The sequence below is a fragment of the Gossypium arboreum genome, chromosome 7 (assembly GCF_025698485.1).
Source record: "Gossypium arboreum isolate Shixiya-1 chromosome 7, ASM2569848v2, whole genome shotgun sequence".
NCBI classification, from domain to species: Eukaryota; Viridiplantae; Streptophyta; class Magnoliopsida; order Malvales; family Malvaceae; genus Gossypium; species Gossypium arboreum.
The window spans coordinates 69,151,809-69,223,897 of record NC_069076.1 but is presented as its reverse complement, the minus strand read 5'-3'; the positions used below and the strand labels follow the sequence as shown (position 1 = coordinate 69,223,897).

At 32.1% G+C, this 72,089-nt stretch overlaps 1 protein-coding gene and 1 long non-coding RNA gene across 3 annotated transcripts; both read left to right on the top strand.

Annotated features, from left to right (window-relative positions):
- The first annotated feature begins 29,940 nt into the window (after positions 1-29,940).
- Positions 29,941-31,924, top strand: LOC128295375 (uncharacterized). The gene is made up of 2 exons (XR_008285833.1): positions 29,941-30,537; positions 31,327-31,924. It is a non-coding gene; the product is annotated as an uncharacterized LOC128295375 (long non-coding RNA).
- Positions 31,925-34,620: 2,696 nt separating this feature from the next.
- On the top strand, positions 34,621-38,845 carry LOC108480481 (Golgi SNAP receptor complex member 1-2). 2 transcript variants are annotated; one of them, XM_053030889.1, is made up of 7 exons: positions 34,629-34,739; positions 34,841-35,020; positions 35,309-35,496; positions 36,830-36,919; positions 37,008-37,079; positions 38,393-38,522; positions 38,607-38,845. In XM_053030889.1, the coding sequence occupies exons 2-7, from the start codon at positions 34,888-34,890 to the stop codon at positions 38,702-38,704; spliced, it is 711 nt and encodes a 236-aa protein (XP_052886849.1). In that variant the 5' UTR covers positions 34,629-34,739; positions 34,841-34,887; the 3' UTR covers positions 38,705-38,845. The 2 variants fall into 2 exon arrangements, with proteins under 2 accessions (XP_017639025.1, XP_052886849.1); XM_017783536.2 differs by having other exon boundaries at positions 34,621-35,020.
- The last annotated feature ends 33,244 nt before the right edge of the window (positions 38,846-72,089 follow it).

The following is a 72,089-nucleotide window of genomic DNA, read 5'->3' as shown; positions in this document are numbered from 1 at the left end:
GAATTCCAAGGTAGTTGGGTAAAGTATTTACCGCTGGTAGAGTTTGCCTACAACAATAGTTATCAGTCAAGTTTGAAAATGGCGCCTTATGAGGCTTTGTATGGACGTAAGTGCCGAACGCCCTTATATTGAACATAACATAGAGAGGGTTAGGTTCATGGGGTCGACTTAGCCAGAGAAACCGAAGAAAAAGTAAAAGTGATTAGAGATTGCTTGAAAGTGGCTTCGGATAGATAGAAATCCTATGCTGATTTAAAACGAAAAGAAATTGAATGTCAAGTCGGTGATAAGGTATTTCTAAAAGTGTCCCTATGGAAGAAAGTTCTTCGATTTGGTAAGAAAGGAAAATTAAGTCCGCGGTTTATTGGACCTTATGAGGTGACGGAGAAAATTGGACCGGTAGCATATCGACTTGCCTTGCCATTTGAGTTAGAAAAGATCCACAATGTTTTCCATGTGTCGATGTTGTGTTGTTATCGTTCGGATCCTTTGCACGCTCTTTCATTAACAGAGGTTGAGATTCGTTCAGATATGACTTATGCCAAAGAACTGATTAAGATTTTGGCTCGAGCAGTTAATTAATTAAGGAATAATAGTGTAGCACTCGTGAATGTTTTGTGGCATAGACATGGAGTCGAAGAAGCCACATGGGAGCCCAAGGAGACTATGAGAGACCAATACCCAAATCTTTTTACCGGTAAGATTTTTGGGGATGAAAATCCCTATGGGGGAGAATTGTAACAGTCCGATTTCAGGCCTAGTTAGAATAGTGGTTTCGGGACCACAAATCCAGAGTTAGAGAAATCTTTCTTTATTATTATTTTGGTGTTATAGCATGATTATATGAATGCATGAAAATTTTGATTAATTAATTTTAGCAATTGGAAGCTCAATTAATAAAAAAGACTAAATCGCATAAAGTGCAAAAATTTTGTTCTACTAACTAAAGGTGTCAAAAGCTATGGAGCATTAAAGTAGAGGTCTTTATTGAGTAAATAGATCAATAAAATGTTAGTGGTTGGACATGGAGCCTTAACTCATGGGATGGTCAAAGGGTAGGTGACTTAATTGATAAATAAATAATAAACCTAAAGGCTAGCTATCATTTTTTTCTCTTCTTCTCTTCTCCATCAAAATTTTTAGCAAGAAAGGGGTTTTTAAAGCTTGAAAATTTCAGCCATTAAGTTCTCTCATAAGTAAGTGATGTTGATGACTTTTCTTGATAATTTTTTTACTTTTGGGACCCTTGTAGCATAAGCTATCTAATGAGCGGACTATTTTGCAAAAATGGTTGAGAGTCTAGGGTTTTTCCATGAAAGCATTTATGTGGTTAGCTGAAATTTTATGGAATAAAATGAATCTTGGTTGTTAAATAAATAACTTTTGTGAAAGGGGTTTCATGAAAACAACTAAATGGGCTATTTTGTAAAGCCTGTAAAATAGGTGGTAATTGTGTGAAATGTTTGAAATTATGAGTTGTTATAGGTATAAAAAGAGTTTGGCTAGGATTCATTAATGAGGAAACTAGATAAAAATTAATTTACGAGCCTAAGGGCAAAATCTTAATTTTTGTAAAGTCTAAGGGCAAAATGGTCATTTTGTAGAATTGTGAATTGTAGAATGTTTTTGTTAATGTGATGATTAAATAAGTGGAATTTTATTATTATAGATCAAGAAATACACAATTCAGACCTTGACCGGGGAAAAGCCAAACAAGCGGATTAAATACAATTAGTCTCTTACATTTTGTGTACCGAGGTAAATTGTACGTAAATAATGTAATTTATTTGTATTTATGTATTTTATAATTAATATGGCATATATTGTGGGCTATTGTTGTGAATGTGCATGATAAGAACTGATGTAGCAGAGACTCCCGGTTGAACCTTAGGAATAATTTGGATATCCATGCCATGACATTTGGGTGATATGTGTGTCAATGTAAGACCTGTCTGGGACACGACATCTAAAAGATAAGTGAGAGCTAGTGTAAGACCTGTCTGGGACATGGCATTGGACTCAAGATATGCAAGCTAGTGTAAGACCTATCTAGGACATGGCATCAGCTTGAGGTTTGTTAGTGTAAGACCTGTCTGGGACATGGCATCGACACAGATAAGTGAGAGCCAGTGTAAGACCTGTTTGGGACATGGCATCGACTTAGATATGAGAGCCAGTGTAAGACTATGTTTGGAACATGGCATCGGCATTGTACCCTATATTTGAGATTTGGTGATTATCCTGTAATATTCCAAATGGTTCAGCGGGAAATTTACGGTTTATGTCAAAACGATAGCGCTTATGACCATGTTGTGAGTGGTACAGGTACTTAAATGAAATTGATGATATGTGAACTCTATTCTTGTTGTATGAATAGCAAGGAATGAAAATGAGTAAGAATTGTTATGAACATTTACTCTTGTGCGAGTTATGATAATTTGGGAGTATGATCACATGTGGTAACATAGTTGTTATTTTGATATTTACATGCAACTTACTAAGCTTTGTGCTTATCTTTTTCCTTTCTATTTTCTTGTAGTGCCGCCAAATCAGCCCATGGATCACAGAACGTCAGAGGCATCACTCACACTATCACTCTAAGCTTTTAGTATAGTTATTTTTATTAACTTGAGTATGGCATGTATAGGGATTAGGTCTTTTTTTGCTATGTGTCATATTGTTAAGTTAGCCAATTGTACTGGCATCGGACGAAAACCTTCTGTTTGTATAAGGCCATGGTTAATGGTTAATATTCATTATTGATAATTGCAAATAATGATGCTTCCCTGGATGAACAAATGTATGAATGATCAAGTGCATGTTCGGTTGTTAGAGTGTTATAAGGTTTGTATTTGAATGTCATGTTGTGGTTGATTTAGTCTTATATTTCTGTGTGAATTAGAGATGTTTATTGTTGTGTAGGTTGGTGCAAGTAAGGGTGGCAAAAATTCTTGGTAGATAGCCTTGTTTTGTCTACATGGTTAGATACACGGGCATGTGTCTAGGCCGTATGTGACACACGGTCAGCCCCATGGGCATGTTGTCCGATCATGTGTCCTCTGCAACTTAAAATTTCAAGTCTGTATGAATGGTAGTAAACACACAGGTAGAGACACGGCCATGTGTCTCTGCCGTGTGGAGGACACGGCCTCTCGGCATTGGCGTATGCCTAGCCCGTGCGAAGTTTGCACCTTAAATGTGGAATTTAAATTCACCACACGGCCTAGCACATGGGCATGTGCCTTGGCCATATACCCCTAAATAGTTGCTGACATCAGAAATACAATGTCAAGGTTTTTGGACACGGGCTGAGACACGGGCATGTCATGGCCTTGTGAGGGACTCGGGCATGTCGTGGCCGTGTGAAAGCCACAGCCATGGACATGGGCGTGTGTCAGGCCATGTGAAAACCCTTTTAGGTTCGTATTAGGAATTAATTCCATAGGGTTAGGGACACTAACGTGTCCCGATGTGTTTAAGCCGTGTGAACTACACGGGCCTTCAACCCGGCCATGTCAAGAAGGCCATACGAGCGTGTCGCCCCTTCCACATAGACGTGTACCTCTGTTTCAAGAGTCATTTTCTAGAGTTCTTTAAAGGACCTGGTTTGATTCTGGATTGTCCTTAAAGCTTGTTTTTGGCCTCGTAGGCCCGTAATAAGCAATACTAGACAAGGTTTGAAAAGTTTTAAGTTTGATCAAGTTTTTAAGATTTGTAAATGTTGGAATGCATGTGTTTAAGTTTAGTAATGCCTCGTACTCAATCTCGGCCTCGGACTCGAGTAAAGGGTGTTACAATCCCATTTACGTCTATTAGGTCCATAATATTAAATATGAGTATTTATGGAGTAGGTACAAAAGTATATTACAGTTTTTTCTAGAAATTTTGTTGAATTGGTTTTTAATTATGGATTAGTGCTTGATTATGGAAGATGAATTAGTGCTTGATTATGGAAGATTCCACTTAAATTTCTCAATGGTGGATTAAGTTAACTAAATATACTTAAGTTAATTAAACCAAATTAATTAAAAAAAACTTACTATATAAGTTATTTTAATTTATAAAGTTGTCATCTTTCGTCTCCATCTTCTTCTTGCTGAAATTTGAAAGAAAGAAAAACTTAATAAGCTTTTAACATTTGATCCTTGATTGGTAAGCATTTCCAAGTCATTTTCTTGTAATTTCTATGTTTTTGAGGTCATAGGAGCTTAATTTAGCTAGCTCATGTACCAATTTGCAAAACTGTTAAAGTTTTTAAAAGTTGATGTTGTTGATTTCTTGAAGAAATGGGCATTAAATTGATAAATTTTAAGCTTAGATCATGAAAAGGACTAGATTGTAAAATTTAGTTTTTAGTTTTGCATAGAAGAAATAAAATGAATAAAATGTAAAACTGTTGTGAAATTTTAGTATAAATAGAAAGTTGAGGGTCTCTAATGAATGTAGATGAAGTCATTTTTTAAACTAAGGCTCAAAATTAAAAGATATAGTTATTCCGATTTTATGGATTAAATTGAATAAAATGTAAAAATTTAGGGGTACAAAAATGAAATTATTTAGGTTCAAAATTGAAAGATGTGGTTAAATGGAATAATTGTACAGATCAAGAATTGGATCAAACTAGAGATACTCGAGAAAAAGCTAAAATTGTTGATTAGGCTCTACATATTCAACTTATTTAGTGTTTTGATCAGGTAAGTTCATATGATATTTGTTTATATAAGTTGCTTTATATTTTATTTGTAATTATATATATTGGTGGTGAATTAATTCAAAAGGCTAGAATTAGACTAAATTGAAAAGAAATGTTTACATGTGTTAAAGTTGCTCGTGTGAACTTAGTAAATGTTAGGATACAATTGACATGCCAATAAAGTCATGTGCACGCTTATACGTGATTGATTTACAGATGTTACTGAGATCTAGTATTTGTTGCAGACTCACAAATACATATGACTCGTGTTTGACTCAGATGAGTAACCTGATGTCATTTTAAATGTTTAATCTTCACGAGTAACCTGACATATTTTATCGTACCTTAAGTCTGGTGGGTCTAAAGTTTTGGCGTATTATAGTAAACAGACTGTTTGACAAAGTGTTATCCACCCAAACGATTATTTTGGCGCATATGTATGTGCGTATAGTAACTGTTACATGAATTAGTAATAATTTGATTTCATGATATTCTACTTTATTAAGAAGCCTGTGTTAAGGGATAAAAGGGAAGTATGGAATGAGTATTCGCCAAAGGTATAGTATGCCTAGTTTTTATGGAATATTGTGCTAGTTAGACTTTAAGTAATCTAGTTAGAAACCAACCATATAGCTTCGCCTGATAAGTGTGATGAAGGGAACTTGTTTATATTTTTCTCGGAAAATGTAGGCCAATAAGAAGGCAAGTTCTAATATGTATGACACTTGTTAAATTCCACTAAGCAAGTTAAGTCATATTTATATGTGAGAAATGAGTACTAAAAAGGTTCTTCTCTCTTCTTCTTCTTCCTTAAGAGTTATTTATTGATCCTTTCCTTAAGTCTGAATGTATCTTACATCAATGATCTAGAAGCTACAGTTATTTTATAATCAATGGTTATTTTGTATCAGGGTAAGTATTTCAGCTCTACATGTTAAGTTCTAAATGAGTAAATCTGTATGTGATATTGAACAGTAAGACTGTAAGTATAAGGTTTCTGCATGAGATTGTCAACGATTGAGATGATAAGTAATTTGTATTTACAAGAGTAGTGAAATTATGTTTCTAAGTAGTGGTTGTTGCTGGTTTGAAATGAATATCCGGATCTGGAGTTTTGAACTACTGCTAGTGAGAACTAGGTTAGTCTCTACTTTGACTTTTGCATGTATATTTTTCATACTAAAGTATATCTATATGAAAATGATCAAACTAGAATCTTGAAATCTTGGATAGTTTATTATGATTATGAAACTTATTCAACTATAAGACTAAAGTTATGATTATATTAAGATATAAGTTAGTCTGCTTGAAAATAAGTTCTATGGGATGTATCTGCTTTGTTGAGTTTGAAAAGTGACTCAAGTCACTATTGTGGTAAATAAAAAAGTCCTTCGGGATAGTAAACATGAACCCTAATATGAAACTCTGAAGGACAAACTCCATGGTCATGGCATACTCTGAAAAAGAACTGTTGAATGACAATTTATCTAATGGGGTTCTTTGCGTATCCTAGGGCGGTGATAGGCAAACCTCACTCAATGTGAGTTTAGGCAAATCCATATCACAAACATGGAAGTTTGGGATGCCTATGTGGCATCTTGTCAACCTTTTTAGTGTACTTTGAATAAATCACCTTTGTGACATACTTTGTATATATCGTCTTTGTAGCGTACTCTGCATGGATCGCCTTTATGGCGTACTCTGTATGGATCACCTTTGTGGCATACTCTATATGGATCGATTTTGTGGCGTACTCTAATTAGATAGTTTTTTAGTGTATTTTGTATTAAGGACTTATGGTGTGTTCGGTATATCATCTGTTTGCCTCTAATATGTTCTATGAAATCCGCCAAGACAACAAACACTATGTAATAGACCATTTTTAGTTAAATCAAAATAGTGATTTTGAGACCACAAATCCGAGGTCAAAATAATTGTTTTATTATTATTTTAATGTTTACAGAATGATTAAATGTTTGTGTAAAATTTTTGTTAAGAAATTTTATCGTTTGAGTGCTTAATTTGATAAAAAGGACTATATCACGTAAAGTGTAAAACTTGTGTTCTATTAGCTAAACGTGTCTAATAGCTATATAAATTTAAAGTAAAGGTACTTTTATGGTAACTATACCATTGTTAATATGGGTGGACATTTATGGACATGCATTAAGTATTTTTAATAGTTTATAGTAAAGGTTAATTAAGTAATTTAAAAATTAATGTTAAAATAAATGAAATAAAACAAGATACCATCTTTTCCTCTTCATATTTCAACCGAAACTAGGGCAAGGAAAAACCATTTTCTTCTTTTTCATTCGACCAAGCTTAAATAGCTCATTAAGGTACGATTTTTTTCCGTTTTTAATGATTTCTATGTTTTTGAGATCGTTGCAGCTTAATCTAGCTAGCCCAAGGACTATTTTGTAAAACTTTTAAAGTTTTAGGGTTTTTCCATTGATGAATGTTGCTGCGTTTTGATGTTTAATGGTAGAAAATGCATGCTCGTTGTTAGTTAAACAACATTTGTTAAGTGATTTTTTTGAAAAATTTCCAAATAGGGATTAAATCGTGAAATGTGTAAAATTCATGGTTAAATTGTGAAATAAAAGAAAAATATGGTCTGCTATGGACCTAATTGAAATTCGGCTAGCATGGGTTTAGGTTGAATTGCATGAATTTGTGTTTTTATGAGAAAAGGACAAAATTGTAAAAATGTTGAAATATCAGGGGCAAAAATGTAAATTTACCTTAATGTGTATTTTGGACTAAATTGAATAGATTGATAATTAAATAAGATAAATTTGATATTATTTAGATCAAGAAAGGCAAAATACATATTTAGATCGGGGAAAGAACAAGGTTTTGACCAATCGACTTATTACGTTGTTTTTGCATTCGAGGTAAGTTCGTATGTAACAAGCATTGTTATAGTTATGTTTTAAATGCTTTGATATTGCATAAATTGTGAATACGAATTTGTGGATATGATCGACGATGATTTGACTACGAGAAATCTCGGTTGAACCTTAGGAATAGATTTGGATACGAATGACATGTCATTAGGGATTATGTGATTTGGGTGTTGGTGTAACAACCCGTTTTTAGTCAAATTGAAATAGTGGTTTCAAAACCATAAATCTAAAGTCAAAATTATTTTATTATTATTTTAATGTCTACAGTATGATAGTATGATTGTGTGAAATTTTCGTTTGGAAATTTTATCATTTGAATGCTTAATTTGATAAAAATGACTAAATCGCGTAAAGTGCAAAACTTATGTTCTATAAGCTAAAGGTGTCTAATAGCTATGGAATATTAAAGTGGAAGTCCTTATGTGGTAATTAGACCATTATTAATGTTAGTGGACATATATGGACATGCATTAAGTAATTTTAATGTTTTAACTTAAGGTTAATTTTGTAATTTAGTAATTAATGTTGAAATAACTTTAAAAACATGTGTCCATCTTCTTCATTTTATCATCCATAGCCAAAATTCTCAAGGAAGCCATAGCTAGGGTTCGGCCAAGCTATTTTCTTTGCATTGTAAGTGGTTTTTGTCCTGTTTTTAATGATTTCTATGTTTTTGAGATCGTTGCAGCTTAATCTAACTAGCCTAGGAACTAATTTGCAAAACTGTTAAAGGTTTAGGGTTTTTCCATTGATGAATGTTGATGTATTTTGATGTTTAATGGTAGAAAATGCATGGTTGTTGTTAGATAAACAACATTTGTTAAGTGATTTTTAGTAAAATGTCCAATTAGGGATTAATTTGTGAAATTTTAAAATTTGGTGGTTAAATTGTGAAATAAATGAAAAAGGGACCTAATTGAAATTCGGCTAGCATGGGTTTTGGTTGAATTGCATGAATTTGTAATTTTATGAAATAAGGATTAAATTGAAAAATTATGAAATGTTAGGGGTAAAAATGTAAAAGTTCTTTAAAGAGTATTTTGGGACTAAATTGAATAGAACAATAATTAAATAAGTTAATTTTGATTACATTTAGATCAAGAAAGGTGAAATACGAACTTAGATTGGGGAAAGAACAAAGTTTTGGATTAATCGACTCGTTTCACCGTTTTTGCATCCGAGGTAAGTTCGTATGTAATAAGCATTGTTATAATTTTATTTTTAATGCTTTAATATTATGTAAATTGTAAATACGAACTTGTGGACACATTCGACGATGATTTGGCAACGAGAAATCTCGGTTGAACCTTAGGAATAGCTTAGGATACGAATAACATGTCATTAGGGGTTATTATTGTTTTGGGTGCTGGTCCGTACGTCCTACCGATGGCTGAGTTGTCAACATGTGTTGCGGATTCTCATTAGCTTATGTGAGCAGCACTGTGTAGCTTCGTCATGACCGTCAACTTGTGTGAGTATACCCGTTGATAGCTTGAGAGTGAGCATTATTAAGATATGATACTAAGATAGCTTCGGCTATGTATTGGCACGTCAGTGCAAGATTTATTGAGATAGCTTCGGCTATATATATATATTGGCACTTAGAGTGCGAGATTCCCGAGTATGCTGTATTATTCCAAATGGTTCAACAGGTATATCGAATATATGAAATGGTGAGAATAGATACGTATCAATACAGGTATGTACAAAAATTGAATATGTATCGAGCATATGAAAAAATCGAATTCATGGTTACATATATGATGGAATACATGTTGACATTTTGGTTAAATATCTTGTAGTATGTTATATTTATATTTTGAATGGTAAATAATTGGTGAGTTTGCTTATTATTTTCATACGAGCTTACTAAACTTTATAGCTTATATTATTTATTTTTCCGTGTTTTATAGTAAAATCAAGCAAGCTCGAATTCAGGATTTTTGGAGACTCCATCACACTATCCTACTATCACTTTGGTACTTTTGAACATAAGTATTTTGAGTATATGGCATGTTTAGGAGTTTAGTCATTTTGGTATATGTGTTGTTAATGAATTTAGTCATTTGAAATGGCTTGTAAATATTGAGAGTTTGGTTTTGTATATAGCCATGAAAGTTGGCTTAACCTGGTTGGTTTGGTTGTGTATATATTTGTGTATATGGCTCTTATTATGTGCTTGAATTTGGATATGTGATGTGAGTTGATGTTTGGTAATTAGGGGCACTAAATGGTTGAGAAATGAACTTGGTATGTTTATGAGATTAGGCTAAATGATGCAAAGTTGGAAGTGTTCATATTAATGATTTGAGATTAGGAATTGATTGGTATTGAAATGGGTTGAATTATGTTTGGTTGAGGTTATTAGAATGCCTACTTTTATGCTATGAATTGTGCCATTTGGTTTAATTTAGGTATGTGCAAAGTTGAGTGGCAAATTGGCTTGGTAAATAGCCTATTTTTGTCCACACGGGCAGAGACACAGCCATGTGTGACACACGGTCAGATTGCACGGTCGTGTATCCCCTGGTGTTGAAATTAAAATCAAGTCAATATGCTCCACACGCTCCAACACACCGGCGTGTGACTTGGCCGTGTGGCATAAGTCAGTATACCCTATAGGTTTGACACAGCCTGGCACACAGGCGTGTGTGTCCATTTTTAGGGCACACGGGCGTGTGTGTTGGCCGTGTGACCCAATTCAGAGAGTTACACAGGGTAGGACACGGGCTAGAACATGGCCATGTGCTACCATTTCAAATGTCCACACGGTAGGGCCACACGGGTGTATGTCCTCTGAATTTTGTAAAATTTTTCTAAGTTTTCCTGAAATTTCTAGAGATATCGATTTAGTCTCGAACCACTTTTAAAGCATGTTTAGAGCCTCGTAGGCTCATATTAGGGACATTATGATTGATTTTGAATGATGTTTATTTGAAATTTGAAAATGGGTGTAAAATGAATGTTTAAATTGTTTTATCAGTCCGGTAATGCTTCATAACCCTATTCTAGCGTTGAATACGGGTGAGAGGTGTTACAGCTGGTCCGTACCTCTTATCGGTGGCTGAGTTATCTAGCATGTGTTGTAGATTCTCTTTAGCTTGTATGAGCAGCACCGTGTAGCTTCATCATGACCATCAGCTTGTGTGAACAAACCCATTATTAGCTTGGGAGTGAGCATTATATATGATACGAGATTGAGATAGCTTCGACTATATATGTGGCACTTAGGATGCGAGATTTCACGAGTATCCGATAGTATTCCAAATGGTTCAACGGGTATATCAAAGATGTGGATGAGTATAAGTTTGTTACAAGATGGTACAGGTATGTTCATGAACCGAGCAAGTATTGAAATGAGGGAATTTATGAAAGTTATCTAACTTTGTGAATGAAAAATGTGGTAGGTTGGTGATTCAATATGAAATATGTTATGTTATGTTTTATTTGTTTAAATTGTGCATATATGGTAAATTGATTTAATTACTATACGAACTTACTAATCTTTATAGCTTACTTTTTATATTTTTTCCATGTTTTATAGTGAAATCAAAGCTTCTCGGATTTGGGAATCGTCGAAGACCTCATCACACTATCCAACTATCACTTTGGTACTTTTGAACTTAAGTATTTTGAGTATATGTCATGTATAGGAACTTTGGCCATTATGGCATATGTGTTGTTAATGAATTTAGTCATTTTGTATATAGCCATGAGAGTTGGCTTAATTTGGTTGATTTGGTCGTGTTTACATATGTGTATATGGCTTTGGTTATGTGTTGAATGATGGATATGTGGTGCTTGGAGGTAATTGGTAATTAGGAATACTAAATGGTTGATATTTAAGAAGTTATATGTTTGGGAGATTAGGCTAAATGATGCAAAATTGGAAGTGCTCATATTGATGATTTGAGATTATGAATTTTGGTATGAAATTGAATGGCATATTATGGTATTGTTATGTTTTATATTGGTTGGCATTGAAATGGTATGAATTATCCTTGGTTGAGGTTGGTTGAGTGCTTATTTATGCCATGTCTTTGTGCCAATTGGGTTGGTTTAGGTTTGTGCAAACTTGGGTGGCAAAATGGCTTAGCAAATAGCCTATTTTTGTCCACACGAGTAGAGACACAAGCGTTCGTCTCAGTCATGTGTGACACACGGTCAGGCTACACGGCCGTTTGTCCCCTGGTGTTAAATTAAAGATCAAGTCAGTATGTTCCCCATGGCTTAACACACGGGCGTGTGACTTGACCGTGTGGCATAAGTTAGTATACCCTACAAGATTGCCACAGCCTAGCACACGGCCTTGCACACAGACGTGTGTGGCCATTTTTTAGGGCACATGGGTTATCCATACAGGCGTGTGTGTTGGCCATGTGACCCAAGTTAGAGAGTTACATGAGGTCAGACACTGGCTGGGACACATCTATGTGATACCATTTCGAATGTCTAGACGACCTGTGACACGGGCGTGTCTTTAGTCGTGTGAGACACACGATCGGGCCACACAGGCGTGTGTCCCCTGTAGTTTGGAAAAATTTTCTAAGTTTTGTAAAAATTTCATGATTTATCAGTTTAGTCCCGAGCCACTTATAAAGCATGTTTTAGGCCTCGTAGGCTCGTATTAGGGACAATGTGGTTGATGTTGAATGATAATTACGTGAAATTGAAATATGTATGTGAAATGTATGTTTGTGTTATAAGTCCAATAATGCTCTATAACCCTATTCTAGCATTGAATAATGGTGAGGGGTGTTACACACGAGACTATGTACGATTGCCTATAAGGCGTGTTCTATTAGGCCTATGTAGCTTGAACTGTCAGAAATGTTTGGTAAGAGATGAATTTGAATGTATGTCACTATTGTAAGAAAAGTAAATTCTTTTAGTTCTGTAATAAGTAAAGCTAAGATGATGTATTGATATGTTATGGGTTAAGAGTGACTAAGTCTTAAGGGTTTCCATGATAAAGAGATATGTATCTGCATGTTAAGAAAGGAATTTGTTATGATGATTTATAAATATGGAAAGTGAAAGGTATTGTACCTTCTTTTAGAATTATTCTGAATCTGAGATAATGTTATCTTGAGTTATGGGATTCTGATATAACCCGATATGGAATTTTTCAGAATGGTCTATGTAGTGATTTATCGGTAAGAGCATGTGTGGTACTGAATCTGTGTATGTCTGAGTATGATTTGATGGTATTAAATCCTGTGTAAGTACTCACCAAACATATATGTATCCGCCCGTGATAAATTTCAGGAAACAACTGTGTGAACTAAGAGTATGGGTTAAGGCAAGGATTATTGGAAGTGGTTTATGGGGGTATGTTCTGTTAAGAAATTATCATGGGACAAAAGATTGATGAAATGTCTGGAAGGATTCCTTAGTCAGTTAGATAAGGAAGATTGAGTATGACGAGAGCATGATAGCCAGTGTATAAGAGAATGGTAAACTGTGGTGATATCCATCGAAATAAATGATATAGAATAATTGGCACCCAGTAGATCATACAAGATTGCAAAGTGACCATCAAGGTATTGTTATAATGAGCTCACTAAGTACTCATGTACTTTCAAGTTTTGTTATTTCTTTTCAGGTATCTAAGAGGAGATTTCGCCTGGAGGGAAGATGCTAGGAGTACGGCAAAATAGTGGCAAAGCAGGCTATTATACATATAGTGGAGTTGTGGCATAGTTTGGGAATATGCTCTTTAAGTCTGTATTAATTAAACTTTTAACTTGTAAAGATTTGTGTCAAGATTGTTGTATCCAGATATATTTTAAATACTTCCCTTATTTTCATATAATAAGTTTTCAATTAAATTGTTAAAGAACATGTATAAAGAAATTAAGAAATTTGTAAACTATTTTTGTTAATGGTTAAGTTTTGTGTAGTAATACCCGAAATCCAAACATGGTGAATCAGGTCAAATTTAAGGCATTACATGTTTATATTCAACTCTGACAAGCAACTAGTGTGGTGTAGATACATCTGTGTCTGGTTTCATGTACTAGGGTTAATTAGGCGAAAATGTTTAGCTGAAATTGAGCTATTGAAATGTGATGAAATGAACTTGTTTATCAATTGATAAATTCTTGAACGAATGCATGAAACATTGGTTTAAGCAATGTCATTAGTATGCGTGTGTGAATGCAATATCCCTTGAATCAGTATGAATTTGAAATTGTTATCTAATGTGTTACAAATTGGTATATTGAACACTTGTGGTATTACATGTTGATTTTAATATAATACTCACCTTGTTGGTGTTTTGATTTGTCATGTCTAGCCAAACTATGCCAAATTGTGGTAGTTTATTGTATTTAGATAAAATATAAGGCGAGTTTTGTTTAATGCCTATGAACTTACTAAGCATATTATATGTTTACCTAGTTTTTTTTTTTCCTTTTTCTTTGTAGATTGTTACTGTAACGACCCAAATTTTAAGGTCATTGGAAAAGTGAGTTTTTGGGTCTTCGATTCTGAAAATTAGATTCGTAAATATTTTTTAGAAATATTTACGAAGTTAAGTGAGAGGTTAATTAGATTTTAATTAAGTAAATTTAGCTTAATTAGGGTTAATTAAGTATATTGATTAAATTCAATAAAGTGTGAAAGTTTAATTATAAACTATAGAAAAGTCAAGGGATTAAATTAGCAAATAAGCCTATATGACAAGTGTGTGGTAAGTATAAATACATGTGTATTATTTTAATTGGTACAAATGTATGTATATATATGTATTTACTTATTATATAAGTAAATAGTAATATAAAGTAAAATATATGATATTATATAATTATAACATATTGATTAAATAAAGAAAATAAAATAAATAAAACATTAAAAAAGAAAAAGAAAGACGGCATGATTAGCAAGGAAAGAAAGAAGGAAAAATGGAAAGAAAAAGAAAAGGGAAAATTAGGGTTTTAAGATTTCAAGCTTGATTGGTAAGTTAATTTAATCCATTTTCTTGTAATTTTGGTGTCTATGAAATCCTAGGAAGAAATACTATTTGAATTATGTTGAAATTTAGGAAGATAGTAAATTTTTATATGTTGATTAAGTTGTATAAATTGAAGAATTTTGAGATAAAATGATAGAAATTCAAGTTAAAAGTGGGAGAAGGATTGGATTGAGAGATATAAGTTTTGTTATAGTAGGGATTAAATTGTTTAAATTGTAGAATTGATGTTTTATATTGAATATTAAGAGTTGAAACTTGTTAAAAGTAGGTATAAAATGAAATTTATAAGGTTATTTGAAGAAAAGAATGGTTATTGTGATAAGACCTAATTGGAAATATAGTAAAAGTTACATGGAAATTAAAGAGTGTGTTATTAAATAACATTTATTGATAATTTTAAATGTTAAATTTTATGTAGCCAACGTAGCACCGGAAACGCCATCGAAAAAGGGAAAGGTGAAAGTAAACGAAGATATCTAGTAAACTCGAGAATTTTGGTTTGTATTTCTATAAACTATGCTTAATGATTTAATACAATGTAATTGTTATTTTTAATAGTTAGAATGTATAATGAATGATATGATGGAAACTATTACTACTTCTGTATTGAAATGAAACGATTTGAATACCCTATTAACAGTGTCAAGCTAGTCAGATACAATTGGCATGCCATAGGATTGGAAGTGTTCAGGGATATTCCGACTGTGTGTCGATGAGACACATATTGTGTCGACTACTGTGACTGTTCTGGATTAGTTTCGAAGAGGTACTTCGTACCTGACTATGACTGTTACTGTTACTGTTACTGTTACCCTACAGTGTATTCCAATTTCGGCCGATGAAACACTGTATATTATCCCTGGTGTGTGGGTTGGATCCGTGTATCCGTTTAGGTCCGAGTTATGTTTATAGGGGTAAAAGAAAGTATTGAAAACAAATACTGACTGCTATTGATTATGTGACTGTGACTGTTATATGATTATTGAAAGGTATCGAATGATATGAAATATATATATAAAGAATTGTTTAATTACATTTAAGAGCTACAAGATGAAGACAAGAGATTAAACTATTAAGATTGTGAAAGTAAATGTTTTGAGTTACAATACATATATACGGCTTATTATTGTTCTAAGCATTAGTTTATAAAAATACCACTGAGTGTATATTCAGCGTACGGTTTGTTTTCCGTGCACAGGATTAGGTACAAAAGAAAGTTAAGGATTCAGCATCCAAGCCAATCCCAAACTCAAAGTGGTGAAGTACCTTTCTTTTGGTAAAATGGCATGTACCTAGGCTGATAAGATTTTATTTTGTAAATGATAAGAATGAGCATAAAAGATGTTGAAACATGGTATGAAATATGCATATTTTTTTTGGAAGTTAAACTAACATAAGTTCGACTAGTATGATAATGTAGTATAATTTTGATATGAATTGTGGTACATAATCCTTAAGAGGTATTGAAGTGAATGAATGAATATTTGCTAAGTTTGAATGGCATAATGAATGATATTTGATTTAATAACTATTAGTAAATATTTGGGCATGAATTAGATGTGTTTAGCATGTGAAAATAGCTTAAAAATGGTCAAAAATCATATTTTCACACGGGCAAGTCACATGGGCGTGTGCTCAGGCCGTGTGGCTCTCTGTTTATGTCACACGGGCTATCCCCACGGTCGTGTGTACAAGTCAAATCTACCCACGGCCTGGCCCTACGGCCATGGCAACCCCACAGGCTGGCCACACGGCTATGTCCCAGGCCACACGAGTGTGTGCCCCTATCTTCAAGGTAAAATTTCCAAAGTTGCCGGTTTAATCCCTAATTACTTCTAAAGGTAGACCCATATTAGGGACTTTATAGTGAAATTTGAGAAGTTTCGATTTGGAATGCAAATTTATGACTCGGTTTTGTATAAATGCTAATGTATAAGTCTGGTAATACCTCGTAACCCTATTTCGGTGACGGTTTAGGGTTAGGGGGTGTTATAGTTACCTTGTGAAACTTGTCAAGCTAGATCATTTTGAAGTTCACACTATACTATCATCGTATTTTGTAGCACCCCTAACCTGTATCCTTCGCCGGAATAGGGTTACAAAACATTTCCGAACTTATTTCTAAGACAATCATACATTTCATATTCAATTCTCATATCTAAACAAAAGGCATTCAAATTTAGTCATATAGTCCCTAATACGAGCCCTCGGAGCTTAAAATAAGCATTAGAAGTGGTCCGGGATTAATTCGGGTACTTAAGAAATTTTTAGAAAATTCAAAGTGTAGGGGACACACACTCGTGTGGGTAGACCGTGTGTCTCACACAGCCGAGAGACACACCCGTGTCATAAGCCATGTATGCATTCAAAATGGGATCACATGGCCATATCCCAGCCCATGTCTGACCCCGTGTAACTCACTAACTTGAGTCATATACCCAGACCACACGCCTGTGTGCTAGGCCATGTACCCTTCGAATTGGCCTCACACGCCCATGTGCCAGGCCGTGTGCTAGGCCGTGTGAAATCTGGAAGGTATACTGACTTGTGCCACACAACTAACCTACACCCATGTGCTAGGCCGTTTGAAGCTACTGACTTGGTTTCTAAATAAGTATCAAGGGACACATGGCCGTGTCACTTGGCCATGTGCCACACACGGATGAGACCCACGCCCGTGTCTCTGCCATGTAGACAAAAATAGGCTATTTTCCAAGCCTTATTTCTCACCCAAAGTGGTACCAACCAACACATACCAAATAGCATATGACCATATCATCAATAGGCATTCAAACCAATCACAATCAAGTCTATATCATACAATTTCACTACCAACCATCTTAAGTTCATAGGCAATTCAAATGATCATTTTAAAACATGCCAAAATCACCTCCAAAAACTACCTAAACGGCCAATTTCATATATGTACTATCTTGCCTAAAACTTAGCATGCGAAGACATTCTTAATTTCAATCATTTGCTACCTTAAATACCAATTCACAATGAGGCATTCACATAGCAATTATAAACTACATATCAAAGGGCCATTTACATATATTTACATATCAAAACATATACCATTGTCAAGCCATATCAATGGCTAAAACATAACAAAACATATAGGCCTCCATTAGCCAACTAACTTATACATGCCATATAACCAAAATACATTAAGTCCAAAAGTACCAAAATAAGAGTTTGATAGCGTGATGAAATCTCCGACAACTTCCAAAACAAACAAGCTTCCGAATTACTATAAAACATGGAAAAGTAAACAAAGTAACCAATTAAGCTTAGTAAGATTGTATATCTGCAAATATAACTTACCAATCAACCACAATTAAGTAAGTAATTTAAATCATAATGCAATTCAATTTAGTGTCATTAGCTTAACAAATAACCACCAACAAAGATAATTATGAAATCACAAATCTCATAAATTCAATTTCCACATACTTGTATCGGTTCATATCGAACTCATGTACTCTCATAATATCACCGTTCCCTTTGAACCATTTGGAATAATATCGGATACTAGGGAATCTCACACACTAAGTTTCAATACATGGTTGAAACCATCTCAATCTCATATCTCATATAAATGCTCACTCTCAAGCTATCACTGGGTCTGTTAACACAAGTTGACGGTCAAGACGTAGCTACACGGTGCTGCTCACAAAAGCTGACGAGTAACCACAACACATGCCAAAAAACTCAGCCACTAGTAGAACATACAGGACCAGTACCCAAAACACGGTAACCCATAATGACATGTCATTCGTATCCTATCTATTCCTAAGGTTCAACCGGGATATCATACGGTGCCAAATCTTCGTCAAGTATATCCGTGAAATTGTATTCGTAAAAAACACAATATTAAAGCATTTATCACACAATTATTTAATGCTTATTAACATACGAACTTACCTTGAATTAATACAGAGAAAATCGACCGATCAATCTACTACTTTGTTTTTCCCCCGATCTAATTCCAAATGTGGATTTTCTTGATCTATATAATCAAATTTAACCACTTTAATATTTATTCTATTCAATTCAATCCAATTTCATATTATGGCAAAACTTACCATTTTGCCCCTAAACATTTGACTACTTTACAATTTAGTCCCTAGCTCATAAAAATGCAAATTCATTCAATTTAACCCACACGCATGCTAGCCGAATTATATATAGACCCATAGTAGCCCATCCATTTCATTATTTCACACATTTACTACATAATTTTCACATTTCTCAATTTAATCCATATTTGACTTTTTCAACCAAAATCACTTTACAGAACTTGTTTATCTAACAACAATCATTCATTTTCTATCATCAAACATCAAAACACATACACATTCACCAACGGTAAAACCCTAATATTTAGCAGTTTCACAAATTAGCCCCTAGATTAGCTAGATTAAGCTACAACGACTCCAAAAACATAGAAATCATTAAAAACGAGTCGAAAATGCACTTACATGCAAGGGGGCTACTTTTGAAACTTCAAAAGCACAAAAATGGAGGTTTCTGCTTCTTATTTTCCGTTGAAGATGCACTTAGGAAGATGACAACTTTTGTTTTCATTATTTTACTAAGTTTATTTATAAAATTGCTAATTTAACCTTAGTAATTAACCTTTGAAAACATCTATTTAGTGTCCATAAATGTCCACTCACTATAAAAATGATCTAATTACCATATAAGGACCTCCACTTTAAGTTTGCATAGCTATTAGACACCTCTAGCTATTAGAACCCTACTTTTGCACTTTACGCGATTTAGTCTTTTTTATTAAATTAAGCATACAAACGGTAAAATTTCTAAACAAAATTTTCATGTGACTCTACTATCATGCTGTAGACATTAAAATAATGATAAAATAAATATTTCTACTTCAGATTTGTGGTCCTGAAATCACTGTTCCGATTTCACTAAAAATGGACTCTTACAGTATCAGTAGCTATTCAATCATTTTGAACCTAGGGTTCTGGAATGTAATATAAGTGTTTTGGTGTAACCCTTAATGTATAAGTCTTGATGAATTTGGTATATGATGATTTTGCATGTCGTTCATGGCAAGTGATTTGGTTAATGCTTTAATTAGCAATGTCTAATTTATATTAGTAGGATGAAGTAAATAAAAGAGCTATTAGGTAGCTAGTTAATAATGGTATGTTTTTATGTCATGTTTTTGATATGTAATGGTGTATTGTGCATGAATTTGAAGTGAAATGGCATGTTTCATTATGGTATGAAATAAATAAATATTGATAAATTGAATTGTTGGTTGGAAGCAATTGAAATAGGTACCAAAATGGTTCATTTTTACTAAAAACAGGGTTCACAACGTCAACTGACAATAGCTGACGTCGGGACATCGAGTGGCCTAAAATCATGATGTGATAGATTGTTTAGCGATGTCACGACGTGGAATAGATGACATCACGACATTGACCCTAAACTTTTAAAACTTTTCAATTTGGTCCTATTTCGAGTTTGAGTTGACGAAAGTTTGAGTTGGCGAAAAAGCTTTCGTAAGCTTGATTAAGAATTAGAATTGATTGTTTAATATTATTTGAATGTGATGGACACTTAATTTCATATATGTATGATTATTTGTTGCGTATTTGACTGTAGTTACTCCGTCAAATAATGTGACATCATGTAGCTCGGAACCAACAATTAGGTCAACCGATGGTTGTTAAAGATGTACTTTTTTTGAGTGAAAAACAACCCATGGGTGTTTGATGAACCTCAGTCCAAGAAAAAATGAATATTACCAAGATCTTTGAGTGATAACTTACTGTGTAGCTGGTTAACTACCTCACTGATTATGTAGTTGAGTTTCCAGTAAGAACTATGTCATCGACATAAGCCATTAGAAAAAGATAAGATCTTAAAGAAGATTGAATAAGAAATGAAGGATAAACTTTTGAAGCTTTAAAACCAAGTTGTTCAATAAGATACCTCCTAAAAGTATCAAACCAGGCTCAAGGCGCTTACCTAAGCTGATACAGTGCCTTATTCAGCTTGCAAATAGGTTGTTCTTCATTAGCTCCTTGAACCTCAAATCTAGAAGGTTGATCCATATATATTTCTTCATTCAATACAACATTAAGAAAAACATTATTGACATCTATCTATCTCAATGACCATCCATTCATCACGACAACAACGAGCACTATCTGAATTGAATTAGCTCAAACCATGGGATTAAATGCATCTGCAAAGTCAGAGCTAACATGTTGAGAGTATCCCTCAGCAACAAGTCGTGCCTTATATTGACCCACTATCCTATCTAGCATCTTTTTCACTTTAAAGAGCCACTTGCATCCTATAGACCATGTAATAAATTGAAAAAGAGGTGCTTATTTCAATTAGAATGACATAATATTTTAAAATAAATTATCATCTTGATACACATTTTTGTATAATTTATTGCAATATTAGTATTTTTATCCGTATAGATTGATTGTATATATTAATAAAAATAAATAAATATTAATACAAAATCATGTAAAATATTTGTATTTAAATATTATTACAAAAAAATTACAAACAAACTCTACCTTAACAAAATAAATAAATAAATGTTTGATAAACAAAAGTTTATTAATAAATTTACAAAATAGTCCAGAAAATATGAACATATGTGCATTTTCTTATTAAAAAAAATCATATGTTGCATTTAGTCATCATTATTTGGGTCCATCCAATAATTTAATAATTCCTCAAACATTCACTTTAATATTTGAAATAAAAAGTTGATTGTCAACTGATAACTTTTAATGTAATAATGCCATAGGATTGTAAATAGTTGTTCAACCTTGAGTTCAATATTAGGTATGTCGAAACCATTTTTTTAAAGGGATGTTTTAAAAACGGGGTTCGACTTTTTGAAAAATGAAAATGGGAGTCGCCACCAACCTTTTTAGGTGTGATTGGATCACCTTTATAAAACATGTTGGTCTACGAAATTCAAGAAAATAGGTTCGGGAGTCGATTACGCACAAGGAAGGATTAGCACCCTCGTAACGCCCAAAATTGGTACCGAGTCGAAAATTTAAAAAGATTTTAAAACTTGAACAATTTAAAGTTGAAACTTGAGATTCCTTTGTTCCGAAAGTATACAAACATCACATCCAGCATGTTAGGACACGATGTTTTAAATCCTCGTAACTAAAATTATCTCATGATTTTGAAATTTTATTAAAAGGATATTTGGTTATTTAGTCAAATGAAAAAATCGCAACCCAGCATGTTAGGGCACTATATTCTAAATTTCTAAACACCAAACATTGCCTTATTTAAGAAAAAACTTTTCAATTAAATGAAATATATTTTTAAAACAATGAATAATATAGAATTTAATAAAAAATAATTTGATATAAATACTAAAATTATTAAAAATAAAATATAAAAGAGAATTAAAAAATTAAGGAGATGGGGATTAAATAAAAGGTTGAAAACTAAGATGAACAAAGAATAAATAAGAACAAACCGTAGAAAATAAGAACGCAAGAGGGAGAGAAATTTGAGTGAATGCTCTCAAGAATTCTTATTGCTTCCCAAAACTCAAGTGAAGTCAAGTTGTTTTACAATGAGGGGAAAGGCCTCTATTTATAGTTGAGCCTCCCCAAATCCAACGGTACAGATCAATTACATCAACGGTTAAGATTAAAGGATATCTACAAATTAAATCTCCAAGATTACAAAATCATATCTTCTAAGATTGTATATCATATCTAAGATTGCAATCATATCTAAGATTGCGTCATATCTAAGATTGCAATCATATCTAAGATTTTATCATAACTAAGATTGCAATCATATCTAAGATTGTATCATATCTAAGATTCCATATCACATCTAAGATTGCATATCATTGAAGATTATATTTCCATATGAGTCAAACTTGTAGATGGGCCTTAAATCTTTTCAAATAATGGGCCATTCTGATCGGGCCAAATTATATTTGTAATTCTGGACTGAACTTAGACTTCGTTTTTTTTCTTGGGGGGGTTTATTATTTTTGGACTTATTTCTGGGCCCGGGCAAAATTGAGTGTCTACAAAGTAATTTTAATTTGATAGATTTATGAATATTTATGTGGAATAATTATAAATATATAAATTATTTCGGGACAAAATATGTCATTTGTTTAAAAACTTTAGGGTGAAAATCATTTAATTGTAATCTATATCTGGTAAACTTTTAAAAGGATTTTTACTCTTTAATAACTAAAATTAATTGTTCACTTTTAATTATTTCAAATATGAAATTGTTCAATGTGGAGCACAATACGAAAGATCCTTATTGTAATTTTATTTTCCGCATTGAATTGTTTTTAAATAATTTAATTATAAGTTTTGATCATAAATAGAAGGATAATATATTTTAGTACACTCAAACCCACGTCCTTCTACATTAATAAAAATATTTATACTAATCAAGTTAAGACTTAATTCACCCCTCTACGTTAAATCCTAAACTTTCTAAACGCAAATATAATGGTGTGCTTGCAATTTTATCCTCCGCATTTGATTGCGTAGCGGTAGTTGAATACGATTTCGTTTGTAACGTGAAAGACGTTTTGGGTGACAACATAGTCAAATTGGTGGCATAGGAAGGCTCTTCTAAACTTGTATAATATATTTCTTTTCAAAGTAATTCTACTCATTGTGTTCTTGTTTGTTACAATATCAATTTTATCACTTGTAATTTTGTTATCTTATGAAGTTAATTCAAATAATATTTAAACAATGTTGTGATAAATCATAATTTTAATTTCAAAATCTTTTAATATCTTTTTTAAAAAATAAATAAAAGGATATTTTTTCTTTAATAATCATGATAGTTCAAATAAAATTAGTTATCCACGTGGCATCAATAAAAGTTGTCCACGTCAGCTTGTAGTCTTAGACATTGTAATATATATGATACTTAAAGTGCAATGATTTAGGCATTATTTAATAATTCGTTGAAAAATCTGGACATGTGGGCCACACGGGCGTGTGGACCCATAATTCTATAATTTTTCTTACGGCCACACGGGTCGTTCTGATCGACTGAGGGCCTATCGCAGGGTCGGTAAGGACTAACCAAACCCTAAAATCATGTGAGATCTGATATTTTATTCTAAGTTGGACACTGTTATGCATGTCTGATTATCCTGTTAACTATTTTTATATGATATCCGTTTATGAGCATGTTATGCATGGGATTACTGTATCTGTATATCTGTATTTGTGACTGGGGTGGGTTTTGTATATGTGGAGGAAGTGTTCTGCATGGCGACCTTCGCCTATACTCTAGCAGTTTGGTTGCATATTGTTTGATATGTGTCGTATTGATACAACATGGTGTGTAGGGATGGGTGGGTGTTTTTAACTCTACATGGTGTGATGGGATGGTCAGAGTTGGTGTATAGAGGATGGGAGTTGGGATTTTGTATATTTGTTCTGCATATCTAATTCTGTTGTCTGTATCTGTATCTATAAAGGACTTAAATCCAAATATGAACCTAAATCTGACTGTTTATGTGATATCTTTATGAATAGCATGTCTAATTCTGTTGGGATTACACATTGAGTTTACGAAAACTCACATCTGTTTGTCTGTTATGTTCAGGTAATCCATAGATTTAGGCAGATCGGTGTGACGGAGCCTCACGGTGACCACGAGTTCGTAAACTGACTTAAGTATTGGTTTTTATATAATTTAAGGATTATTTTTGGGAGTTTTGTATTAATTGGACTCTTTGGATTGTTTGATTTTATTTTGGGATTTTCATTTTTTGCATTTTATTTTACGATGGATATCAAAAACATGGTTTTTACTAAAACAAAGGTTTTCCAAAATTTACGAATGGGACTTCTCAAAAAATAACATTTTCTATGACTTCCGCTGTAAATAACATTTTGGAAAATAAATTAATCAAATGACGTTTTCGACAAAAGACATAACGAATATGAGCATAAAACTGGAATGATCTATCGTAATGACTCCGTTTTCAAAACCCTTCTTTGTGACATCTCTGGATTCGGCCATAACGTCTAGACCGGGTTTAAGGTATTACAACCATGAATAATCTATAATAAAATAAACAAATGATAGAATATTTTAAATGAAAAAGATGTGGAAAATGATAAGTAAATAAGGAGCTACTTATCACTTAGGTAATATTTGGTGCCCTCCCATGTTATGATTCATGTGATTGCTGAGAAAGTTATTTTACAATATTTTGTATTAATTGGAAGGTATTGATTAAAATTTCAGGAAAGTTACCTTTGTCATATTTAGGTCACTAAACACTTTTCTAAGAATATAATGATAATTTATGAATTTACCATTATTAAATAAAAGATAGCATCGATATATTTAATTTTTATAATAAACTTTATTCTTAACAAATATTTTGATTAAATATTTAATAATAAATTTTAATTGATAGTTTTAAATATTAATTTTAATTGAAAGCAAAATTGTTTCAAATTAAGTATAATAATGCATATATAAAGTATATATAAAAATTGTTTTTGTATTAAATTAAAAAATGAAATCACATTCTTTTTAGTTAAATGCTAACCTATAGGAATATATATATATATATATATATAAAGGTTGATTCCAAGTATTTCTCTAAACAAAATACAAATAATTAAACCATAGAAATATAGAACTATAGGCGGTCTAACCTACAATTCTTACACAATTTAAATGGAACAATTTCGCTTGTATTCAATGAAAAATAATAAGTATTTCATATTAATATAAGTGCTAAATCAAATTTGTAGTTGGGAAAGTAACCAATACAAAATAAGGTTAATTTTTCTTAATATAAAATACCTTAAACCAATATAAAATAGGGTTAATTTTGTCTTAATAATTTTTCTTAACTTTCCAATAGTACACAGGAAAATAACTTCTTACATTTTATCATGGGAATTACATTGTCGTGTTTATTGGGAAAGTAACTCCCAATAGAAAGTTAGATTCAAAAAAATAAATAAATTTTGGCATATCAAACGTTGGAATCACTTTCCAATTGATTAAATTTCCTAAAAAGTTATCACTTTTCATCATAACAAAGCTACCTTAAGTAATATTTTTTTTCGATTATTTTTATTTTCTTTCTTTTAATACTATCGTTTAATGAGAGAAAATTGAATAAATCAACTACATAAGACAACCATTATCTTTATCTTCCTGTAAAAAATCAATAACTTCTTTAGGAGCTTCATTCAAAACTTGTAAGCTTGATTTCTAGCTAAGGCCAAGTTTAGAAAGACGATCTGCCACCAAATTACGATTTCTTGGAATATATGTAATCCTCCACTTTCCTCTGCCTTCATGATGTGCTAAGTCCTTTTAAGAACAGTAATTCCGGATTCCTCCAAATCCAAGTCAAACAAGACTTGAGCAACTTCAAGACTATCAGTCAATATCGAGATTTGCCTGAATCCCTTATTAAGCAAAATGAGTATTCCATCAAGGATACCCCAAACTTCAACTTCAAACGGAGAGCAAACTCCTAAAAAACGAGAGAATCTCACTATCCAATTTCCTTCATAGTCTCTAGCCACGCCCCCTAAAGAAGCATATCTAGAATCTCTACCCATAGCTCAATCTATGGATAGAAAAACCCAGGATTTATCCAATATATTTGTCGAACTCGATCTGGTATTATTCCTTTTAATAGCTCCTATGCGTGCTTTGTATTGTCGAGCCCAGCAACTAGAGTTCTTAACCACCTCAGTTGCTAACCAGGAAAGATTCTGGAAAATAAACAGGTTTCGATTTTTTTAGATACGCCACACAATTAATCCAAATATACAAGGCCAAGAGAGTCTACTATCCTGCAACCTTTCAAGGAAACAAAGGTTAAGTGAAACTCAAAAAGGAAAAGAAGAAGAAAAGAACCTTTGTTTAAGTTGGTCTAGAAGTACAAGAATCCACATTTCCTTCGCAAAAGAGCAATCTCGGAGGGCATGAGCTAAGTTTTCATTCGCATTTCCATATAAAGCACACGAAGTACAATGACCAATCCCCTTTCTCACATGCTCCTTGTTAGTAAGTAATCTTTGCTTATACACCAACCAGATAAAGACTCTTACTCTTTGTGGTCCCGGATATTTCCATATAGCCTTCCATTGATTGTTAGAAGTATTCCATGCAGGCTCTTTTAAGGCCCAATAAGCGCTACGAATCGAAAAAGCTCCTGAGGTTGGCCGAGCCCAAATTACCCTGTTTGAACCAAACTCAGGATGTGGGGGAGGAATACTAATGATCCTACAAATCACATCTTCAGGTAGCCAAATTTGGAACATCTCCAAATTCCAGGTTCCATATAAATTGACAAACTCCCTAACACAACAATTTAGATCAAGGTTAGTATAAGAAGGAATTTTAGAGATTAAAGGACCCATACCTGGAATCCAAGGATCCTTCTAACATCGAACAGTAGCACCATCTCCAATAGACCAAATAAGGTTATCTCGGAATAACGGCCAAATCTTAGAAAGGGATCTCCATAAATAGGAGCATTGATTCCTGCTAATTGACTCTGGGAGCTGCTCTTTCCATCTATACTTGGAGCGGAGGACCCTAACCCAAAGAGCATCGCTTTTAGAAACAAGGCTAAACCCAATTTTCATGAGAAAAGACTTATTTTGATTATCTAAGTATCTAAATCCAAGACCACCTCGAGCTCTAGGCTGACAAATAGAGTCCCACCCTACAAGTGACATTTTGAAATGTCCCTCAGTAAGACCCCAGATAAACTGTCGACCAGCTTCTCAATCTCTAAGCACACACCTCTAGGGATCATCATCAATTACATAAAAAAATGGGAATAGAAAGAAGAACTGACTGTGCCAAAGTGATTCTCCCGGTCATAGATAACCTCCTTGCATCCCAACTCTGCAATTTCTGCCTGACCTTATCAACAACAAAACTCAGCGTATATTTGATAACCCTCTCATGAAGGAGAGGGACATCCAAATACTTACCTAAATTCTGAACTTCCTGAAATTCAAAAAATTGAATAATTTTATTTTGGATATCTCTTAGAGTGATCTTGGAAAAGAAGATATTACTCTTCTTAACACTGATTCTATGGCCCGAGATTTCACAAAACTGATTAAGGATGGACTCTAACAACCTTGCTTGATCAAGATGCACTTTGCCAAAGACAACTAGGTCATCAGCAAAAAATAAGTGTGAGACCAGAGGGCCATTCCGAGATAGTCGAATAGGATTCCAGTTACCAACCTCCATCTCCGTTCGAATAATATGCCATAGCCAATCCATGCAAAAAACAAACAAATACGGCGATAGAAGGCATCATTGACGAATTCCTCTAATCGGTTTAAACTTGCGAATAGGCATTCCATTCCAGAGGATTTGCATTGAAGACGAAGATATGGCTGACATAATTATTTTCTGCAGAAAGGTAGGAATCTTGGCCGCCTTCAACGAGGTAGCAATGAACTTTTAACTAAATCTGTCGTACGTTTTCTTCAAATCTAACTTTACGGCCATCTAATATTTCCCTTTTCGCTTACACCACATTGAATGAATGACTTCTTATGCAATGATTATGTTATCTGATATATTCCGACCAGCTATGAAACCAGCTTGTTCTTGTGAGATCAATTTTGAAAAAATCACTTTAAACCTATTTGTGATTACTTTCATAACCAACTTGTACAGCACCGAGCATAAGCTAATAGGTCAGAATTGGCTGAAATCTTCAGGATTCTCTTTTTAGGAATGAGAACAATCAATGTATTATTCAGCTCTTGTTCAATCTGTCTTCCAGCAAAAACCTCTTTGACCCATTGGCACACATCACCACCAAGAGTATCCCACTGACTTTGAAAGAATAGAGCATGGTACCCATCACTGTCAGGAGCTTTAAGGGGTGCCATATCAAATAATGCCCTTTTGATTTCCTCATTGGTGACATCAGCTTCCAAAAAAGAAACCTTTGAAGTGGAGAGTCTAGAAAACCAAAATTAGGCATACCTCTAAAAGTAAGGGGGATCTCACCATAAAGTCCTTCAAAAAATTCCACCACCTTAGCCTGCAAGACATCTTGACCAGAGCACCAATCCCCACCATCTATACGTAAAGTAGAAATACGGTTGAATTTCCTTCTCCTGATCGTGTGACTATGATAAAACTTCGTGTTTCTATCTCCCAAATGAAGCCAATCACAACAAGCATTCTGTTTCCATAGTAAGTCTTCATGATCAAGAACATTTTCCAACCCATCTCGAACTTCCAACTCTTTCTGAGCTAACTGATTAGATGGAAAGTGACCAATGGCCTTCTGGATATTATTTAGCGAACGCATAAGAATTCGCTTATGAGCACAAAAAACCATACACATTCCTGTTCTAGATTTGAACCAAAGAAGTAAAATTATTAAGAGTATCAACCATATTACCTGCAAAACTCTAAAAAAGGTGGGAAAAGTGTTATGGTGCATCCATTTTGCTAAGAACCGGAAAGGTCATCCTTTAGAAGTAGCAAAGTTTGAGTTAGTGGAAAGTAAGAGAGGCCAATGATCCGATAGTGGAAAGTAAGAGAGGCCAATGATCCGACTTAATACGAGTAAGGTGTTGAACTAAACACTGCGAAAAAGTTATCATCCATTCGTCATTTCCAAGTGCTCGATCTAATCTTAAAAAAGTACTGCCTCGTTGCCAAGTAAAAGAGGGTCCGCAAAACCCTAGATCCTGTAAAGCACAAGAGCCAACAAAGTTACTAAAGAATTCACACAGTTTCCCTATATTAAAGGGATTCCTCTTATCTAAAGAAGATAAGATAGCATTGAAGTCTCCCATGATTAGCCAAGGGGTAGTTTGGGTTGGGGAAACAGAATGTAACCTTTCCCAAAAGAGCTTTCGTTTCGTCTTGTCAGGGCTACCATAAACAAAAGAAATAAGAATAGACTTGTTAGTACTAAACATATCAACCCGAAGAAAAATAAATTGAGGATGGCTCTGAATAATATAAATTCGGACAGAGTCCTTCCATCCCACCTAAATGCCTCTTGAAAATCCAACAGCTTCAACCCGATGAGAAAACTTAAAGCGTAATTCCTCAATAATAAAATTAGCTTTTTTACCGCTTACTCTTGGTTCAACCAAGCAGATAATATTTGGTCTATGTTTCGAATTGTATTCTCGAAAAGCTCGTATCAATTTCCTGCCATGACACCCTTAACAGTTCCACGAAAAAATTTTAAGGTTAGGATCCATCAAAATAAAATATGTAAAAATAAAATAGAAGACAAAACACTAAAATTGTAAAAGCCCATAAAAATAAAAATAAAAAACAAAAAGATAACAACCAACAAATTTTGACAGCTTTACTGTCTAGGGATATTTAACCCCTCCATTTGCTCAACATTTCCAGTTAGCATTTCAAACTCAACATTATCCTCGGTGATAGCCGAAATGTTTTCAGCCAAAAGTTCCATGGACTTCCTTAGAGAAACACGATGAGAGCCATGGTTTTTGAAACACACGTTACTACCATGGAGGCTCTTATTTTGCTTGCTATTTTTCCCTCTAATTCTCATCCCCTTGCCCGAATCAAAATTTCCTAGTGGAGCCGAGGAACTACTTGTGGGCAAATGTTCTTTATTTTCTAAAAATACTACTGCTGAATACCTGCCGGAATCCAAGCTTCCTACGTCCACCACAACCTCGCCTCTGTCCAACTCCTTTGAAGGTGAATTAGATCGGTGTATTTCGGGCTCCTTTGCAGCTTGTAAATCCTCTTCAACGATGACCTGCTCAAAACTGAACTCCACCACTGCAAGGGTTCGACCACTGCTTCCAGCTCCAACAGTACCCCGCTGAACTTTTGTCTGGCCCTAACGGTCCACAAGTGTCCAGGCCTGTATAGGCGAAACCACCTCAAGGCCCAAACCATTGGTAAGGGCATCTGAACCCTGCATTGTACCTTTAGAATTTGTGTGGGCCGAATTGTAACCCAAAGATAAAATCTTTATTCTTTTTTATAATCGGGCCTGAAACATTTTTGAGGCCCAACTCTTTAGTTTTACTGTTGCTATTTCCCTTATTAAAACCAGCTTGAACAGTAATTTGGCTCCCCAATTCTTTCCTCCAATTATCCTCAATTAAGATACCTTTTCTTTTAGATTTTCGCAAATCAGCCATATTCCTGTTTTGTGTTTTTCTAATTAAATCCCTATTCTCTAGGCTACCAAATCGGGAGCCATCCTTATCTCTCTCTTTATTTTCGGTTGATTTCAGCATATTGTCCCTAGATTTACGCCTTGCTTTTCTTTCGACAATCATCCAGGGTTCGAAGTTACCATCTTTCTTCTTCGATTCTACAATGTTCACCTTTTGACTTTCCGATTCTGTCACAGGCGAGTCTCTGTTCGCTTCAACCGTAGACTCAGAAGTTTTGAATTTACAACTGTTCGCCTCAACCGTAGACTCATAAGTTTTGAATTTACAAATGTTGTCAACGTGCCCATACCTTCCACAATGAAAACATATTGGAGAGAGGGATTTGTATTATACATGTTGTTTCCGAATATTAATCAATATTTGGGATACCAATGGTTTTTCTAAGTTGACATACACCGCCATCCTAGAAAATTTACCATTCGCGTTACTATCGGTGTTCATGTCTAACTTGACCACTTTACCCACCAGTTCTCTGATTTCTGTAATGATTTTGTGATTGTACAGATAACTGGGTAGTGCAGGGAACTTAATCCATGCCATCACTACACTTGGGTACGCCTGTGTAGAATCGAAAGCCATCGTCCATGGTTGAACAGTGAAATATTGGCCAAAGATAGTCCACAGACCTTCAGAGAGTACCTTTTCATAGTCCAGCTTATTTTGGAATTTGACTAAAAAATAGCCATTCTCAATATCCATCATATGGATAGTTGCTATGGGTCTCCACATGCTATAAATTTTGTTCTGCAAAATCGAAAAATCAATGTTACGGCCTAAGAGTTTTAAGATCACGGTGTTGTCCATACCCTGAAGGAGGATTTGATGAATCCGATCTGAAAACATAATGGACGACATCCCATTCACCATAGATCTCTGAATGTCCCCTTCCAAAATATCAATAGCTTCCTTTTCTTCCGAACCATTGAAGCCTTTCTTTGAGGAATGGCCGACCAGCCTTTCTTTCCAAGAAGTAGGCAGATCAGAGGACAACTCGATCACCATGTCATTGCTCGTCTCTTCCTCTTTGTCTCTAAATCTAACCTTCTTGGGAATCATCTCCTCTAAGATGGAATTTCCATGATCAGTATTTTCACAGAGAGAATTCGTTATTTTTGCCCAGCTAATACTTCACATTTAAAATTATAAAATTACAATAAAAAGTCTAATTTTTCCGTATTTAATTTTAAGAAATATACCAAACAGATTTTATAACTTAAATTTAGTATTTACTTTTTCATACTTAATTTTAACACTTAGTCTTTTTAGTTTATCAAACAACACTATAATTAGAGCTCAAGTTAACTGGATACTAACTCAATCGAAGCATAATTGAAAACTATTCTTTTACAAAATAATAAAATATTAATTTATATATTTTTATATAAAATCTATAAAATGCTTATACATAGCAAGAATTGAACTTAAAAACTAAAATTTATAGCTCTAACTAGAGCCTCATTTGAATTTTATATATTTTATGTACCTTTTTCACACATGTCATGAGTGCGCCACAATTTAGTGTATATATATATAAACTTTAATTCGTGATATATATATATTGAAAGGTAAATTTATTAATTCATTTAATAAATGAAATCATATAATTTAAGGAAAAAAATAACAAACACTCGTCGTAGATGAGGAATAACAAACTCTATCAACATAGAACATTTTGACACATTGACAATTGGCTTTGCCACAACTCAAGCATGACATATCTGGAGTGATTGCAAGCACTTAACACGATAACGAAATCAGCCTCGCATGGTCCAAAGCAGTGAGCAAAAATCGACAAAAGAATCGAGCATTACCAAAGTATAGAGGACAACAACAAAACTATCCTAAAAATCACTTGTAAAACTAAGATTACATGCATAAGCAAGACTAAAAATCGTGCTATAAGAGCAGACAAAAATTTCTAAAACTGAAGACTTATTAAATAATGGAAAAGCAAACAAAAAAACATATAAAACTTAAGACAACACAAGTCTAAATCGACTCGTGAAATCATTTATTATTCTGAAATATTCTCAAAACAGAACCAAATTAAGAAACTGACGAAGAGCCACCCACTTTCTAAAAAAACTATTGGTGGCCGGTGGAGTTTTAGCGAACGACAAGCATTGTCATCTATCCATCATAACTTGTGAAGACAATAAAGATACACACAAAATAGATTTGCAAACTGAAAAATAAAGAAAGAAAGAATTGGTGGGAGGGGAAAAATAGCGGGCGATAGCCAATCTGGAGGCTGGCACCGTCGTTGAGCAAAACAAAAAATAAGAAACAAATGGCTTGTTCATTCGTTATATATATATGTTAACATAGATATTTTTACTTTCAATCGTTAAAAATATATTAATCTATGTACTCTTTTAGATCGATATGGTACATATATAAAATCGATTCAAAAATTTACATGCATGACAAATACAATTATATTGATAATATATAGAGAGAGAGAGAGAGAAAAGTGCACTAGACATCCCCAAACTATGACCCTCATTCTAAATTGACCCCTAAACTTAAAAATATTGTAATTACATCCCTAAATTATTGATATTATATCAATCATGTCCTTTAATTATTGAAACCATTAATTCAATAGTTAAATTACATGTCAAATGTTACGCGACATAATTTAAAATGAAAAATTTAAAGAAAGAAAAATGTTACCACATAAATTTTAAAAGTAAAAACTAAAAATAAAGTAAATTGAAAAAGAAACAAAGCAGGTGATAAAACTTTTGTAAAAGCTTTGAAAACCTCAAAATCAATATTCTTACGACATCCCTTTTACAATATTCATTTTTTTAAACTTTTCATTTTAAACTATGCCACATAAGATTTGACATCTCATTAACAATTAAATTAATGATTTTAGAAATGGAAGAACCTTATTGATATAACTTTAATAGTTCAAAATGTAATTAGAGTTTTTAAAATTTAGGGACTAATTTAAAATGAAAGTTATAGTTTGAGATGAATGGTGCAATTATCTATATAGAGAGAGATTTTCTTTGCCATTTATAAGATTAATAATTGAGTTTTATATGAGATTCTTTTTATAATATTTTAATTACGAAACTGTTAATCTATATTATTATTTAAGTGTTTTATTGAGTTGGTGTCACATTTAACGAGACAACTCAATTGTTAAATTATGTAAATACTTTTACATAATGAAAATAAGTTATATTATTTGAGAGTCCTTTAGTTTTTTCATTTAAAAAAACTAAAATAATGCATTTATTGAGATTTGAACCTAAGTCAATTGTATGAGTAAAATTTTAATTACCACTTAGCCAAAGCTTTATCTTAATACCTTTGTACATTTTAATTTTAATTATGCACACTTTATTACTTCATCAATTGTATATTTTAATAATGTATTTAATTGAGTTAGTGTCACAAGTTAACTCAACACTGGCTCAAGATTAATAATAACACAATGATAAACAATTAAATCTATTTTTAAATTTTAATATCATATATATTGAATGTGTAATTATTAGTAACTACTTTTAAGCCATGTGCTTCCTTTATTTTATGTTATTTTTAAATACAAATTTATGGTTTGCACACGCATTTCTAACATAATGAATAATATAATTTATATTAATTTCATAAAATAAAATATATTATTTAATAAATTTAAAAATTAATATTTAATATTTTATTTGACATTAGAAACTAATAGATATAGATGAGTAATTGGGCCTTCAAGAGAGTTTATTTTGGTAGAATGGAACCATAGTTTGATTCTCTTTTGGGCCCATGCTTAGGTTCAAGGGTCCAGATGCAAAATAATAAACCACGAATAACCAGAGAAGAGCATCCTCCCCTCTCTTCTCTCCCTCAAAACTCTGAGAAACAGAAAATCAAAATTGAACGATCATCGAAAATAAAGAAAGCAAGTAAGCTTCCAACACTCAGCAGCATTTTTGAATTCTGTAATTGGATGAGGGTTACTAACCTGAAATAACTCAACCAATCTCCATCGTTGGATCCACATAAGAAACGAAACTAGAGCCAGGGATCCGAATTTCAAACACCAAGATCTAAATGACGGATCCAAATCTGGATCTGCAAGAATCGGGTTGGGAGGAACTCAGGAGAGAGGCTCGAAAGATCGAGGGTGATCTCGATGTCAAACTCTCTTCTTATGCTAAGCTCGGTGCTAGGTTCACCCAAGGAGGTTTGCTCTTTTACTGCTTCCTTTTTCATTTTATTATCTCTAGATTTTTGTTCCAAATGCTTCTTGTTTTGTGTTATATGGTTGCATTTTGATTTTCTTTTGGTAGATTACAGTAATTATGAATAAATCTGTTAAAAAAACTGAACAAACTCCAATGGCTGAATAGATTGGATCTTTAATACCAAAGAGCATATATTTTATTCCTTGTATTTAAATCGCCTTTGAAATCTGGTTAGATTCATTTTTCCCCTTTGTGATGATATATGTATTCACATTGAGCTTATCTAGATACTGGGTCGCCAACCGTTGGGTCAAGTAGATCATGGAAGTCTATGGAAATGGAAATTCAGTCATTGCTCGAGAAACTGCTGGACATAAATGATGCCATGAGCAGATGTGCTGCGTCTGCTGCTTCAACTACTTCAGTAACCCAGAAGCTTGCAAGGCATAGAGACATACTACATGAGTTTACTCAGGTTTATTTGTTGTCTACTCTGTAATTTTTATCTAGACTTGTTATTAGAACTCAGGTTTCCATGTTTAATTACCGGGTGCTATAAGCTTCAATGAAATATTAACATTTCCTGATATTTTGTCCTACATCACTGCTAGATATTAAATTATGTGTAGTGTATAGTCTTGCAACTTCTAATTATTGCTGTTGTTTTTGTATTCTTTTACCACTGCAATTGGAAAAACTCTCTTCCAACCTCTAAGTCATTGTCACCATTATGTTTGTGAGCCATGGTTCAAACTGATAATATACCAAATCATGACACCATCAAGGCATGCTTATAAACATGTTTGATTGGTTGTTTTGGCAATTCTTACTGGGATATCTGTACCTCTATTTGAAATAAAATATAATTCAGTTATTCTATTTATTAATTGTAATTAGTTCATGGTTAATGATTGTTACATGCCTGACAATCAGTTCAGTGGGATAAGAAATACAGTACAAGCAGCAAGTTAGCATTCTGTGTAAATTTGTTTATGGCAACATGAGTATAATTATACTATTGTTTTATTGTTGCTTTTCATTTTTGCAAAATGCTATATGAGTCAAGTTCTCAAAAGATTTTTGGTCCATGGTTTTTTTTTTGTTGATAATTGATGGCCTCGTACCGGCAACTTCATATAGTTCCCTAGCAGTTTTAGAATTTGAACTCTTTACATTATATCTTTTGTTGTGTATTTGCTCTGTTCTCTACTTGTGTACTTGGGAAAAGTAATTTCCATAGACAATTGGGGATGTATAAAATCCTTCCCATTTACATGAAAAGTTTCTGCAGGGGTAGCATGTGATTTTCCTTTATGTTCAAGTTTACAGTTAGAAGTGCCCTAATCTCCTCTTTTCTTGAACCATGAGAGAAGTGGAAGAAGAGAGGCTGTTGGTGGTAGCTTAACAGACTGAGCTAATCTCTAATTCATTCTCAATTTTTGAAAAATCATATATTTCTCCCCAACAGATTTACATTTCTGTATGATCCAAACCTGGGGTTGCTGTAAGTTCTTTATTTGCTACCCTGGCTCATTTCACTATAAATTTATGTTCCCATGATCCATGGAATTATTCTCCACTACACTTTCATTGTCATCAATTATAGATCGAACTAGGCTCCAAATGTGTTCACTCATCTGCTTTTTGGACTGTCAATTGCCTTTATTGCACTTTGGTTCATTGCTCTATAAATTATGGCATCCATGTTCCATTGAATTGCCCCTAGTTATTGCTGCTTTTGGCTGTTTATTATTTGGACTAGTTGATTAGTTTTCTATCTTTTTGAAGCAATGATATATCTTTGTTAGGAGTTTAGAAGAATCAAGGGAAACATAAATTCAATGAGGGAACACGCGGAGCTTCTGAGTTCTGTCAGAGATGATATTAATGAGTATAAGGTAGTCATATGATTTCAACTCTTAATTTTTTCAGTGCCATTGCTAATATCATGTTGTTTCCCAAAGTTACCTATTTGCCATAATGCAGGCATCTGGGAGTATGTCACCGAGAATGCAATTACTCAGAGAGCGAGCTGCCATCCATGGAAGCATAGCTCATGTAAGATTTAAACATTCTTTTATCAATGTTTATTGTGGTGCATGCTTTGTTGAAAGAACTTTCCCCTTCTGTGTTTTACCTTAATGTGTTTTATCCTGGTATAGTTTAATTGGTTTTGGATTAGGTGTGCGACACAATTACGCATTATAAACCGAAGAAACAGGTGAACCTGTTGGTCAGAAACCTAAAGCTACTGTCTAGCATGTAGAAGCCAAATGGTTGAAACCACCATTGTCAAGTCTCCATGAACTAGTCTCAAAATCCAAATGTATATTACCAAAAGTTAGCTCAAAGCTTTGACAAAAACCACTTTTTATATGAGATACATGAATCCAGAATCAAGCCCTTACAAATAAATACAAGGGAAGTGCAAAAAGAAAAGCCCTAATCACAAAGCCCCATTTACAAATTTGTCTAGGACAATTATTTCTATTGCTTAGATGTGACGTTCCATCAGTTTGGTTTTGGTTGCTTAATGATGTATACCTCTTTACCTCTTGCTCATCATTGCTAAACATGTCTTTGGTTGCTTTATCACAATTTGAAGGATCTAGGTTTTGGAATTCAAACACTTGTACTACACAGGTGACTTGTGTCTCATGAAAGTTGATTCTGGTGCTGTTATCTGCTTATATGGGTTATTCATAGTTGTGGATTGATGGGTGTTCACATGTCATACTTCATACTAGCTTTGGGGCCATGTTTGCATCATTGTACTTTTAGTATAAGCGAAAGTATGGTCTGCACTAAGTTCTAATTTACCCAAAAGAGAAAGATTTAGAGTTGGAGTACAAGTGGGGAAGGTGAATTCCATTGAAGTTCAAAATTGGTTGCAAATAGATATGCTGATAAAATTTTATTTTACATCTTTCTTGTGCACAATCAGCCGTCTTTGCTCACACATCTTTCTATTTTATCTTCTCTAGCTGTGTCTACAGGTAACTTGGGTATGTTAACTCCTTTTTTAATTGATAAGATTAATGTAGCATAGAATAAACTTTAGGCTTCCCATTGGTTTCGTAATATTTTGTTTGTTAGCTTCAATGCCTTGCTACTGTTGGGAATCAATATCATGCCCATACATGAGTTTAAGAATCAAACAGAATGTAAACAAAGTGGAAACAAAGCAAAGAAATAGTCGATTCCCTCAGCAGATAGGTGGTTTCATGATATTTTTGTTTGCTAGCTTCAGTGCCCTGTCACAAAGTAGCTTGTATTTATTATTACTATTATTATTGGTTAGTTTTTCTTCCCTATTTGTCAAATGATTATTTCATTTCTAATTTTCTAACCTGTATGTCTGCCTTCTATAGATAGATGATGTGATTAATCAAGCTCAAACGACAAGAGCAGTTTTGGGCTCTCAAAGAGCTTTGTTTGGAGATGTTCAAGGGAAAGTAAAAGTTTTAAGTGACAAGTTCCCTGTTATCCGTGGCTTGCTTGGTATTTTTACTATGTATCTTCATTATTGACCTTTTATTATGTATACTACTATTTTCTACTAATTAAAAATCCTCTATTTTCTAGGTTCCATCAGAAGGAGGCGTTCAAGGGACACTCTTATTCTGTCAGCAGTAATTGCTGCTTGTACGTTGTTCCTTATTATTTATTGGCTCTCAAAGTAACTAGGGATGTAATTCATATTAATATACAAATGTTGAAAGCTGCTGTGTTTCGCTAAGAGATTTTTGCTTATAAATTGGTAGAACAGATCACATTCTGTTTAAGTTTGTGGTACCTTCTTTTTGGTGCCATTACACAGAAAATCTCATTTTGTTTCATATGCAAATCTTCAACTCGGTAGTCGATGAGTGGTTGGTTGTGATGCTTCCATGTTGGGTCCATTTCAGTTGTGGTCACTCAGGGTCTGATTTAGTTTTAGCTGCCTTGCTGCAAAGGGCATTGTTCGTAGTTTTAGGTGCATTTAATTCCCGAGAATGCCAATTTTTGGGCTTGATCCATTGCTATCTAACAGTGACAGCGGGGACAATCTTATATATGCCTGTCTTATATTTTCAACAAAACATGATCTAATATTGGTGCCTTTCTTTTCTAAATTATTTGAACCCATTTTTTAGACTTTGTTATTCTTAATAATGAATGTCTTAAATTTGATCCCCGGTAGGCTCATATTCTAAATTCGAGAGAGAAACTTAGAGAAGAGTCAAAAGAACTTTTAGTTTAGTGTAAAATATATTTACCCCTGCAATATCAAGGCTCCTTTTTTTATCAAGCAAATTTAACTAAATGATAATTATATACTTACTATTTATGTAAGTATTTTATTAAGTTTATTTTTAAAATAATAAATTAATTACATATTACAGTATCACAGGCAGAGGCAGCCCATTTGTGGTTCGTTGTGCAATTGAGTTGCAGTACGTACAACGTACTTTAGTTTTCCCAGTGAAACCGTTCACTCTATCATCAAGTCTGGGGATTCCTGATATGCCAAAATATCGAGGCTAAATATTTATATTACTATTCATCCCACCGGGCCACCACCCACAATCACGGATAAAGACTTTTCCTTCCCAAGCTTTCTAGAAGCTATCGCTTAGCTGGATTTCTCTCACCTATAAATTAATATATTGTTAGCTGTCTCTAATAAACAGTTTTGTACAAAATTCGGAAAAACAAACAACTACTGTATTTTGCATTGATTACCGATGTTCAAAATCTGCATTATGCAACCTTTTAGATTTTCTTTCAACTTTCAAACACTTCATTTTGAAGATGATGGAGAGATATTTATCAGAATGTAGTTTTATAGGCTATATAGGTATGGCGTTGATGTTTTCTTGGCGGTGGACTGGGCATGAACGCGATTATTCGACGAAGATGGATCATACTTAAAAGGCTGAGTTTACAATGTTAGTAACTTCATATTCCTAAAAATTACATATAAACTCTTAAGGTTTATATTTTAAGTACTAGCCATTAACTAATTAGACTTATGTATTGGGTCTATATATATAACCAAAGATATGCACTTGATAAGTTTGGAGGTACAATATTCTTTTATAAATATTATTATTATTTTCAAAATAATTATAATATTTTTCTCAAAAGATTTAGAAATGTATGACCATAATTTTCTATAAAAAATGTTATGGAAAATCATATTTTATGCCGAAAGATATGTAGCATGGGTCATATACTTTTGATTGAATTAATTAATCGAACTGATCTAATTCAGTTAATCGGTCGGTTAAGTGGTTTAATTCGATCGGAATTCGGTTAATATTTTTTGACAGTTCAGTTACAAGTTAAATCGGTTTGAAATTAATTAATTAATCAAATTAATCAAATTAATCGAATTTCATAATTAATAATACAAATTATATGTAGTTTTAATTCAGATAATTCAGTCAAATGAGCATTATCAATTTATTTTTTGATATGTTTTATACTTGTTTTAACCAAAAAATAAAAACATATAAATTTTAGTTAATTCAGTTAACCAACCAAATTAACCGAAATATTTCGGTTCAGTTAGTTTTTTTTGGAAAAAATTCTGTTCGGTTAATGGTTAAAGGATTCAAAAGTTCGATTAATTCAATTAATACTAATTCAGTTTGATTAATTGTTCACCCCTAGCCATTTTGGCTATTTTGATTTGTTGTTTTAGATCTTTTATGTCCTTGATATATCCAAATCTACAACCATTACCAGAATCAACACTTACAGACTTTGATGATGATATCAAAGCAATAAACAAATGCCAAGAAGACAACTGCATTTATCGTGGATACATATTGAATTCTCTTAGAGATCATCTTTATGACTTTTATTGAAACATGACTTCACCAAAAGAAATCTGGACGACACTTGAAAACTCATACGGAAACGAAAAGAAAGGCATAGATAAATTTCTAGTAATTTTTTTTTTAATTTACCATCACTGATACAAAACCCATCATGGATAAGCGCATGAGTTGCAATTTCTAGTTTCAAAATTAAGTGAACTAGAAATCAAGATTATTTATTTATTTCAAATAGGTTCAATTTTATTCAAATTGTCACAATTTTGGAATGGATACAGGAAGAAGATATTGCATTCTTTGGAATCATATATCTTTCAAAATTTTCTAATTCATTTTATAAATTGAGATTGAAAATTGCACTCGTGATATATTTATCCTTGATTCGAGTGTTAACTTTATCCATGAAAAGAGTCATGAGAAGGCACACAAGAGGACTAAAATTTAGAAAAAAATTCAATTGAACCAATAAAAGAAAGACTGATAAAATGTGTTTTCATTGTGGAAAGAAATGACATTTTATCTGATATTGTAGATTTATAAATTCTAGAAACAAGACTAATTTTGGTTTAGTAAGCACAAACGCAACTAATCTTGTCGAACAAGATAAGAAGGATGTGAAAAATAGATCGTCGATAATGGCTAAGAATCATAAAAAGAAAAAAAACACATAGAATTTTACATGGAAACCCTTTCGGGAAAAACTATGGATAGAGGAGAAGATCATTCACTATATTGAATTCGAATAATACAAGAGGAGAGATGACTACGTTTATTTATAGGTTTGTAAAATCATATACTAATCAAAGTCAAATAGAAGTAATACAGTTTGGTTAAAACATCTTATTCTAATAAACATAAAATAGATGAAGTAAACTTCTATACAGATGCCAATTGTAAATCCTCTTATCTTGCTACTTAAATTTTATTTTCACAAGAATTTGGGTTACACAATTCTAACAATCTCTACCTTGACACAAATTCTCAATGAAGACGTTCTTCATCACGAACTCTCAACAAATAAGGTCTTCACCTCTTCCATGAAACCTCTTAAGGGTTTATCTTCAACAATGAACACTAACCAAGTCTAAGCAATGCTCAAACTTGGTTATAGGAAGTGGCTTAATCATCATATCTGCAGGATTATCATGAGTACTAATTTTGCTCACAATAATATCACCACAAGTAATAATATCATGAACAAAATGATACCAAACATTAATCTGCTTTGTTCTCTCATGATGCATTTGGACCTTCGTAAGGAAGTTGACACTCTGACTGTCACAAAATACTATATTGATTTGAAGGTTTTTATTGAGTTCGCTAAAAAGCCCATTTAACCAAATAGCTTCTTTACAAGCCTCAGTAACAGTCATGTACTCAGCTTCAGTGATAGACAAAGCGACAGTAATTTGCAAATGACTTTCCAACTGATTGCACAACCCCCAATTGTAAAGACATAACCTGTGAGAGATCTTCTTCTATTAAGGTCTCTAACAAAATCAACATCTACATGCCTAATGACGCCATCTCTAGTTCTTCCAAACTATAAGCAAACATTAGTAGTACCTCATAAGTATCTCAAAATCCACTGAACTATTTTCCAGTATTCTTTATCGGGATTTGCCATGTATCTGCTAACTGCACTAACTGTATATGATAGATTTAGATGTGAACAAACTATAGTATACATGAAGGATGCCACTGCACTAGAATATAGAACATGTGACATGTACTCAATCTCATCATCTGGTTGTGGAGACAAAGCCGATGAAAGTCTGAAATAGGTTGATAAAGGAGTACTAACAGGCTTAGTGTTCTGCATATTGAACCTACAAAGAACTTTCTCAATGTACATTTTCTGAGTTAGGTACAATTTTCTTGCTTTTCTATATCTGAGAATCTCCATATCAAGTATCTTCTTTGCTGGTCCTAAATATTTCATCTCAAATTCTTCACTAAGCTGGGCTTTAACCTTTGTTATCTCTCCTTTATCTTTTCCTACTATCAACATGTCATCAACATAGAGGAGTAGATACACAAAACAATCATCACTATTTTTTTTAAAATAAACACAACTGTCAAAGTTACTTCTTTTGAAATCATGAGAAGTCATAAAAGAATCAAACCTATTATACCACTGTTTTGGTGACTGTTTCAAACCATAAATGGACTTTTTCAGTAAACAATCATAGTCCTCTTTTTTCTGAGACTATAAAGCCTTCTGGTTGTTGCATGTAAATATCCTCCTCAAGTTCTCCATGCAAAAATATAGTTTTTACATCTAACTACTCAAACTCCAAATCATGCATGACTACAATACTAAGCAAAGCTCGAATCGAACTATATTTCACAACTGGAGAGAACAAATCTATGAAAGTCACACCTGGAATTTAACTGTAACCTTTTGTAACAAAGCCTTACTTTATATCAGGTTTCTTCAACTCCTAGAGTCCCTTTTTTCTTTTTAAACACCCATTTACAACGAATAACCTTTTTTCCTTTAGGAAGCTTCACAAGATCCCATGTTCTGTTTTTGTGGAGTGATTCCATCTCATCTTGTATGAAAATCATCCACTTTTCAGAGTCTTCATAGCTAACTGCCTCGAAATAAGTAGATGGCTCATGGTTTGCATCTATATCTTCAGCCACATTTAAAGCATAAGCAGCAAGATCAGCCTCGGCATATGTCTTTGGAGGTTTAATCTCTCTTCTAGTTCTATTTTTGGCAAAAGAGTATTGTGGTGAAGAAACAACTTTATTTTGACTTTTTGTACTGGCTTAAGAAGTCAACTCTGTTGTAGATTCTGAATCAATTTGATGCTCCACCTACTTTTGTTGCTCTTTATTGGAAGAGTATTTAAGAGATAAGATAGGTAGCATAGTAGTTTCATAAAAAATAACATCTTTGCTAATCACAACTTTTCTTTCTTCAGGACACCATAACTTATACCCTTTTACACCAGCTTTATAACCAAGAAAAACATATTTAACAGGTCTCTGTTCTAATTTCCCATTATCAACATGAGCACACGCAGGACACCTAAAAATCTTTAAATCAGAATAATCAATAGGATTACCAGACCATACCTCTTTTGGAGTCTTTTTTCCAATAGAAACAGATGGAGATCAGTTGATCAAAAAACATGCTGTAGAGGTCACTTCGACCTAAAACGACTTCAGTAAGTTGACATTCGACAACATGCATCGAACCTTCTCCATGATCGTTCTGTTCATTCGTTCTGCAACGACGTTTTGCTGAGGAGTATGACGAACTGTCAAGTGTCTCACGATCCCTTCTGACTTACACAATTCATTAAAATCATCAGAAAGAACTCGAAGTCATTGATTGTGTGAAGGTGTTTTATTTATTTTCCCATCTATTTTTCAATCATAGTTTTCCAAGACTTAAATATGGAAAACATATCATTTTTTTAATTTAAGAAAAATGGCCAAACTTTTCTGGAAAAATCATCAATAAGTGTTACCATGTAATTAGCTTCACCTCTCGAAAACACTCTAGATGGCCCCCACAGATAAGAATAAATATACTCTAATATTCCCTTCGTGTTATAGATTCCTCTAGTGAATTGAACTCTCTTTTGCTTCCCAAAAATACAGTGCTAACAGATCTTTTGTTTGCAAATTCCTTGCCCATCAAGAAGTCCTTTTTAGCTTAATTCTGTCATGCCATTCTCACTTATATGACCTAGATGTATTTGACAAATTCTAGGAACATCATCATCTGACAATAATGTGGAAGAGACAGCTACATCACCAGTAACAGTAAAACCCCATAAAATATATAACTTAGTAGTCTTTCTCTTCCCTTTCATCACAATAAGGGAACCTTTGGAAATATTCAAAACCCCACTTTCAACTATGTATTTGAACCCTTTTAAATCAAGAGTACTCAATGAAATCAAGTTTCTCGTCAATTCTGGAACTTGTCGCATGTCACTAAGTATTTTGACAACTCCGTCAAACATTTTACTTTAATCGTTTCAACACCTGCGATTTTACATAAAGCATTATTTCCCATCAAAACAACACATTCAAACACTGTTTCATAAGTTGTAAACCAATCCCGATTGGGACTCATATGGAAGGTGCAGTTCGAATCAAGGATCCACTCCTCGCTCACTTTAGGATTGTTCACAAAAGCAACTATAAGTTCACCATCGCTGTAGTCTTCTACAACATCAGCTTGAATGAATTTTTCTGGTTGTTTTCCCTTTTGATTTACAACCTCCCTTTTGATCTTATTTTGTAGCTTAAAACACTTAGATTTAATGTGCTCCTTCTTCTTACAAAAGTTACAAGTTTTACCTCTGTTTGAAGACATCTATCTTCTCTTATATTTACTGTGAGGTCTCCATTCCAGTGTCCTTCCACGATCATCATCAGTACTTTGATCTTGTCCCTATGAACAAAGAGACCCTCTCTTTGAGAGTTGGATTTAACCATAAGGTGCTTCATCTTGTCATACGAGATCAAAAAATTATAAACCTCATTAATTTGTGATAGACTCGTAGCTATACAAAATTGTTCTCTAAAGGTTAAATACGACGAGGGCAACAAACAAAGCAAAATCAACTCTAGATCTTCTTTATCATACTGAACCTCCATGGCCTTAATGTTTGAAAGAATTTCTTTAAACACTGTTAAGTGTTCATGCACAGATGCACCTTTCTTCAAATGATGAGCATAAATACGCTGTTTCATATGCATCTTGTTGGTTAGAGTTTTCGACATATATAGTTGCTCTAGTTTTACCTATAATGCAGCAGCGGTCTTCTCTTTCATCATATCTGTAAAGTTTCGTTAGACAAATGCAAATTTAATTACGTCAAGGCCTTTCGATCTTTACGCTTCTTCTCTTCATCCTTCAATTTCGAAGACAACTTATCTATTCCCAACAAGGCATTTTCTAAATCCATCTACTCAAGAACTACCTATATCTTTATTTGCAATAACACAAATCTGGTGCGATCCAATAGCGGAATTTCAAACTTCAGTGACGCTATTACTATAATCGAGATAAGAAACACGGAAAGCTATGATACCAGTTTGTGAAAAATAGATCGTCGATAATAGCTAAGAATCGGAAAGAGAAGAACACACAAAATTTTACGTAGAAACCCTTTCAAGAAAAACCACGGGCAAAGGAGAAAATAATTCACTATGTCATATTCAAATAATACAAGAGGAGAGACGACTACGTCTATTTATAGGTTTGTAAAACCATATTCAAATTAAATTCAAATGAAAGTAATACAATTTGGTTAAAACACATTATTCTAATCAACATTAAATAGAGGAAGTAAATTTTTATACGGATGCCACTTGTAAATCCCTTTATCTTGCCACTTATATTTTATTTTCACAAGAATTTGGGTCACACAATTTTAACAAAGGAACTTGTTACAATGGTAATAGAAATGCAAATTGGCACGGTGATTGAAGTTTATATGACTACTGCAACTAAATCTTTCTAGTGGTGGCAAGATTCTGGTGCTACTATTCATGTGTGCAATAACAAAAAAACTACTCAAGACACATGAAAAGTGTGAAAAAAACAAAAAAGAAATCCTAATGGGAAAACAATGATGTTACTAAGATGCCAGGTAAAGAAACTGTTGAATTGAACTTCACTTTAAGACAAAAGTCAAAATTGTTTAACGTATTTCATGTTCTCGAAATTAGGAAAAATCTTGTATTCGCACATCTATTGTATAAGAATGGATTCAAAATTGTCCTAGTATTTGATAAAATCATAGTTTCTAGAAATTTTGTATTTATTGAAAAGGGTTACTCATGTGACGATATGTTTAAATTGTGGGGATTGGGTGCCCTTAATGTAGTTATTTAGTCATTAATGCTTGTAATTTTTGAACATTTTGGCTAATAAAATTCCATTATTTAAATTATTATCTTTTGTATATTTACTCTTAATGGCTTTTAACATGAAAAGCAAAAATGTATAATCAAATATAGACTCACTGAGAACCTAACCTTTAACTAATATGAAATTGCATCATGTGGTCAGATTGTGATGCAAGAAGAGAACTTATATTAGTAGGTAATCAAAATAGCCCGCAGTTTGAATAATCAAAATTGGGCAAATTGATTTAACGAACGCAGTTTGAATAATCAAAATTGGGAAAATTGATTTAACAAACTATTATGTTGTCTATCAAGTCTATCAAGTCAAATTGGGGAGATAACTTATCTTAGGTATCTGAGCGGATGGCTCTAAAAAATATAGAGACATAAGTATGATAGTTTAGATTGAAAGTATATCGAATAAAACCCAAGTGAAAATTAAATTAAGTAGCCATTGCAGTTTTATGAAATGAGACAATTAAATTTATTTACTCATACATTCTACTATGGTAAAATCATCATGATTTTAACGGAATCAGAATTGGGTTGGAAAAATAATTTAATGAAGTGATTAATTAAATTTATTTTAATTAATTAATTAATATTTTTGGAATAAAAACTTGTTATTGCGTTGGATAAATATATTTAATGGGATAATTTTAGCTTTTAAATGAGCATTTCAAGCCTATCAAAACATTGTTGGTTGTTCACTTGAAAAGACCTATAAATAGATGTTTTATGTCGCACACTGTGTACAATTTTGGAGTGTCTTTGTTGATAGCTTTGGTGTGTTTTCATGTGGTAATTTTGTGACTCTTTTAGGTATTCTTTGGAGAGGTTTATTGATTGTGTTGTGAGGTATATGGGTGAGTGATTTGTAACAATTGGGGTTGGTATTAGGATTGCAATTACTTTTTTGTGTAAGGGTAGATTGAGATTAAGTCAATAGTTGATTTGGACGATTGTTGAATAAAATCATTCACTGGGTGAGGCTCCGCAAACATAGGACCATTGTGTCTAAATTGCGTTAACAAACATTGTGTTTTATTTCTTCTTACTTTGCTACTTGCGTTACTTTGCATTAAACCTTTCTGTTTAGTTCTGTTCTAACAACAACTAGAATAAAACTATTTTTCAAGTGCAAACTTAAAGCTTTTCAACAACTTAAATGAATAAGTATATGTGAAACAAGTAGAAGATTTTATACTTTCAAGAATGAATATAAGGTTTGCAAATTAATTAAGTCACTATATGGATTGAAGCAAATGACTAAACAATGGCATGAGAAATTTAACATCAAATATAATAGGGCTAATCAATGCATATACTCAAATTTTACTATGGTATATGGAGCAATTATCCGTCTCTATGTTGACGATATGCTTATATTTAATAATAACATGGTTGGTACAAACAAGGCAAAGAACTATCCAAACTTTTTTTTTTAAAAATAAGTATTTAAATAAGGTTGATAAGTTCTTAAGTATTAAAGTTAAGAAACATAGTAATGGCCATGTCCTTAGCCAAAGTCATTATATTGAGAAATTGATTTCAAAGTTTGAACATCTCAATATAAACTTGTCGACTTGAGCATGAAATTGGTTGAGAATCATGATAAAGTAATTGCTCAACTTGAGTATACAAGTGCTTTTGGAAATATAATCTATGTCATGCATTATACTAGATCAAATATAGCATTCGTAGTATGCAATTTGTCTAGATACATAAGTAAACCAAATATGATTTATTGGAAAGCCATTAAAAGGGTTTTTAGATATCTTAAAAAACTAAAAATATTGGTTTACATTATTCAAAATTTCCCATGGTTTTAGAAGGATACTCTAATACAAGTTCGATTATTAGTGCAAATGATAATAAATTTACAATTGGTTGGATATTTACACTAGGAGTAGGAGCCATTAGTTGGGCTTCTAAGAAACAAACTTGCATCTCTCACTCAACCATGGAATTGAATTCATAACTTTAGTTGCAATATGCTAATAAGTAGAATGACTAATAAATTGTTATTAGATATAAAGTTGTGGCCACAACCATAACCGACCACTTATTTGTTTTCTGATAGTACAGTCATAATGTCTAAAGCATATAGTGATATTTATAATGAAAAGTCTAGGCATATTACTATAAGACATGATTATGTTAGAAAGTTAATCTCTGAGGGGGTAATTATCATAATTTATGTCAAATCAATTAGTAATTTGGTAGATCCATTAATCAAAAGACTATAAGGGGATTTGGTAAGTAGTACTACAAAAGAAATGAGATTAAAACCTTTTTAGACACCAAGAATTAAAACCCAACTTTTAATTAATAACCTCTATTTATAAAGTTTCAAAGTGTAAAAAAAAGTTGCTGCATATGTCTGTGAAGCACTAGTAAAACCATTCCAAATAAAAGTGATATGAAGACTAGTGTTGTCCATTATGTAAAGTGGATGAATTGAGATTGTGGGATTATGCCGAAAGACCAATCATGAGATGAATGTAATCGCATACATGTTTACCTAGCTGATTAATAAAGAAATTGCCATTATTATTGTGGGTTTGGACAATAATAACGCATTGATACTAATATGTGATTGATTGGCAACAAGATGTTACTATGAATATGAGATATCAAGTCAACGCATAAGTATATGTTAGAGAACAATATACTATATTAGCCCACCATGAGAATTCTTTTTGGATTACTATGTCATAGTCACAACATTTCTCATAGTGGTAATTGTATGTATGATCCTATACTTGAGATCATCATAGTTCAAACATTGTGAGTTGTAAGCTTTGACACGATCAAAATCCAAAGAAAGTTGGGATTATATTTAACTTGTCACGCAAGTTAAATTAATTATAGAAATGTTCTTATAATTAATTTAATTTGATAAAGTTAAATTCTAGACACAATATATGTGCATGTTTGATGCATACACAAAGGATTCAATTTAAATAATGCAAAATGTGAAATGGGTTTCACATCATTTTAATTGGGTATATCTTTACTGAAATTATTAAAAGATTTAATAAATTTTAATCAAATAAGTATTTTAAGGGTTGAAGCAAAAATGATATCCTTTATGGAATAAATATCACATAATTATCACATAATTATTGCAATCCCTTAAATCATTATACGAGATTTATGTTATTCAACAAAGTGATTTGAATATAGGCAAGTTTTGACCGTTCTTTCTTAGCTTACCCAATATTCACTTAACTAGCAACAAAGATAATTTTAAAACTCTCTCTAAAAGGTTCGAAGAGTTTTTTCGATCATTTTCTTTCGGGTGATATCGTAGAGGTTGGAGCAAAATCGTTGCGACTATGGTTTGGTTTCAACATAAAAACTTACTAGACTAGAATTTTCTTTACTCAGATAGAATAAGATATAATTTCGAACCTTCTCTTATCCTCGATTCGTTCCTCACACATGGATCCATGGTTTGCAATCACTAAATTATTTTTTCATTGCACCAGGGGGTGCACTGGTGTTCCAATAGAATACGCTTAAGGGAGTTCATTGATTGTTTTATTGTCTAAAGAAATACGGAAAATAAAGGATCTTTACCTACATAAACATAAGATGCGATGCCGTTTCAACAAGAAGAAGTATGGAGTTCTTTAGTAAATGTTTATTAAGAAAAAGATAAGCATATGACCATATTAATGCTAAAAGTGAAAAAAAAATTCGTACAGGTTTATAAATAAAAAATATATGGTGAGGAAAAAATAAAAATTATGTCTGGTGTGTCTTTAATTTTAATACAAGTTATGGTTCAATCTATAAACACTATTAACTTTATTAAAATTCAAAGGTACTTTTGTTAATGGGTGGTTCAAATAAGAAGATACCTTCTTCTTTGCATAATTTTTATTTGTGTGAAAGGCAAAACAATTACTAACAGTCAAAACTAGTAGAGTTAGTTAGTGGTTGAAATGTTAGTAATCCCCATTGCTAAGAAATGCAGAGTATAAAAAATTAAATAACAAATTCTTTATAGCTTAGGTATTTGAGTCAAGGGGCTAATCTATTGGCATGTATCAAATATTGTACTGGTAAAAAACTCCACAAGTAAAAATAAAATGCCACAATATATTCTTAAGGAATATTAAAAGTTAAAATAAATTAAAACTCACATATAATTTATTGAAACTTAATTGTAGAGTTGAAAAATCACAATAGTGAACATAATAATAACTAATTTTATTTTTCAAAATAATTTTTAATAAGTATTTTTTAGTCAAAGATTGCATCCAAAGTAACACAATTTTTGTTTTTGGTTTGGAAAGATTCATAAATTTATGAACATAATCTTTTATGAAAAAACACATTTTATGGTTGAAAATATATACTAAGTGACATGTACTTCAATGTGCAACTATTCATTATATATATAATAATTAAATTTCATTTGTCATTTCGATTATTCTAATTTAAATTTTTATGATTTATTGTATCTTAAAGGTTAAATTAAAATCTTAAACAGAATATTGATGTCTCAATTCTTGTTTTGAATTCTTTTTATTTTCTTTTTTCAACCACATCTTTTTTAATAATGGAAGTGTCAGGTTTTGTGTTGCTCCGATCGTTAAGTCGCCAATAGTGAGGTCAGAATAAGGAAGCAAGAAAAATTGATCTCTTTGGATAGGCGTTTACATTCAATGCGGTGTCTTTTTTTTATCTCACGCTACAATATTATATCTAATTTTATCGTCACTGTTATTTTTATACTAACTGTAAGTAAACAAACAACCCATCCGAAAGGCCCTTGTAGGGTAATAAAAATAAAACTGTAGAAAAATGAAAAAGAATAGTACTTGGATATTTCTATTTGGTGTCTATGTGGTATAGATAGATGGGAAGGACAATGTGCTTAGATATGTATATTTAATGTTTGGGTTGACCCAGGAATTGCTCCAAGACTATTCATTAATTGATGGTCCGACCATATTAACATTTTGGTTTGTCTAGTAATCAAATTGTTGGCCTTACAATTTCCGCTGCTTTTATCATCTTATGTCGGTTAGCAGGAGAAGTTGGGTGCTTGTAGGCTTATGAGTTTAGACCTTGCTGGAGTTGCAATTTACTTGAGTGTTGGGATCTGATTTTGTTTAATTTAAGGGAGAGAGAGTAGAAGGGTTGTGTTTTGTGGCATGTGACCTCACCAAACGGTCTAATCATGCTCTTAAGTCCTTCTGCTATGTTTTTTCTTTAAATGTATTTCTCAATGTTTAATTTAAGGAATTAATTTCTATTAAATTTGAATATTGGACTTAAGAGATTAAATTTCAAAAAATAGAGATTAAAGGCACAATTATAACAAATAGTGGCATTTCGATATGTAGGGTTTTCCAGTAAATTAATATCAGGAGGAGCTTTTGGACCTACTGTCTGCCACTGCATCAAAATTTGAATTCAATGAGAAATAATGATGGGTGAAAGGAGATTAGGAGGCATTAAATCCCCTGCTAAAAGTGTCCAAAACCTAAATGCTTAAAATAAAACGTAGATCAGAGATGTACTTTATAAGTAAGCCATTGGTCTTTGTAGTTAAGGTTTTTTTTTTTTCACTTGGAAGGATGGTTTCATCATGGAAGGTCTCCTTGGTGGGATACACTCAATTATATGTCTGAGTTTGAGTATGATTTTCATCGTGTCCCACACTGAATTAGAATGTACGATGATGCCGACAGGTGCACACCTCTCTCTCTTACCTAATAATAATATCTTCTTATACACACTAATATTGGACAAGATACAGTTAGTATACATGTATGTGTAGTCTCACGCACGTTTTTAGTCTAAAGTTAAAATTAAAAAAAATTCCAAGCATATGTGAAATAGTACTCTGGGCATGCCATGCCATGCCATGCATAAGCTTCCAACAGGACCTACTTCTGCCTGCATTGCAGGCCAACCATGCCTAGCTAGCTACACAGTGACATTCAAAGGCATTTATATACAGGACCCACGGTGATTTAGTAACCAAATGACTTAAAATTTTTCCTCAAAGGGCAAATCCTGGGGAGAAGAAAACCCTTTTGACACACAAGGATTGGATGGTGATAGTATCCATGAAACATTACGAGAAATGACAGCCATCTTTTTCAGCAAAGTTAGGCTTCCTCTTTGCCAAAGAAAGTAAAGCCTTCCATTCCATGGAGGGGAGAGCAGATATATGCAGCAAGCCAAATGGAAAATTATAAGAAATAGAACTCTCCCATCTATGCAGCTGCAAATGCAATGCGAGGACAAAATAAAGTAAAATTCGATTAAAGGGGATCTCTATCTTCTGCAGTTACTGACAACTACGCAGCTCTTTGTACATGTGTGAGAGAGAAGATATGTGAGTGGTCTAATCCATGTTTCAAAAGCTTTCTTATTGTAACACCTTTTTCGGCTTTCTCCCCAAACACTGATGATAAACACTTTTTTTTTTTTTTTATAAGCTCTCACACATAAAAACCATCGATTTTGAATTTTGATGGGGCAGCTTAGTTGAACATTGCAGGGTGAAACACCGTTAAACTGTCAAAATTTTCCATTTGTTTTTCACCTGTACTTGGTGTATTTCATATAATTAGGCTGTTACTTTATTTTCAATATCTGGTAAAGAATTTATTTTAATTCTTATTAAAAATTCTTTTATACTATACTTAAAATTATTCCAAATTCCTTCTAATTCATAAATAAAAGATAAAATATATTTGAGCATATTCGAATAATATTGATGTCAACTCAACTAAAATTTAATCTATATTACATATTTTTGATCCTTAGATATGAAATTTTATTTCTTATCAATATTTATCTTTTCCTAACTAAATTAATAACTCATTAACTCATAACATTAATTCCATCATAAATTTGATAATGAGGACGAGATTACCTTTCACCCAGTATGTGCGTAATAAAAGAATTTTTCTTTATACTTTATACTTATAATTATTTTATATGAGAAAAAATTGCTTAAAAATAATAAAAGTAATTTTTAGTGGACGGTTTCTTTTTGTAAGTTTTATAGCTTTCGATTTTATTAAAACTTAAAATTTAAATACCCTAATAATCTTTTCATATAATAATTTTTATTTTTTTAATCTACTTTAGTATCTTTAAATCGTGACACCAAATTTATATTGATAACAAATGAGGTTTTAGTTGAAATGATAAAATAAAGATATTTTAAACCAATGTGTCTTATGTTCTAATCCCATTATGTGTATTTTTATATATAAAATATATAAAAAGGATAAAAATACCTTCAAAATAAATTTTACTTTTTAAAATAATGATAATTTATTAATCATCTTACTGAGTTGGTTTCCAAATTAACTTATAACATTGAATAATTTATTTAATTAAAAATGAGATAAATCTCAAAACTATAAATGAACTTTAGTCTAATGTGAAAATTTATAAATGAAATTTTGATTTGTGAAATTTTCATAAATTATTAACACAATTATTAATATAATATCATTTTATATTTATATACCGCGTACACAAATAATTGTATTTATCTAATATATTGATGTAATCATTTATTTAAATATATATGATTGAATCAAAATTAAAGTTTTATGTATACGTTTGAATCACAATTAAAGTTTTATGTGTATAATTGCACCAAATCAAAATTCATGTATAATTTTATAATTTATTCATTAAAAATTTTTATGTATCAAATTACATATTAAATCAATCTTCTAACTTGACGTATTTTTAAATTTATGTAGAATTAAATGATGACACCAAATACTTTATTTCATTAAAAAAAATTGACTTTAAGTTTCAACTTCGCTTGTGACTCCACACGTTTCTTATCTGTTTTATTGAAGCACTTATTCTATATTCACTTCATCATCTATCTATAAGAAAATGAAAAAGATCTGTCCTTTTTATCTGTCGGGAGAAATCCGAGCCCCGCATTTAGGGTTTTATCGATCTATAATTTATAATTTGTGATTTATTATCTATAATATCTATAATATATATCTACGATGTGGGGCGAAAAAATATTATCTAAAAATATATTTATAAAAGAATTATATAAATAATGTTAAAAATGTCATAGTTTTATGTATTTTTTATTATAAATTTAGAATTTAGTTAATGTATTTTTATTTTAGAAATTTAGTCTTTTATTTTTGAATTTCAAAATTCAGCCCATTTGTTAGCATTGTTTTCTTTGTTAAATTTGTCGATTGTGATATTTTGAAATAAAAAGTTCTCATTTAGTAGCCATATAACTAATAGAATTACATTGTAATAAAACTAAATTTAACTAATTAAAAATATAAAAGTAAATTCTTAAAAATAAAAGTATAATAATTAAATTCTAAATTTACAAAGAGTATAATAATTTATAGTAAATTTTAATAAAAAGTTACTGATTTAGGTTTAGATGAATGATGTGAATTTTCTAGATTCCTTTTGGATAAGTAATATTTCATTCCATCAAAAAGAAGCTTGAAAATCTTGCTACTGTTTATAATGCTTACAATTCAAACAAAACCAAAACTATACAAAATGCAAACAATATTCAAACAAATCCAAAACTATACAGAACTTGGTACTAACAATATTAACCCCACCCACTGTAAAAAGTAAATATATCTATGGCAATTTTACTATTTAAAAGTTTATCCCTCGCCATCTTTTAATATTCAAGAAAAGACATTGTGTAGTGTTTGGAGTGTTCCCATGTAACCTCCTGTTCTTTTCATGCCAAATTAGATACAAATTAGCATTCTAAGCAAGCAATCCTCATAATATTGGCTAAAGTACTTTTTTTATCTTTAGAATTTTTAAGAATCCTGTCAACTTTCACCTGCCATGAGGTGTCCTCACTAGCAACTAAATTTCTAGCTTGGAGAATATTATAGTGTATCCCAACATGCTGTAATAAAAGAATGCCTTCCCCAACGAACTTTCCCCTGTACCTTCCAGATTTTCCGAGAGCATAAATTAGAATAAAAGATCTCTAGTCTTTAAAAGTTTTCTCCATAACCAACTATGCCACAGCCAAGATTAAACTGAAAATACGTTGCCCCCTTTTAGCAAGCATCTTTCGACCCATGCCACCCAAAGAGAAGTAGATTTAACAACAATTTTCCAGTTGATCTTCATGCTAGGCCCATATCCTTGATACCTAATCCACCTATAGATTTTGGATAAAAAATTCCTTTCCAATTAATTCTGACCCCTTTTTCCGAACCTTCTTTCCCTTTCCACACAAATGAATTACATCGTTGAGTGATCTTTTTGATAACCTTAGTTGGTAACACTAAAATTCTACACCAATAACGTTGTAAGATGAAGATTACAGATTGAATTAGTTGCAATGTACCAGAAAATGAGAGATATCTAGTGGTCTAGCTTCGAATTCTTTGAGTATTCTTATCCACCAATAAAAGCACTCACTTCCCACTAAGGGAACCTCAAACATCTAACAGGTAATGCCTCCTCTTTTATACCAATGTTGCTAGCTATTTTGTTTAACACTTCCTGACTAACACCAGCCTGATATATTTCACTTTTAGAGCAATTCACCTGCAAGCAAAAAATTGAGTAAAAAAAGTCCAAAAAGAATTTCACCGTAGTTACCGACTCCGCTGAGCCTTCCGTAAAGGCCAATAAGTAGTTAGCAAAACATAAATGATTGAGTCGAATCCCTTTACATTAAGATGATAGTCATAAAAAATAAGTTTAAAAAATAGTGTTTTTTTTAAGCATAACAGAATTTAATTTTTTCTTTTTTCAAACCAAACAGTTATAATATTTACACAAATGAAGTTTAATTTTTTTTTAAATTAAGCTAACAAACATTAACTGAAATATGTCTATACTTTGTACGAGGTGGTTTTAGTTGATCCTGACTTTCTATCAAATTAACTTCTTTGTTATTCTCGAACCACAAAATGAAAACTTTAATATAACTTTCTCTCTTTAACCGGAAACTATGCGTTTCTCCTAGAAAAAAAATTTATTCCGTAAAATAAATTTCCACTATTATTTTCTTATAGAATAACGACATATGTGTAATGTGTAAAATAGTTCAACATATAGTTCTTATTTATAGAGAATCAATACAAGAGTTCTTTCCGAATAAGGTCTGATTAAATAAGAATATTTTAATAGAAAATATAACTTCTACTCTAAGTAGAAGTATAGGGGCGGTGACACCCTTGGGAATACACTAGGGTTGCTGCCACTTTCATTTTATATAGCTCTATTGGGCCTTTTATGTATTGGGTCCAATTATATTAGCTTTCACGATCTTTTATCAACACTTATAATTTATTCACCTCATTATTTATTTTCTATTAATTAAATTAACTAAATTAATTTCTCATTTAAATAATTATCTCAACCTAATTCTAATTTTGTTAAATTCATAGCAATTTTATCAAAATAGAATCTATGAGGAAAATCTATTTAATTGTCTTATTCAAAAATCCATAATGACTTAATTTAAATCTCACTTTGAACTTTAATTATTTAATTACAATTAATTAAATAATAATTCAAGAACTTAAATTAATTTCTTAAGTCATCTTTATTACTTAGCGAGAAATGCATTCATCGTGGATAGTGATACATGCGATCTATTTCTCTTGCTTCATCATTTTCATTCATTTCATATTTGTAGGTTCTACATGCAATACGTTTCTAGTTATCTCGAGCTAGCAGAGGAATCGATTTGAAATATATAATTAAGACTAAAATAATTTGTAATTAAATTTCGACTTTTCGTCTGTTAATTACAACATTATTTAGTCATAAAGTCATTCCATTAAAGTTGAGCTCTCCCTTATTATATATCATTACTAAAGTTACTCAATAAGTTATTGTCTAATGACCTTGTCATAAGTGTGTTAATACTAATTTACTAAAAAAGCCCATTTCCAAAATTATTTATGGAAATGGGCCAATTTTTTAATTATTTACTGGAAATGTTTAAATTCTTTGAAAGCGCGTCCACGTCAGCGAGATTTTAGGGGATATGCCAGCAAAACGTGTCACTGGGGGAGCATTTTGGCCATGTCGCACAAATCGCAGACTCATAGACGCACTTTGCTGATGTGGCAAAAACGCTTTCCCAAGGATGTGTTTTAGCCCTTGTTTAAATTTTCAAAAAAGGTTAGTTTTTTAAATATTATAAGGGTAGACCAATTTTTTAAAAAAATTTACAAGAATAAACCTTAAAAAAGGCTCAAAGTGACAACACTATTTTTTTTAAGGTGTCACCAATTAATATAGAAATAAAACTTACAAAGCAAATCTTTATATAGACCCAAAGTCTCATTTCTCTTGTTTTCTTAAGTAATGTGGGATATGAGATATGTGTATGTATAGACTCATGAATAGGTTTGCAGCTTGTTCCTAAACAATGTGGGATTCCTTCCTCTTTTAACTAACAACATGAGACTAAATGCTACATTATATTTTATAATTTTTTACAAAACAAATTCTATTTTTTTTTTATATTTTCTTAACATTTTATCATATTATAAAATTATCTTTTGAGATATTTAATCTTGTTGCATTTTAGAATTGTTAACATATACAAAAGAACTATTAAAAAAGAGAACAAATTGCACATATGAAACTTGTACATGCAATAATCTTCTATTCAACTTTAAATGTTTGAAGTTAATATCAATGCAATTCTAATTTTTAAAATAATTTTCCATGATTTAAATTTAGAAGTTATTCTTTTAATTTTTAATTTTAATTTTATTTTATATTATGAATGTTTGATTAATAAATAAATGGTTAGTATTTGGCACTCAAATAGTATTTTTTTTGTAATTTTAAAAATTGATATATCTTTTTAAATATTTACTTATTTTTAATATTTTACTATACTAATTAATTTTTAATTCTAATTTTAATTTAATTTTCATCACCTAATGAATGCTGATAAATTTATTTTAGATGTATTTTGGCTAGATAGATAATCTATTTAAACATAGTATGTAATTATGTTAAATAAGTTTTTTATAGAAATATATAATATACATAAAATATAATAATTATTTTTCATATTTTTATATCTAGATTAAATCACATTAGTAGTCACTTAACTATGATTTTTAGCTATCGAATTATAAAACTTACAAAATGATCACTCAACTATAAGTAATTTTTAAATATTTTATCATACTCATTTTATATTTTATAATTTTTTACTTATAGAGTTTAAAATTTTATTTATAATGTAACAAATGTTAACTCTTTGTAAAAAAATTAAACTCTAAGTAAAAAATATAAAATATAGTGTAGCTTTTAATCTCATGTTGTTAGTTAAAAGAGGAAGGAATCCCACATTGTTTAGGAACAAGCTGCAAACCTATTCATGAGTCTATATATACACATATCTTATATTCCATAGTGCTTAAAAAAAATAAGGGAAATGAGACTTTAAGTCTATAAGGATTTGTTTGGTAAGTTTTATTTTCATATTAATTGGTGACACCTTAAAAAAAATGGTGTTATCACTTTGAGCCTTTTTAAAGGTCAATTCTTGTAAATTTTTAAAAAAATTGGTCTATTTTTATAATATTTAAAAAAATGACCTTTTTTTAAAATTTAAACACTGGCTAAAACGCATCCTTGGGGGAGCATTTTTGCCACATCAGCAAAGCGCGTCCACAAGGGTGTGATTTGTGCTGACATGGCAAAAACGCTCCCCTAGGGACGCGTTTTGCTAACATAGCCCTTGACTTCATGCTGACGTGGACACGTTTTTGGAGAATTTGACCCTTTCCGTAGTAATTTTGGAAATGGGCGTTTTTTAGTAAATTGGCCGTATGTTACCGTCATAGGATATCCTTAATTTCTTTGAGATAAATCCGTTCTTCCAATATGATTATATTTATCTCATGGTAATCATTACATCTTCCTTCATGAAAAGCTAATTACTATCAAATAGTAATTATAAAAATTATCACAAACACAAATGACCTATGACTATGTTTTACTTCTCATCTATCATGTAATGTCGATAAGAAGATATTATTTACTCTTTATTGGGTTATGAATTCCACTATTGTGGGATGGTGCTGCTAGTGGATCTGGTGCCTTGAATGTAGTATATTCGTTTGTAATCTTTTAATTTACTGAACATATTGGTTAATAAAACAAAATTACATTAATATACTTTGTATAATTGTCCTAATGTGGTTTTTGCACGCAAAGCAAAATAAAAGCAAATATTGCTCACTGGTTGTCTAATGTTTAAACTAATATTAAGGGGTATTACATGGTCGGATCGTAATACAGAAAGACAACTTATATTAGTAGATGAACCTAAATATGTCATTTGTCAAATCGAAAATGAGAAAAATAATTCCAAGACTAATATGTCATCTATCAAGTCCAATTATAGAAATGCTTTGTCTTGGGCATTAAAGCGGATGACTCCCAAAAGATAGAGGCATAGATGTGACTGACTAGACTAACAGTACATCAGACTAGACCCAAGAAGAATAGATTTTGAATTTGTTTATGGATTTATTCACTTGTGACGTTCATAGTGTGACATACCTAAATCTTGAGTGGATGGTAGACCATGAATGCGTAACTTGTATACTTTGATGTAAGTAAAAGCCCGAGTTCAAATAGATAATGAACCAAAAGCTGGTGCATTGGTTATGTGACTTCTGCGGTATGTAGCGTCATTCACACTAGTGGAGTTCATAGCTCGAGACATGGTTAAATGATATCCTCTCATTTGCATTACATGGTTGATGAAAAGTAAATATGGTCACGGGTCGTTCGTCTTTGTGATGAATGACTTGATTACTATTTGATAATAACTGACTTTTCATAAAGGAAAATATAACTTTTACCATGAGATAAAATAGGATTATATTGGGAGAACAAATATATCCCAAAGAGATTAAGGATATCCTATAAGGGTAAAACACTTATGGCAAGGTGATTGGATGAGCACTGATTGAGTTGCTTTCCTAATGGTATGCTGTTGGAGAGAGTTCAGTCACAATATTACAGTGGAATGACTGTGTGACTAAACGAGTTTATAATTAATAGGCGAAAAGTTGGAACTTAATTATAAATCATTTGAGTCCCGATCGCATATGTCCAATCGACCCCTCCTTTAGCTCATTGAAACCAGAAATGAATTGCATGTTGAATAAAATGAACAAAAATGAATAGAACTGGTGAAAATGGAAAAATGGGAAATATTAGGAAATGATTATGGTTCTCTCTAAAATGAAAATTAAAATGAAAATGGAGAAATGAAATCATTTGGAAATGAATGTGATTTTTTTTTCAAAATGAAAATGAAAATGAAAATGAAAATGAAAATGACCTAGAAATGAAAACTGACCTAGAAATGAATCTATGTTTTTGGAATTAAATGAAGTTCAAAAATGAAAATAAATCATTTGGTCCTAGTGAACCGTTGAATGTAGAAATATTAAATATATTTTCTTATAGATTCTTTTACGGTAAAATCATTATGATTTTAACAAGAGTAGAATTGGGTTAAGAAGACTATTTAATTGGAGATTGCTGGAGATGTTTATCTTAAGAAATAGAAAATAAATATCAGGTTGGATTGAATTATAAAGTACTGGGTTAAAAGTCCAAGAAGTACTTGTGATTGGACCCAATATGGGAGAGGCCCAAAAGCCCTTTATTTTAAAGACAGGGATGACAAACCCTAGTATTATTAACTAGGGTTTCCGCCCTTATACTTCTAGTTAGACTAGGAGTCCATTTTTCAATTTGAAATAAACTTCTACAATTCAACTAGATGGCACTGGTAGGGCCAAAAATACAAATTTAAGATATTATTACTTTGCCCTAAAATAGTGAGAGTTTTATTCTCTAAGTATTAAATCTATTTTCTAGAATAACAATTCTAGTAGTTTTTACTGAGAAGAGATTTTTCATTTTCACACTTAAATTTCCTAACTATCCTATTGAATTTAAAAATCAAAACTTGTGAAATGATCATTTCCATCATGGAAGATATAATGGTCACAGGAGATAAAATAGTAAATAATCAAAATGGTTATATAGTGGAGGCGGGTACTCTTGAAGAGATCCAAGATATAACTAATCATAAAATACTAGAAGAGATTTTGGTATCTTAAAATGGAAAGGCTTGATGCTCAATTTGGCCCTTTAACTATACATGTTTCCCTACTTTAGTACCTAAACTTTTTCCGTCTTAGTTTGGTACTTAGACTATCATTCCGTTACTTGCTTCAAACTAGTTTTTGTAAATATGTTAAAAATATTGGTTAACATGTGGCGCCAATTATAATGTGTCACGCGGCACATCCGACCAATCAGAATGTGCCATGTAGCATTCAGGTTTATTACATTTTAAATTCAAAAATAGAAAAAAAGAAACTTAAATGTTTAAATATTAAAAAAATACTTTTGACTTTGACCCATTGTTAATCTATTGTTGATTTTGAATCTTTAATATTTTTCATAGACATCAAATTTTTTTTAAAAAACTCTTTTTCAATTTTTTAAAAATTTTATTAAAATCGTTTAAAATTTATATACATTGATTTTGTAACATTCTAGAAATTAGGGTTAGAAGTTTTGAGGTTTGTAGTTAAGGTCAGTGAGTGGGTTGAACATTTGGGTTCAATTTCGCGTTTTAATGTTAGAATGGGCCTATTGGTTTGGTGGTTAGTTATGTGTTAGTGTGTCTTTGGGTTCCGAGTTCGAATCCCTGTGAGTGTGTAGCACCCCAAACCCGGCCCAAACGTTATGGCCGGATCCGACATGCCACATCGAAGCATTCAAAACATTTTCGATCCGAAAGAAAACTTACTTGAGTGTTTTAAAGATGATTTCATTATAGGTTAAAGTGAATGGAAGTCATGCACCAGGTAGGAAACCGAAAAAGAGGAGGTGAGTCCATCGGACTGCTTAAGTAGCAAACTCCCTTCAGATCCAATCCTAGACATGCAAACCGCCATTGCCATACCTTAACGTCATGTATATTTCTAGGAAACCGATTTGATTAAGTCCTTTTTAGGAAAAGTGATTAATTTTGGAAAATATCTTCATTGTGGAAGCTTTGCTTGTTGTCGTGTTATTTTGAAATCAACTGTTGTTTTTGAAAACGCCTAAAGCTATCCAATTTCAACAGTTAAAATAAATATTATCTATCTTAATAAAACATATAAAACCATCAAAAATAAATAAGCGGCCTTATTACATTTAAAAGCCCAAAACCTCAAACATAATTAAAAGGATGTCCAGTTCACGGAAGAAAATCAAACTTTGAGCGGGTGGCCACTCGAATTCCCTCACGACTCCAAGCCCACTATGGTTGGGGATTTCTGCGTGGATGAAAATAAAAGGGTGAGTTTGGGAAACTCGATGTGTAAGGAAAACCCATTCAAAGCCCAAGTCACTCAAGCCCATTCGGTGCAGTGGTCTGGGCGGACTTTTCAGATTACAATAAACTAGGCATTAGCCCTTATTCAGATAATAAGTATGGCCCATAGGCCCATTTCAAAATACATGCAACATCAAGTAAACATATGCAAGCTCATTTGGGTAATAGAGTGGTCTGGGCGAGCCCTTTTCATATTACAATAAAGCGGGCCTTAGCCCTTATTCAGATAACAAGATGGCCCATAGGCCCATTTCAAAATACACGCAACATCGGTAAACATATGCAAGCCCATTTGGGAGACTACTCAACCCACCAACCACTACACTCCACCCGTACCAGCCATACACTCCATGTGGGGAATAGCTCAACCCACCCATTTAACACTCCACGATTGCAACCTTTGCTGCTCGATTATCGATAAATTGAGGCAAAGCCTCCAAGACGTGGACAAGCCACTTTCAGTACTTCCTCCGTCAATATCCCGGTCCATGCATCGAGATAATAACAACATGGCATGCGATAAATAACAACGACCAAACATGCATTTAGGTCAATTTAACCCTGGGGTATTTGGTAATTTTGCACTTAGGGGTATAACAAGTAATTTTCCATACATAGGGGTATTATAGTAATTTAGCTGCTTTTAGGGTTTTTCATGCATATTCCTACTTTTCACGTACTAACAGAATCACGCATCGAGGGTTCTTACCGAATTGGGCTCGTTGGCCCATCATTCCAATTTTGGCCCATTAAGCCCAAAAATATCGAGGCACGTAAATCATGCACTTTGCGGTCAAACATTGTAGCTTACCAAAAACATTAATCGATTTACCTCACGAGCATTCGCTTTTCGCAAATCTACAAAATACCGGTTTTGGCATTTCGCTTTTCGGGTTTTGCCGATCTAGACTAAGAAAGAGGGTGTTAGTTACACACTGCTTATGACGATATCTTGTGAGATCCACACACGAACCGCCTACAATTGGATTACTAACACGTTAATCTAACTATTCAAATACAAACTACATATTAACCCCTTACAATATTCGCCAACCACACCTACAGATCATTGTAAGCTTATAAGAAAACAATAAGCAACTCATTAACAAATTTTTGTCAATGTTTACCACATAATCATAATTTCACTGCAAGCTGTCTTCCTGAGCAACAGTTACTAAATCATTTATAACTGGAGCTACGAAACTCCAAATCAAGTTTCGTTACTTTTCCTTGAAAATAGACTCATATATCTTCTATCCATAAAATTTTCAGAATTTTTGGTTTAGCCAATCAATACCAGATTTTTCTCAAAGTTTCCCATGTTTCACTGTTTGACTAATCTGACCACTCTTCATTACGAATCAAATTTCTCATTGTACAGAATCCAAAATATGTTCTTGTTTATTTCATTAGAAACTAGACTCAATAAGCTTTAATTACATAATTTATTCACCTTCTAACTCATCTCCCACAATTTATGGTGATTTTCCAAAGTCACGTTACTGTTGCTGTCCCAAACAGATTTATTACCAAATCACTCTTTCATACACTTATCTTGCATGCATGTTATTTAAACATGTATATCACCAATCAATCATCACATATCTATGATTTTTACTTAAGCATAATCTCCATTTCATCATTTCAAAGCACAACATGTTGGCCGATTTTTCCCTTTAGCATCTAAGGCACATGCATGCTCATTTGTTTGGCTCAACTTCACATATCTTCCATTTTTCATCAAAAGAACATGAAACAACAACCATTTCCTTCATTTTAATTCATGACCAAATGCTCACAACACAACTAAAAATCAAAATATACTTCAAGAGTTAAGGTAGAATCAAGAAGAACTCATGAACCTCAAAATAGAAGCAAGGTACCAAGAACTTACCTTCAATTTTCCTCCTCCTAATGACCAAATACTCAAGAGCTTTCTCCTCTCCTTTCTCTTCTCTAACTTTCAGCTATGATGAACAAAGATGGACAAAACTTTGTTCTTTTCACCCCTTTTTCTTTTAATAAAACTTCATATTTCATCCATTTAATTCTTTAATACAAAAGACATGAAATTCTTATCATGAAACATTTACCTAAACCATTATCATGAAACATTTACCTAACCCATTATCATGAAACATTTACCTAACCTATTATCATGAAACATTTACCTAACCTATTATCATGGAACATTTACCTAACCTATTATCATGAAACATTTACCTAACCTATTATCAATTTGTATCAATTTGTACCATAAATTATGGATATCAAGTGTACATTTTGTCTACAACAACATGATGGCTGGCCACTTCATGTAAAATGGGAGGTTTGTCATGCAAATCCTCCTATTTTGCACTCCTATTTATTTGGTCACTTCAATTTAGCCTATAGCATTTTCAAACATTTTCACATAGGTTCTATTTCATAATTTCACCCCCTTTTTGTTATGGAACAAAAATTAACTAAAATTGTCAGGCTCTATCTTAAGTTTGGGCTTTCTAGAGGCCCACTAACATAATTAAACCTATGCCAACATTCACAGGATTCCCGAAAATTGGGGCGTTACAGAGTGTTTTGATATTTATCTGTTTTTATGGTTTTTTAAAGAGGAAGTCAACTTTTAAATAGAAAATAAGTTTAATTTCTTTTGTTTTTACTTTTTATTTTTTCTTCCCCATTGTTTTTTTTATTCTTTCCAAAGTCCAAAATTTTTTGTTTCTTGTTTCTTTCGTTTTATATACGTTACATGTTGTCTGTCAAGGCTGATCGTTATTGTGCGTTTCGTTTTATTAGAAGCGTTGCTTGATATCGTGTTCTAAGGTGTGTGTTTTGAAACAGTTTAACTTCGGTATAGAATTACGGTGAAATTTGATAATGTCTTGTGTGTTTATGAAATTGATTATTTTAAGTATCATATTGTTACTGAATTGCATGGGATTCTGTATGTTTTAGCATAATTATGGGTTACCAAGTGTTAGGAATCGTCTCGACATCAAAATCACGAATTTCAGGTTGTTTCGATGTGGTTTCGTGACCACACAGGTTGCCACACAGGTGTGTGCCCCACATGGGTGGCTCATACGGTAGTGTGAAATTGGGAATTAGGGTTTTTGGACGAATTTTGTTTCCATACGGCTTGGCCACATGGGCATGTGTCACACATGGGTGTGTGAGATATCCATACAGTCGTGTCTCCTCTACTCTTTATTTTTGGCATTTTTGGACAGTGAGTTACAAGGGCTGCTCACACAGGTGTGTGTGGCCTCCACATGGGTGTGTAGACCCCCACATAGCCTGGGCACTTCCACACGGCAGGGGCACACGGCCATATGGCATTGTTTTGCAAAATTTTTGTTTTGAGTCATAAACTGCCTTTTTTTTAATGTTTTTGTGTAATCTAACCCTCATTCAAGCCTTGGTAAGTGTGTTTGGGACTCGATGTAGTTTGGTTCGTGTATATACGTGTGTTTATGAGCTTTGATTTTATTGCTCGTTTATGTGATGAATAAGTATGAGTTTATTAATTTTGTCATAACTGAACATTAGAATACAAGTGTAATTAAATTTGAATCTGTTCAAATGGAAATGCTAATGTCTGTATAATATCTGCATAATGTGTGCATTGTTGCATTCCATGAAAATTTTGGGATCTGGTTATGAAGAGAAGAAAGATAGAATTAGTAGTTTTAACTGCGATATTTTTGTACAGCGGTTTACTACACTATCCTATACGTATATCAGTTTAGCTGTATACAGTTACTTTAGTGGCATAGTTCCACGTTGTGGTGTGTAAGGTGGATGAACCTATTATGGTTCTATGTGGTATGCATGGTGAATGAGCCTACCATAGCCATTATGTTGTGTGCTGGATGGACGAAGTGGTGTTTGGTTGGCGGGATGAGATTTTGAATTGTGCATCTATTCGCATCTGGATATACGTCTGTTTGTCAAAACATTCTGTCTGTTTGTGTGAACCTCTGGTTATTGACAATATAGTTAATGTCATGTAATATGATCTGATTATTGCGTATGACTGGAAAATCATTTCTGTGGTTTGATATTGTACTTGACATACTGATTAAGACTTTCGTAAGTGATATTTTTATGCACATGCTTGTCTGAGGAATTTATTGTGTCACTCTGTCTGTTGTCGTCTGTTCATGTTTCGGACTCACACTGAGCTCGCGTAGCTCATCTCTGTAGTGTCTTTCCTTTCAGGTACTTTCCGTGTTTTGGAGCTGGACTCGGCATACCGGAGGTTTCAAACTGATACGGTTTGATTCGGTTTAAGTAAAATTTCACAAGTTTTATACAATAAACTTTAAGTTGGTTTGTAAGACAATTATACAAACTGTCGACTGAACTTTAGAAACTATGAATTTATTTTTGAATGTTTGACGCCGGTTTAATATTGTTTCAAACACAATGAACAAAAAGATTTTCTTTGTTTCTTCAATGCAACCACCGAGATTCGGTCTAAACTTCTAGGCTAGGTTTTGGGGTGTTACAGATTTGTTTTTAAATTTTCAATTTTTCAAATTCTAGATGAATATTTTTTCAGTTGAACTTTTTCTATTTTTGAAATTTTGATTTATTCTTTTGAATTTTTAGAATTTAAAGTTTTTGAAAAATAATTAAAATTTATTACAACTTTTCTAGAACATATATTTTTGAAAATATAAGTATTTTTTTAAATTTTCTAAAATTTAAATAAAATTTTAATTTTATAAAATTTTCAATTTTATATTATTTTGAGCTTTCAAAATTTATATTTATATTTTAGAATTTTATAATTTTTTTAAAAATAATTTCTTTTTAATTTTGAATTATTTATATTTTATATATGATATATATTTTTACTTTTTAATCAATATAAAATATATCATTAAAAAAAAAAAAGAAGGTTGATAGGTGACACCTTCTAATAGTGTCAATTTAGGTAACAAATGATAGTTTAAGTACTAAATTAAGATGAACAAAATTTAGGTACCAAAATGGGAAAACAAGTATAGTACAAGAGCCAAATTGAGCATTATGCCAAATAAAAATAATGAAAATAAAAGATCTCGATAAATCATGTCCCTATGATAAAATATAAAATCAAAATGAAAAAGTTGACGACAATATTTTTATATATAATATTGATATTGAAATAATAATAAAAATGAGCATGTTGAACATCACCCTGTTCAAAAATGTAAACACACTGTTCAAAAATGTAAACACACTGTTCAAAAATGTAAACACAGAAATGATTAGCCAAAATTGAAAGTCGAATTTAAGCATATTTATCTTCACTTTGAAATGTAAGTTTTGGGGACTATTAGTCCAAACATTTGAAAGCCTAAATTCGGTGGGGGTAGGAATGAGTATTTTTGTAACCCAAGGGTTTTCACAAAGTCTTGGCATGTATGGTGAAAATACACACTATTCTTCTATAATGGTAATCATTCTTGACAACTTAGTCTTATACTTAACAAAAAAAATTGGTTTGCATTTAATTAATGTTGTTACAATCTATTTGTATAGAACTCATTTGATAGTGAAAATTATATAAAATTTCTTAAAGATTTAAAACCTTAAAATGATACTGAAGATTTTAGAAAAAGTTGTTCAATCAAAATTTAAAGAAATTTTTATATGGATTAACATAATCTAAACATATGGTACAATTATCTTAGTGAATATTTATTGAAAGAATGTTATACAAATGATTTAATTTACGCATGTGTTATTATAAAAGTATTGGTATCAAAATTTGTGATAGTTGTTTATATTGACAATTCAAATATTATTGAAACTCTTCTAGAGCTTCAAAAGACAATAAGTTGTTTAAAGGAAGAATTTGATATATAAAAGATCTTGGAAAAAAGTTTTATCTCGATCTGCAAATTAAATATTTAAAAGTTGTGATTCACATCCATTTATATGTTATACAAAAAGATGTTAATTTTTTTACATGGACAAAACACATCCATCAAGTACTTCAATAGTTATAAGATAACTAGTTAAAAGTCCTTTTCTCATTGTGAAAATGATTAACATCTCCTTAATACTAAAGTATCATATTTTAGTGTTGTAAGGGTGTTAATGCATTTTGCAGACAACACACAATCCAGTATAACATTAGCTATAAGATAATTAGCAAGATTTAGCTCTTCTCCTACATGCATACATTAGAATAGAATTAAGCATTTATTCAAATATGCATTTTAAATGAAAATTCTTGAATATAATTATTAAATATAACAAAAATAAATAGAATAATAATTAGTTAATAAATTGTAATGTTATCCATTTATTCAAAAGTCATTTACTAAATGACTTATGCGTGCTTTAGTCCCTAAACCTCTAAGTAACTTAATTTATTATTTAGCAAAACTATATGCTTAGACTAACTAATTTAAGATAAAATGGTGAATATATATGAGAGGTCCCTCCAGGACATGATCAAATTAGTCCCTATATTAAATAGATCAATTTAATTCTTATACTATTAAAAAATCAAATAAGGTCAAATTAGAATAGAGTTAACATTTACTATTTAGCGAGTTAATATTTTTATAAAGTTTTTATGGTTCGTAAATGAATCTTCTATTTTGAATTGAACTGCAATTGAAAAAATTATATTTTTCAAGATATTTTTTATACAATAAATATTAACTTTATTATAATTTGGACTCATTTTAATCTTTTTAATAGTATAATGATTAAATTGATACATTTAATAATAAAGAGACTAATTTGATCTAGCCTATATCGCAGGGACCTCGCACATACTTTAACATAAGATAAAGCTTATTTTCATGTAAACCAACCAATAGACTGTTTCTTTGTCTTCTGCGTGGAGCGATAATTTCAAGCTAACTATTCTCTTTATTTTTAATCTTAATCTTTTTTCCCTTAAATACTATTATAGATTATGTATAGTTCAAGTATAGTTTTTATATTTATCTCTTTATTTAAATAAACTGCACTTCTCATATTTAAGAATCACATTTCGTTCCCAATCATTTAACTTTTTAGAGAATATCTATAATGAGAAAATTTGTTATTGTTATCGACAATAAAAACCCTAATTTTAACAAAAAAAATTAAATTTAAGAATCACCTACTCTAAAAAAAGAAATACCTATACAAATATTTAAGAGAGAGAGAAGGGGCTTCTAGTGCATTTTTCATGAAGCCTTAATAAGTAAACCTTATAGGGTTAATGTATTTTTCATCAAACTTTAAGAGGGTAAGTCGGTATTTTTCAAGCCATAGAAGGTAAGTGGATTTTTCATATAAGGTGGTTCAAATACTTTTCCACAAATTATTTAAAATGAATTTGTACATTTTTATTTCTAATTCGACATTCATTTCTCTAGTGCCTAAAACAGATAATTCAGACGTGGTGGGGGATTTTTAGCCCATTAGTTTGATCAATTTGGCTTATAAGATTTTGTTTAATGTTTTGGCATGTCGCTTGTAGAAGGTGATGCTGAAAATTGTGAGTGATATACAAAGCGCTTTTATTAAAGGGCATCAAATTGTTCAAGAAATATTCTTATTAAATCAAGTGATTCTTAGCTTTCTCAATCTAACTTAGACGTTAGACACGAATTCAGAAGATTATATTAGCCACCGAAATGACCTAGTAAGTTATTGGAGTTTTGAAAACAGTTATTTTAAACATTTGTTTAATTTTGAGGGTAACTTAGTCTATTTTCATAAAAACTTAAAGAGTTATCAAAACTGATTTAGATTAGCTAACCTATGTAATGGTGACTCCTTTTTGAATACTTGATTAATTAAAAATTTATGTACTACTCAAATTTTAATTATAACTAAGCAACGGAAAAGTGATATCTATTTACGTTTTTAATGAAAATTGAGATTCATGCATAACTAATTAATATTCACAATCCAATGTCCTAAGATTAAATTATATGTCATGTAAGCTAAAAAATAAAACCTAAAACCTATGTCCTATGCCACAATTCAAAAGAAAATATTACAGTCTTTTGAATAATTAAAATATCAAATAATAAAACTAAAATATTTTATTAACTAAAACTAAGCCGAGTCCCTTTAGATGTTGCGTCCGTGTCCTAACATGGTGGGTTATTTGTAAATATATAAATTAAAGGGGGAGTGAGCTCTGACGCTTAGTGTGAGTTCAATTACAAGAAAACCAGAACAAAACAGTAGGCAAAGCATATGGGCTAACAATTTTGAGATATCTCAGAAATCAAAATTTTTAATATGCACATGCTATCGAATGGCAATACAATTTCAATTTATTAGAAAGGGTCCTACCCAACTCCACTACACACCTCACTTATGAGTTCCCTAGAACTCATCTACCATATCACTCCGGGTTGTGGTTGAACCACCGTTGATTTGCAAATAAACTGCCACTTGTTGTGGATTTACAAAGTAACTATAGATAAAAGCTGCCACTGGGTTTGTAAAAATTATGGGAAAACCACCAGTATTTTTAGATAAAAACATTTGTAGACATGTCGCCACTTGGTTCAGGATTGAACCACATATTTGTAGTTACTGCCACTTGTTGTGGGTGCACAACATATTTGCAAATTAAACAAATTGCCACTTGGCTTGTGGGTAAGCCACCACTTGTTTGTAGATTATTAAGCTGCCAATCTTCATTTTTACAAATCATCCCGCCCCATGCAATGCAATATGGCATACTTTATAACATAATAACGCAAATATCCATAGTCATGCTTAACACTTATTCTGTTCAACACTAGTAACAAATATGTTTATCATGTATTCAGTGGGGTGATAACAGTATTAACACTTACAGTTTATCAATAACACTTTCAATAAGCATGATTAACATCACATGTTTATTCATAGCATCGTAATTGTTGTAGGCCAATTTTAGCCTACCATTACAAAAGGCCCGTTTACAACTTTAACCCATCA

Bases quoted from the DNA above. Each gene is read 5' to 3' on its own strand.
- LOC108480481 (XM_017783536.2), top strand. From the start codon at position 34,888: ATGACGGATCCAAATCTGGATCTGCAAGAATCGGGTTGGGAGGAACTC. The intron at 35,021-35,308 runs GTTTGCTCTTTT...GAGCTTATCTAG, and splicing joins TGCTAGGTTCACCCAAGGAG to ATACTGGGTCGCCAACCGTT. The intron at 38,523-38,606 runs GTATTTTTACTA...TCTATTTTCTAG, and splicing joins TGTTATCCGTGGCTTGCTTG to GTTCCATCAGAAGGAGGCGT.